Below are 72,089 nucleotides of genomic sequence, written 5' to 3' on the forward strand. Positions count from 1 at the left end.
TTGGGTTAGTGCTATGCACATATGATCACATGATTTCTATGCACACATGATCACATATGACGTTGAGTGTGCTATTGGGTTAGTGCTATGCACATATGAATGCACCACATCTCTAAACTTTAGGAAAGCATCTTTCCTAGCTCTCTTCTAAGTTACACACTCTCCCTTGCCCTTAACATATTGCTCTACATTACAAGATGATTCTCCCTCATTTGTATTGATATCACCTAGCCACTTAGAAATAGCTATCTGCCCCGCACACTTAGATGCAAAGCAAATGCAAAGGCAACATACATATCTAGATGAAGTGAAGGACCTACACACAACCATGATTCGGGCATAAGACATGCACCCAGCCACCCATACACACACACACAAAGGCACACACACAATCACATATGCATGCATGCATTTGCACACACTTGTGCATGCCTACAGACACAATCTCATTTTGCCTTGTGAATTTTGATCCTTTCTTTGTGTGATCTCTTCGTGTATTCTTGATTAGGATAGCTTCTATGGGATTCCTTGTTATATACCATGAAATGTTTTTTCCTTCCACAACTCTTGTCATTAAACGGTCAAGAAAAGAAGTGAAAGGTGGACATTTTAATGAAAATAAAACACTTCAAAAACTGATGGTGAACACAAGGATGGGATCAACTTAGTGCAGGGGATATGATCGTTTCTTTGAAATGGGCTTGGTGTGCCACAAAAATCCTACTAAGGCTTAGGAGACATTACAAAGGGAGGTAGCTTTGTCACAGGTCTCTTGAGTGTCAGATCACACACACCAATAGGAAGAGTAGCCACCATATGGCACTTTTCTTGAGAGCTATCTAAGAAGCGTGACGTGGTTGGTGGGAGCTACATGTGGGGGAATCTAGAAGGATGCAAGTGTGAGTAGATGGCAAACTTGCAGAAGGATGCAAGTAGGGGAAGCTAAAAGGATACAAGTGTGAGAAAATAGTAAACTTGCATATAAAAAGGGAAAATAACTCTACCTTTTCATTCTCTTTCGAGTTTATAAAGATGCTAGAAACTTGAGCGTGAGTTGGCTTGCTCTTGCTTTTTGTAGTGTGTGCATCCTTTGGTATATCCTATTCCTTGTCTTGTTTATTGTTCATTATATTATTGGTTTAGGTGCTATGTGTGTTTGTTTTGTGTGTTTTGTAGTTTTTGTGGTTCGAATGTGTTATTTGAGTTTGGTTTGTGTCTTTTTTTATTGTTTTGTGGTGTGGTTGCATGTTGGTTTGTGAGTTTGTGGTGAATTGTGTGTTGGTTAGTGTGTGGTGTTTTGTTATGCTTGTTTGCCTTTGTGTCGTGTACTTGCAAAGTAATTTTTTGGAGATGTCTTTGGTTTCCTACAAGTTCATTTGTCTTGATTAGCTATCTCCATTTGTGGGGGGGTGTATGGGTGTGGTCTTGTTGTCTACCTTAGTGGGCTTGTGTTGTGAGTTGAGTCCTTTGTGTCCCGGTGCATGCTTTTGTAGGCTAGCCTTTTATATGATTCCAAATTGGAGTTGTAGGATTATAGAGTAGTGACAACATAAGCGTCTCTTAACGACACCATCACTGATTGGTTGTTGCTACCATTCGCAAACACTGGGGCCACATGGATGAGCGAAAGAGGCACAAAGGCACGACACAAATGTAGAGGTGCAATAGAGGACGATAGTGATGTGACATGCAACAAGTGAGGTGTGAGGTGATGTGGCACCGGTGCACAGGCCCAAGCCACTAATGCACCACGTGGCAATGCAAAGGCACGTGGGAGAACACATGACTGATAGCGTGACTAACAAGGTAGTTGTTATGGCATGCGATAGATGGCAAGATGTGCAATGTCATATTGCACGTCAGACACGAGAGAGAGAGAGAGAGAGAGAGAGAGAGAGAGAGAGAGAGAGAGAGAGAGAGAGAGAGAGGGGGGGGGGGGGGGGGACAAATACACACACACACACACACACACACGCAAAACAAATTCATAAATATAATTAAATACATAAATTTTAAAATATGTATATATATAATTATAAATAAACCTATAAATTAAAAAATATGTAAATTTATAAATATAAATATAAATATATACTATGAAATGCTTAAGAGAGAGACAAAACAACAATAGAGAAGCATAACCCCAAAGAGGAGTCACTCAGCTTCTTAATTCCCAAACTTGGGAGTTACAACTATATTCCTAAGGACATTCAGACTAGTCCCTAATCAGGAGAGTATCCACACCACATCTCCCCCCCGAAAGAAGTTCTAATGGCTTTTGAATTTGTTGCTGATTTTGGAACTTGGGGATCATTCTTGAAAAAGGGCTTCATCCTTATTACATGAGCTATAGTTTTAGTTGCTTTGTCATTCCTGTATAACAAATATGTTGTCAGATGAAGCCGTTTAAGAACTGTGTATGAACCCAGCCAACGATGAAGAAAGGATTCATTAAGGCCTTTTTTCTTGACATGATAATAAAGGCTGACTTGATCTCCTTCTTTGTATTCCTTATGCTGAGGATGATCATCATAATGCTTCTTTTGACATTGTTGAGCAACTTGAAGATTTTTCAGAATTGAGCTACGAAGTACATGTTGATACTGCTGTAAAAATGAGTATCAATCAATTACATCCCGCTTAGAAGGTCCAATGTTGATTTTATGTAAATCAGGAGGTAAAACAGGATCTCTGCCATAAAGAGCCCGAAAAGGACTTATACGGGTTGAAGCTTGGACTGTTGTCCTATAAGCATGAAGAAGAAAAGGCAGAATTATATCCCAGTTCTGTTGTTGAGGATCAATATACATGGAAATCATTTTCTTCATGGTTTTATTTAGCCTTTATATTAAGCCAGTTGTGATGCAAACAATTGCTTGACTCCCAAGCAATTTGAAACAACCTGCATTACTTCAGATTTAAACTGAGGTCCTTGATCAAATAACAAGTGCTGGGGGCAAGAATGGTGAACAATAAGATCATCAATCAAGAATTTTGCTATTGTTGTTGTTGTAGCATCAGGAATAGCCCTGGCCTCACACCATCTTATCAGGTATTCAGTTAAGACACGATGTACTTATTGCCTGAAAGTGATTCTGGCAAGGGACCAATGAGATCCCAAGCGACTAGTTGGAATGGGAACTGAACTAAAATAGGTTACAAGAGACCCGGTGCAGGACGATTTGGACTTTTGAATGATTGACATGAATGGCAGGATTTTAGTGTATTCGAGACAAAAATTCTCATTTGTGGCCAATAATATTTTGGACAAAGAATACTCAACACCTTATGTAGTCCCAGATGACCAAACAAAGGATGTGAATGAAAATAGTTGATATATTCCGGAACCAATTTGCAGGGAATACACAGTCAAGGTTGAGAGCCCTGTTGAAGATAATACAAAAGATGATTCTGAATCAAATAAAACAAAAATTGGATGCCTTGGTTTCTAGATTAAGTGTCTGAACTAAGGATGCACTGACCGAGGAAAAGATAGAACCTAAAAGTGTTTGCTATCCCCAAATAAAACAGAAATTAGAGGAGCTAACTTGGTTTCTAGATTAAGTGTCTGAATTGTCTGAACTAAGGATGCACCAACTGAGGAAAAGGTAGAACCTGAATCGAGGAGAGTAAGTACAGTATGACCAAAACAATCTAAAATGACAAAACAGACTTGGCGAGAAGAAGGAAGAGAGGAGGCTTGATAATGTAGATGGGCAGCCTCAGACAACCATCCACTTAAGTGTTTTTCGAAATAGCACCCAGACTAGTAGCAGAAGTTCAGTGACAGGCGAGGCAATGAAGCAAGCATTTGTAGAGAAGTGACAAGCAATGAGCTTGACCCTCTCTCATGGCTGAATCACACTCAGTTTGCTAGGGGTGTCTGGCACCCATGAGATTATTGTCCTAGATATGTAGCATGTCCAATCTGTTCAACCTATCAAGTTGCATTAGGATCATCCGAGATAGTTGGCTCGAGGCGACGCAAAAGAAGAGTTATTTGTCAAGGCCATTAGAGTAACACTCTTCACCATGTTTACCCACATATAAAGTAGCTCCAGTTGCTTAAGCATGCCGAGTTGAGGCAGGATGTTTCTTGAGAGATGATTGGAGTCGAGATTGAGCTTCCTCAAGGCCAAGGTATGTTTATGAATTTGGAGTTGGTTAGCATACATATTTTCTTATTTATTTATAAATATATGTATATTTGATATTTAGATATTTATATTTATAAGACATATTTATATATTGTATTATGGCTATATTTTATAAAATATACTATATTACATATTACAGAATATGTTTAACAATATATTATATATATTTTCTCTCTCTCTCTCTCTCTCTATCATTAATAGAGAAAGTAATCTATATTAAATATTATATAATATATCTTATATTATATATATTAGATTATATAATATATTATATATTATATAAAGTATAAAATATACTACATATCTATATCTACACACACACACACACAAATATTTATATTTATATTTATTTTAAATACATATATCTCTTATATTTATATATATCTTATATATACATTTAGAAAGGACGATATGCACGAAAGATATTCGAGGAGCTTCAGAGGAGGACTATGTAGGTTCAAAGCGATAGGGAGGTTGTAAAATGTGGCGGTCATAGGGGGTAAAAGAGCTAAGATTATGACCACATGGTAGAGTGCATATAGAGAGACACGTAGAGACACTGAGAGAGAGAGAGAGAGAGAGAGAGAGAGAGAGAGAGAGAGAGAGAGAGAGAGAGCAAACATGGAATTGTAGCAATCACACACACACACACACACATACACATATATTGTGCTGAGAGAGAGAGAGAGAGAGAGAGAGAGAGAGAGGGACACACACACACACACACACACACACACACACACATATACATATATTGTGCTGAGAGAGAGAGAGAGAGAGAGAGAGAGAGAGGGAGGGACACACACACACACACACACACACACACAATAATTTTGATTAGTAAATGTATCTCACACACACAGGCACTTATTTCTTTACACACACACACATGTATACTTTCCCAACGATGAATTATTCTTTTATCTACACCTCATGAAATCTCCCCTTTATACTCTTTTTTAAACCACCCCACACACCAAGCATACTAATCCTCCCATACCTCCACTAACCCCTTCTCAACCCATGCTCTCATTCACTCCTTACTCCACTTGTGACTTCAACATTTTTTAAATTATCTAAGAATCCATATGGTTGTCTATTCCTAGGTAAAGTGATAACAAGCCGGGGAAAATAGGCATTACCTGTCTACTCAAACGTAACAATGTTGTTCTAACACCTAGTTTGTTTGGATGGTGGCAGGTAAGTGGGCCCTGACCTTGGAACCTGGACTACTTGAGGATTCAACATATTTTTTCAATATTTTGTTTGTCAAACTCAATATTATTAAAAATTCTTAATTTTGGTGGAAACTTTGTAAACTCTAGTTGTTCCCCATGTTTTAACTTTTTATCCAATTGATGGAATTAATTGTATGGCTCAATTATTGATGGGACTTTTTAATCTAAACATAGACTTTGATTTCTCAACTAGCCTTTGGTCGGGCTAGTGCCATACAATTAATTCACATCCATTGGATAAATCTTTAGCATGGATAATCCCTAGTCATTTTGTGATCCACCTTATTTTTTACTAATTTTTGTATATATTTTATAGAAGTGGTTTACGCATTTACTATTGGCATCAATTTTTCATTTTGACACTTATCATATAGACCCACTTTTATTCACTTATGATCTACTAGTAGGTGGGGAGTAAGTTCGACATGGTGGGCTTCCTTTCCACCATGTGGTCTTACCCTTTGGGTTGGGGGTGGGCGACACACACACACACACACACACACACATACGCACACATACACACAAAATAAATTTGATTAGTAAATGTATCTCACATACACACACACTTATTTCTTTACACACGAACGCACACACACACATGAATACTTCCCTAACTATGATTTATTCTTTTGTATATCCCTGTGAAATCTTCCCGAAGCATTTCCGTGGTGGTGTATGTGATTCCATGTGGACCGAGCACAAAGGACACAATGGGCGAAATGTCCCAAATAGGAGTGTAAAAAGAATTTGTAAGGGTAAAAAGAACTTTTTCAAAAACTTGATTGAAATGTCTCATATAATGTCCTTTGAGTATAATACTACGGGAAGGAGCAGGTAGTGACTAATGATAATTAGGGAAGGTGCTAAAAGTGCTTAGAGTGGGATTTAGGGGTGATTAAGGGTCGTCTTCTCCAATTAGCGGGACGCTTCACATTCAAGGTTACCAAAAGGCCGTGCAATTTCATTGAAGCATTATTATGCTGCATGGAGCAATCATCTCAACCACCAATCCTGTTTCCAATCACCACTTCCATCAATCCATCCCTGCAGCAAGTTTGTAATTTCATCACTCCGGCAAGAATCATCCATTCCTTTTCCCTGTAACTTTGTATGTTCACCCCTGCGCCTCGTATAATCTGTTTATGCTCCTCTTCATCTCAAGCTTTGAGCAGTTTTTGTTTTCATCATCCCAATTGTAGGTGCCCCATTACGGTTCGCTGCTTATAAGAACGATGCAGGTTTCTTGGTTAAAGTATAATCGGTAGGTTCTACTGTCCTTGCATTGTTTTGCTGCAGCTCGCTGCGATTCTACAGAAATTCGTTGGGACTTGCATGCTTTTGCTCAGATTGTGCAGCTTCCCTTGCTGAGGATTGAGATTGTCAAGCTTACTCGGCTGGTAAGAGTTCGGTAGGTCATGTGACAGTCGTTGCAGCCGTCACTATGTCTAAAATGGCTTCCCTTGTGTTTTGAACAGATTTCTGCAGGTTTAGAGATGACTCTCCCTTCTCCCTTTCTGCGTGTAATCTGTGCCGGCTACATTTGTAGTCTGTTTGCTTTACTTTAATGCAGCTTATGGATTGATCTAATTCTTCTTCACGTCTGGAAGTTCTTGTTTAAGCACTCGCTTGTGGAAAACACTCGCCGGAGGGACGGAACAGTGCTCGTGTTGCATACCCTTGCTCCGACTAGGACTGTCATGTCAGCAGGAGTCCTGTTGAGTTGAATGGCAATCATCCTTTCGCAATGCTTTATCGATCTGCGCTCTCTCTCTCTCTCTCTCTCTCTCTCTCTCTCTGCGCACCATTCGTCGTGGATGGACTTGGCATCGCAAATGCTCTTAATCTATCCTTGCACATGACACTTAGTTTAAAGGTTTGGGCAGGCGGCTGGGGGGAAGCGATGTTCTTCTTTTTACGCACCTTCTCCTATGGCTTATGCATGTGTACGTTAGGCTGGTGGTAGAGTGCCATTCGAGTCCTTTGACGAAATTGAGAGGAGATTCCTTCTGTGCGCCTCATTTACCGCAGGCTTCACCTGACCAAGTTTTATTGTCTTTATTTCCTATCTTGAAGCGTCAATGTTGATGAGCCTTTCTGTTATGCGTTTTTTGACTATTGTGTATGCAATTCTTATCGACTTTTCCGCTGTGTAGATTGATTTCGCGTATTCCAAACAAGTATTCACAGTGACGCCTCGAGCAGTTGTTTGGCTTGCTAACCAGATCATGCGAGTTAAAGTGGTGCAGCAAGGACAAAAACTGTGACGTAAGGGTTGATAAAAAATTCAACCAATACACTCCTCTTATGGCGATTGACATTAATACGGGCAACTCGTGGGCAAGTGAAGTTGAAGAGGAACACGAGGCCACAGGGTGGAAAGGCTTGCCTCTGGACACTGCCTCACAAAGCTCTCTAGCTGCTGATGAAGGCGGGAATGATGCCTTAGGAAGTTCTCTACTGGCTTATGAAGGCGGGAATAAGCCCAAAAAAAGCAAAAAAAAGAAAAAGCGCTACAAAGGAGCTGTGGCAACCACAATGGACTCAGGAAGCTGTCTGTCAAATAACTTTGACGATGGAAGAGATAGACAAATGGAACCAGCACAAAATCCGGTGCATGATCTAAAACTTTCTGATACAATAGAAACAATGTGGGCCCCGGATCCTGTCAGTTCAAAAGATGAAGGATGGGAGGTCACAAGCTCTCGAATATCTCGGAAAAAAGATCTGCACAACAGTCCTACTCGTAGAGGTGGGCAGGTGCCACATACTGGCCCGAGGTTTGGACAATCAGAATTATCAGGTTCATCTGGACAAACATACAATGGAAAAGCAAATGTGGGTATTTGGAATCCTGATCAAGGAGTACTCCACCAACAATGGAAGACTTCTGAGACAACTGGTACTGAGCGAGCAAGAAGCTTCGGGGTCTCTAGAGGTGGTTTCCAAAATGTGAGACTTTGACCAGCCTGTTTCTTGTTTGTGCTATCTGTTTGCTTTTAGTGTTGCAGTTTCATGACCTGTTGCTGTTTCTGGTCTTTCCTTCACCTTGTTGGCAGTGTTTCCCCTGGACCTGTTGATCTATTTTTGGAGCTGATGCTTTGGTTGTTTACAGTTGAATGACTGGGAAACAGTAAACAAAAGGAACGCCAACGGATCCAGCCAACCACAAGGGGTAAGGAAGGTGGAGACTCAGGCCTATAGGAATGAGGTTTGGGGTAATAGGCCATCAGGTGCATGTGACTCTTGGACCTCAGCTACCTCAGCTTGTCAGGCTAGTCTGTCTGGCAGTTCAAGTAACCAGAAAGGGAGGCCGACTCGTGTGAGTACCGTGGAAAAACCGGATTCAAACAAGGATGCAAGGAATGGAGAACTTAACCCTCACATCTTATTGAAACTGCTGCCATCTGAAAAAGGAGCTGAGATTGAGTACACTGAATCTGCTGGTACTGCAACATCAGGCACAAGGAAGGCAACAACGGCTGTCTTCCCCCCTCTGGAGTTTCTTGAGAACTTGCCTGATCCTGTTGATTCTGATGGTGCATGCTCAGATGCTGATTTAGACAATGACAGTGATTGGATTGGGAGTGACATTCTGGATTCGGATGCAAGTGATGAAAGTCTTGACACAAAGAAACGCAACAAGTGGTTTCGCAGCTTCTTTGACACACTGGATGATCTTACAAATGAGCAGATAGCAGAGCATGATCGTCAGTGGCACTGTCCTGCGTGTAAAGGGGGTGTCGGTGCAATTGATTGGTATAGGGGCCTCCAACCACTAATAGCTCATACAAAAACCTGGAGAACAAAGAGAGTGAAGCTGCACAGAGAGTTTGCAAATATTCTAGAAGAGGATTTGACTAGACGCCAAGCCGCTGCTGCAAATTTCGGAACTACAAAGTTTGGAAAATGGAAGGGTTTACGCGAAGATGATGAGAGTACAAATCCACTGATTATTTGGCCACCCATGGTGATTATACAAAACACACAACTTGAGTTGGACGAGCAAGACAAGGTAATGAATTTTTATTTGTGGGATAGTTAACTGACTCTTATCATCCTTGCTTCTGAAAGGGCTCAGGAAGGGCAGTGCTGTTGACAGTATAGGGTCGTGGTATCTCCCCTCCACATCTTTGTTCCGGTTATGTATGGGATCTCTATGGTTTTTTGTTTTTAGAGTGGAGTTTTCTGGGTTCGAGATGTGTAGCGCAAAAATTTGTTGAATTTGATCCATTAATGCATCCAGCATGACATTTGAGATTGAGTTGTGCTCTAAAAGAAAAAATTCCAGCAGCTGGTAAGCGGCTCACAGTCTTAGTTGCAGCCTTTGACTTGAACAATGTCCTGCAACTGCCTGTCCTTTTAGCCTTCTTCATCTGGAGTGAGGCCCTAGCGGCCTTGGAGTACATACAAGGTGGATTAATACTAAAATTTGAAACATATTACATGAGATTATTTGAAACCTGGTCTGTATGGCTGACTGCTTTCAGATTTGTGCTTATTGTGGAGGCTCCTAGGATCTCTAGTGAAATTTTAGAGATTTAAACCATAAAAATATATACTTACGCATCACACAAGGGGTAGGGCCTTAGAGATATTGGATAAAGAAAGAAGCAACACCGCATGGGATGTGAATGAGGAGGACTACCCGCTACCAAGAATATATCTTGGCATTTTCTTTATTGAGTGATACTTGACTCATGAATACAATGAGATTCTCAGATTTCAGACAGAACCCAGAACTAGAAATCTCAAAATATGTTGAGTTATAATGTTCTCCTTCAAATTGTAGTTCTAATAATAGCAAAATAAAAATCACTAATACCAGAAGGGCTGCTGCTATATCTAAAGGTGAACCCTGCACACATTGTGCGTGGATGCTTTGGGCTGCAAATATGTCGTGGCACATCGAAGTTTGGAAACACAAGAGGATACACATGCAAGGCAGCTCAAGGATAAGTCTAGTTGATCATATGATCACAAACTCACATGCAAAGCACATGATTGAATATATCAAGATTGAGAAGGAGTCTCTTGAGTCTGACCATAGGGCAATGCCTAGGCATAATGGGGACAAGTAATGCTGTGAAAATAGAGAATTATTACACATCGCAGGTTAAGAATAGAATACAAAAAAGCTCATATTTATGAAAGGGAGATAGAGGCGGCAATGGCACAAGGGAAAATGCCTTCTACAAGTCCAGAAATGAGCAATACATAACAGATATGTTGCTGTTAACATCCCAAAAATGCTTCACTAAGACCAAGGGGAGAAGTGCGGGAATGCCATGTAATCACTGGTATGACCAAAGATTGTAAGGATGCAAATAGAGCCTGGAAAACAACAAACACAACATAGGAGGAGGACAAAGCTCGAACATATAAACAGCTGGTAGGAACAAATTTTTTTTTTTCTCAAGAGAAAACAACTTGAGAGTTTGAGGAGCTGAAACAAAATCCCAAAAAGTTTTTTTAGAAATTACACGGCAATAAAATCCAAGAAAGAAAGAAAGAAAGAAAGAAAGTTTATTAATGTCCACTGGAGACCTAAAAAGGTCTATGGGACAAAAGAGACCTGCTTATACATCAGTACAGAGAGGGCCATAGGCAACCTCCCTGGGAGTATCATCAGATTCCTCCAAAAAAACAAAACACATAGAACATAAAACATAAAAGGAACTAAGTACTAGGCTATGGAGTGGCCATTACATAAGTTTAAGACTGAGGGTCTTTAGATTTTGTCTTAAATTCTCTAATCACTGCAAGACCATCATGATATACTGCCCATTTTCCTGCTTCCCTGGCTGCCCGAACCTTAGCAAGCTCGGTAGCTTTGTTCTTCAGTTGGGTTCTTGTAAGCTCCTCAGCAATCCATATCTTTGTCCCCTTCAGCTTATAGGATTGTTGTAGAATCCTCTTCCTGAGTGTCTTCGAGTTGAAGGTGATGACAACGTGTCCATTCCTAGGCGATAAATAAACTGGGGAAGACTCCTCTTCATCATCATTCTTGTCATCAGTTGGGCTTGCTGACCAATCAATGGCCGGGACTGTTGCCTTGATTCTGTCGATTGCCTCCTCGAAAGTGTCATCCTCGTGCTGCCAATTGGGTCTTCCCCCTATCCGAATCTTCATAGCATTCTCTTTCCGAAGGTGATGTTCTTGGATCTCTGTTTGGATGTCAACCTTGGGTTCAGCTGTCACTTTCACCTGGATAAGCTCTCTAACCGTGGAAATCAGCTGTGACGTTGGGGGCTCAGCTTTACATGTTTGTACGGCTGCTGCAATAATCTCCTGCTTCCCTGGGCCTTCCAAAGCTGTAATACGAGCTAGGGCTTGGGTGAGCTGGGACCTCAGGTCTTGCACTTCTTGGTGGAGATGGTAAATCTGCTCTTGCGGCTTGGTTGGCGTTAGGGGAGGTTGAATCTTATACCTAGAGTACGTTTTGTCAAAGGGAGCAGGGGTTGTGGCTACCATGGCGGAGTAAAGCTTGGGGGGATGAGGGGAGGATGGGCTGGCCATATCGACTATCCCCCTTTTGGCTGGACTAACCCCTTGGTTGGGCCTGGGGTACAGCCCAGCCAAGAGTGGGGAGAGGAAGTGGAGAAGGGCTGAGCGACGGACGAGGGGAGGGGGCTGAGCGACGGGGAGGGGGCTGAGCGACGGACGAGGGGAGGGGGTTGAGCGACGGGGAGGGGGGGAGGGGAGGGGGGGGGGGCTGAGCGACGGGGAGGGGGCTGAGCGACGGACGAGGGGAGGGGGCTGAGCGACGGACGAGAGAGAGAGAGGAGATGGGGAAGAGACGATCAACCACAATGTGGCACAGAAACCGTGGCAGTCGTAATATGGTGGCAATGGAAACAATGGTGCTCATCAGGGTACTTCTTCTATACGGGCTGTAAGTATCCTCCCATCGGCTAGGTGGACTTTGTCTTGTTAGTGGAAAATGAGCAACAAATTGATGAACAAATTGCAAAATGGCTGAGTCGTCACACTTACCATTGTATTTTGTGAAATTCGGCATGTGACCGGGTGAGTGGAGTAACCTTGGGTGTTGTCGAACCCGATGGGGAAGCTGCGCTCATGCTAGCCTACAAGTGGCCAACATCTGTTTGTATTGGAGCAACATGGCTTTCCGGTTGAGTCGGTGCTACTTCTCGTCGGCTTGGGCCATCTTGTCACGTCTAAGTGCTGCCTTCTTTTTGTGCTCCTCGAGCATTAGCAAGAGTGGTTTTTCGAATTCTGAGAGTCCCTTGCCTTATTGAGGTTTTTCCTCCTCCTCAGTTTTTTTTTTCTTTGAGCTTTTTCTAAGTCTCCTCTAGCTTCTTGTCTTACATGCACCCCTGCACTTGGGTGCAAGGTGACACATTGGCTACATCGACAAGTGTATTATAATTCCCAAATAGGAGATTTTTTCGTATGCTGTGACCCCTTTGTGAGCCCTTGTCTAGGGACAGTCAGGCACAAGCTACGTAGGTAAGTCTCTCAGCCTTAGGTCAAGTCGGTAGTCAGTTCTTGTTCACTAGTACCCACTGGAGAATAGTAGGTTAAGTGTTTCCATCTTATAGTTTAGGTCTTAGCCTAGGTTAGGAGTCCCTTTAGGGTCCCCAAAGGCTGGACAGGTAAGCAGGAAAGGCAGCCTGCAAAGGCTGCCCAAAAATTCCCCTGGCAATTGAGCCAGGGAGGGCTTTTTATAGGCTGGTTGTAGGCCATCGAGTCTGTAAAACAGACTGAGTCAGTCTGTTTACAGACTGGGTTGGCTCAGTCCAGCGCTATAAAAGGGCCCCTTGGTTGCCCTGTTTTCTCATTCAGTTTGCTCTTGCCTTCAGTCCTCCTACAGCTCCACTTCAGCCTCCTGTGCAGCCCCTGAGATCCTCAGATCTGGCCTTGCTCTAGCCTCAGTCCCTTGGCCATCAGTTCAGCCTGATCTGAAGGTGACCACGCAGCACAATAGTTGGAGGTTTGAACCAGCAAACGGAGAGAGGTTTGGACACTGTTTCCTCAGCTTTCTCAGCTTTCTTTTATAGTTTACACAGCTCACTCTCAGCTCTATATTTCCGTCATCTCTCAGTTCTCTCATAGGATCTATCACTTCTAGCTTTTCACTCTCTCACTCATGCAGTAACCCTGCATTCCGCTAGACAGCACAAGCCTCTTCCTTGCCTTGCAGAAGCGTCCTACATCGTCAGTGTGGACAGCATCAAGGTCTCGGTATTGGTCGGCGTTGCCTCTCAAGTCTTTGGGTCTACTATATGTGTGCACAGTGAGCTCTTCAGAAGCGTGTTCCGTGCTCTCTTGAAGAGTGTTCTCTGTATTTCTCAGTTCTCCAAGTATAAAGCAAATTCTCCCTTGATTGGGGGAGGGGGCCCTCAGTGGGTACAGGGACATAATCGGTTGTCGACTCTACTCTCTCTCTACCCTCATCTCCTTCCTCTCTCTATGGTAAACAACGCTCATTCCTCGCTAAAGGTTTAAAGGTCTTGCTGTGAATTACACGATCAGATAACCGTTGCATGTTACATTGATATCAGAGCTTCGGTTTGTATCCAGCTTGACTACCGTGAGTGTATGGTTGTGCTGAGATCCGAAAAGGACACACAATCAAGCACCATGGAAGGGTGAGGAAAAGATTTCAACCGTGAAGACTTTGAAGAGGAGAAAGACTACCAACAAGATATGCTTTCGCCAAATGCTCAAGAAGTGATGGCGAACCTTCTAGAGCAGAATCGTGTCCTGCTGCATGAAGAAAGCAGAAGACAGCTGGACCGGAGGAAAAAGAAGCAGAAATGCCGCTAGAAGAAAGAAGAACCATAGATTTGAAAAATTGCTCTTGTTGATGCGTGAGGAATGCAAAAATGAGGAGGCACTGCGACGCGCAGAGCTCACCCAGGCAGAGAGGCAACAAAAGCTAGACCGAGAGGCGATGCTTCTTCAACACAAACATATGTTAGCCGCTATGCAGGCAAGTTTGAGCGCAGCGGCCGTCTCTGCCACAGCTTCGCCATCGACAAAGGTAACACCACTCACTCGGTCCACTCCAAATTTTGTTAAGTATGATGGTAAGTGTGATCATTCATCAATTTTGCAATTTATTCATCAGTTTGTAGCTCATTTTTTGTTAGCACGGATTCAAGATGAGCAAGATAAAGTCCACCTTGCAGCTCCTCATCTTACAAGTGAGGTGGTGACTTGGTGGCAGCATTGGGTTAGTAAGCATACTGACCCAAAAACGTTTAAGACGAATTTCGTTTGGGCAACGTTTGTGGCCGACCTCAAAGCCCGTTTTCTCCCACCCCAATATATGCTTAACCTGGGGGATGAGTTCGCTCGTCTCTCCCAGAATGGTTTGTCTGTGTTGACATACAGTAATAAGGTCATCACACTGGTGCAACAGTTGGGCGTGACGGAGAGCGCCAAGATGAAGCAATTCACTTGAGGTTTGGACACGAACATACGTTTTATCATTCGGAACGTCGACCCGTCGGATTACGAGCGGGCGCTGACTCTCGCATAGAATCAAGAGATGATGTTGAACGGGGGAAAGCCCAAGCAGGTCCAGAAAGATTCCAAAGCCCCGCAGCAGTCAAACAACACATTGGATAAGGATCATCAGAAGGACAACCAGTTCCAAAAGAAAGACGGCCAGGCATCTGGTCAAAAGAGGGAATCCAAGCCAAAGATGACCCCGGATGAGACGGCTAAAGTGGGTATTACAGGAGGCTACGACGAGCAGAAGTGATATCACCAAGAACATTGCTGCTTTCATTGCCACCACATCGCTGGGCATGGCAAGAAGGATTGTCTGAAGTGGCTTGTCGAAAAGGATGCGAAAGCACCTACTTCGTCCGTCGCTAATGTATTGGCTCTTCCAGCTCTACCTCCATCCTTAGCTACGAATGCCGTCTTCCTTGCTTTGAATGCCGTTCCCACGGTGGTCTTTCAAGGTAAGAAGGAGGGCGACTTCTCAGATTAAAAGAAGGCGCTCATTCGAGCGTATGGCACAGCTAACGGGCATCAGTTTATTATTCTTTTCGATATGGGGAGTTCAGAAGATGCCATCTCCCCTCAGCTTGCCAAGACAGTGGAGTGTACCTTGGTGCCTCACGAGCTTGCAGTGGACGGGTTCACGCTTGGCTTGCGCACACACATCATGCATAAGGCCATCCAGTTCCCTTTTTCAGTTCAGAAGGCCATGTTTACGCGGGATTTTATATTGACTCCTTTGATGGGGTGCGACATGATCCTCGGGTTTCAGTGGTTCCGTGAGCATGTTCTGACGCTTGATTGGCGGTAGGACACCTTCACGATTGTGGAAGGTTTACCTGAGCCCGTCGTTATACGCGGTGATTAGAGCATACGAGGGATTCCATTAATCTCTCATATTCAAGTAGGTCGTGCCGTCCGCAAGGGTGCCATGTGTGCACTTGTCTATGTCCAGTGGGTTTCTTTTTAGAGATAAACAGGGCCGTGGACTTAGATCAGTTAATTATTGACCCTGAGGTGATGCAGTGGGTCTGAAACACAGCCATGATGAGGTTTACATCCTCAGGAGAGGCCCGCACCAGGGAGTTTGAATCATCAACGAACAATTGTAAAACTAGTGGTTGTCCCAAGCCTGGGGTCTTGATAGGATTTAAGGAGCCCTCCTTAATCAGTTTTTCATAGAGGGCCATTAGAGGTTCAGTTATTAGTGCAACAGAAGCAGTGCAAGTGGACACCCTTGTCTCACTGACCTTAGGACCTCGAATGAACCGACCTCTAGCCCATTCATTAAAACTGCAGCAGAGGCATTTGAAAAGAGGGCTCTGATTAGTTTGATGCATCTTTCTCCAAAGCCCATAGCTTGTAACACCTGGATTATATAACCCCATTCAATCCGATCATAAGCCTTGTGAAGTCTAGGTTAGCAGAATGAATTCCTCTTTTCTTACCTGGGCAAATTCAATGGCAGTCAGGACATTCAATATATTATCTGTGATCTACCTGCCATGAATAAACCCAAAGTGTGCTCGAAGATCAAGAGGATATCTACCACCTGTCCCATCCTAGCCCTCTGCAACTCTTGTTGAAGTATTAGCTGTTGTGGTTGCTGTCGTGCACGATCATGAAGTTCGTGCAAGTTTCAACACACCATGTTCCAGCTCACTGTGAGAGGAGAGGAAAAAGTGGAAGGGGGGGGGGGGGGGGGGCAAACAAGGCCCTCCTATGCATGGAAGCCCTTGTAAATAACAACTATGGAATTTTGACTTTTCAAGGGATCTTGCACGTTAAGTAATCCGTGTTCGTGCGGCGGTGCACTAAAGGCATGACAGCGCAATGCCTACCTTTACATTAAGAATGAGATCTACACACCTGACTGACTAACTCAAGAGTTCAACGGTCGGTGTGCAATATTCCTAGGTTGCTCCTCCAGCACCAGGTGACGTCAACAATTTAGAGTTTGAGGAGGACAAGTAGGGCAAAGCCTCCTTCTTGACATGCTCTTCTGGTTGAGCAAAGCACTTGGGAGCATTTCATCTTCGCGATCAATGGTTGTGACCCTTGGAGAGAGGCGGAGTTCTCTAGACTTGTAGGCCATCTTCTGGTGGTTCTAGTGATGCCCTATAGGCCATGGTATGTGCCTTGTAGGCATAGATATAGGCACTTATAGTTTTAGTGCCTTTTAGGCCACATAGGACACTTAGTCCTATGTGACACCTAGGACACTTAGTCCTAGGGTCTAGGTCTAGCTACAAGTACCATGTACTTTTTTTCTTTCATACTCAAGATTGACGTGACGGTTGTTTCTTTCGACTCTTTGTACCTTACACTCGCTCTTTCATCTAATGATCCTATAGTGGTATTAGAGCTACGGTTGACTCGTCTCCCCTTCGGATTTGTACTAGCGCTCCTCCATCCGTACAGTCCGTACAACTGTACAACAGGCGCCGTACACGGATCTGCATCGTCGTACAGCCATACAATAGGCGTCGTATGCGTTTCGTATTGCTCTTCATACTTGCGTTGTACACTGTACTTGTTCTGTACAAGTATTTGCAAAGTACATTGTGTCCCATACACAGTGCCTCGTCGTACACCTTCTGTACAGAACGATTCGTACTTGCACTCAGTACAGCCATCGCACCTGTTCCGTACCGTGCTTCCGTACAACCGTACATCGTACAGCTTAGTACTTGCATCCGTACAGCTGTACTTGTTCTGGCATCTCCGTACAGGTTTTGCACGTGCGAAGTCATATCCAGAACAATCTCAAAATTTGGGGCTTTTGAGGACTTTTGCTATCCTTATCTTCCTTCTACTGTTTGAAATCTTCTCAAGCCATTTCAACAGTTTGGAAAGCCTACATCTTGAGGTCTATATTTTGGGACAGGTGCACCTTTGCAGTCAATTTGTGGACAGCAAGTCCTGATTTTGCAGTTGCAAGCCTTGAGGCTTTTTTTGGGGATTTGGTCTGCAATTTCTCGTTTAATTGCAATACATTGGGTCAGATTGGAGAACATTGAGTGACATTTACAGGACATTGAGTCAGATTTTCAGACATTGAGTCTTTTCTGCAGGACATTGAGTCAGATTCTCATACATTGGGTCACATTTGCAAAAATCTCAGCAAAATTCGGGGCTTTTCTGCATTTGCCCTCTTTTTGGCCTATTTGTCCTCATTAAATTGGGGCTTTTGCCAGATTTGCTGTTTTTGCAGTGAACATTGCCTGACACAGTCACATTTGGGTCAGATCTGCACTTGCCCTTTGATTTGGGTTGGAAATTTGCAGAATATTTATTTGCAAATATTTGCTGTCATTTTTGGACAGCCAGCTCTTTGTAGTGATAGCCTTGAGGCTTTTTGGTTTTCAGGTCTTTTTCAGGGTATCACATTTGCAATGGCTGGGAACAATCAAGATCTATTTGGCATTCTTCGTGAAGATGATAAGTTGGATGGCACCAACTATCCGATGTGGTCTTATCTCATGAAACATATTCTTGTTGCAAAGCATTTGTGGAATATTGTTTCTGGGGTTGATCTGAGGCCAGCCAATGCTACAGTGGTTGCCTCTACTGCTGGTCCCTTTGCAGGGGGTACTCCTCCTGATGCCTTATCTTTTAGCACTCTTGCTACTGCTCCCCCAACTCAGGAACAATCAAGATGGGATGCAAGAGATGCAAATGCACATTCTTGTATTGCTTTATCATGCAAGAGATTCGTTATTCCACACATCCGGTCTTGCAGGACAGCAAAGGATGCTTGGGACAAATTGGCTTCTTTTTATCAGAGTCGCAATGAGGCATGTGTTGCATTTTTAAGAAGACAGTTGCAGGAAGTCAGTATGAATGAAGGTGATTCTATGGATGCATATCTGACAAAGGTAAAGGATCTCATGGAACAACTTGCCAATATTGATGAGGTGGTGCCAAATTCTCAGCTTGTCAGTACCACATTGAATGGATTGCCAGATACATATCAAGGGTTTGCTACAACCCTTTGGTTAGTGGCCAATCCAGACCACTACTCTTTTGATCAGCTTGTCACTTTGCTTTTGCAAGAAGAGCAAAGTCGTGCTAATAGACAAGCCATTATTCTTGATCATGCATTTGCTTCACAGCAGACAGGAAGAGGCAAGGCTTCCAAGCCTATAGGCAAGCCTAAATCTGTGCATAGCAGCTGCAATTCCTCCCATGCATCTAAAAATACAGCAGATGAGTCAAAGAAGAAAAGATGCAACTATTGTCGCAAGCGTGGACATGACATTTCAGAATGCAGGAAGTGCATTGCTTCGGAGAAAAAGAAAGTAGGATTGACAGTTAATACCTCACATGCTATTGAATCCCATGAGCCAGCAGATGCTTCACATGCACATGCTTTCCAGGATGATTGGGCATGGTAGGTATTTACTCTCCAAGACATCCAAATACTCTGAAGCAATCTAGTAAGTTCAATAATAAATATAGAGAGCACATACCCTTTAGTGTATACCATCATAGAAAGCTAGGTACAACTTGAGAGCCCCATCTTGTTCTTCATTATACTATGATTTTAGAACATTGCAATAGTCTCACCATCATAGAACTCTAGTTAATGTATATTTTCTCTTGCAAGAGATGTCATGATGGAAAAAGCAATCGTACAACTATGGGAGAATTGGAGAGCCAACAAGGTTATGAGTAACTTGGTTGATTGGTCATGGGCACTTCTTAGGTACTTGTATTTGCACCTTTTAAGCTTGTGTCGAGTAGCTCAGGCAACTCGATGAGAACCTTTGTGCCTTTCACATTAGGCACTGTAGTTAGTGCCCGCGGCCACTCATCGGAGACTAGTCTATCACGGGGACCTTTTCGGCTTCTTTGTCACCATGCTCTATGAAGTTCCTTATCTAGTTGCATTGCTTGATTAGTAGGCTTCCTGCTAAGGGGATGTGCCACTGCTGTGTGTACTTGTTCCTGATGAGGCACACCCTAATCACTGGGAGTTTAGTAATAATTTTCTTGCCCTTTAGATCTAGCATTGTCTCTATCTTGGGTAATTCTTTCCCATTCTTCACTACCATTGGTTCACCTGATTGAGTCCTCTAGCATCCTCAACTGTAGTAGAGGCAAGCTAGCTCTATTGGTCTAAGCAACTAGTGGTTTCTTGGTGTCCTACAACTTAGGAGGATCTGCTTATGGAACTACTTGATTGTTGGCAACTCGCGATAGGTACTTCACTTGCTACTTGGCATGTGCTAGCATCATCTTGTACTTCCTCCTTGGTGGTCTATGCCACATGCTTTGTGGGAGTATGTGGCTTGTCATTTGATTCCATAGGTGTTGGTTGCTTTGTGTGTGGTGGAGAATGCACTGACACCTTGGGACATGGTAGCTACATTGGCCTTGACGATTGAGTCTCTCAATTCTTCCTGAACATCTAGAACTTGAGGTCTAGTTCTCTCCTTTTAGAATTTCTATTGAGAATCTTGATGTGTTCCAACCAAAGTTTGCACTCGGCCTTGGTTTGGCAATGCTCATCATAGAAGTAGCATCGGATTGGTGGTGGTTCTTGGTTTTTTCCTTTGTCTTGCTTGCCTTTGCCTTTTCACTATTCAATCCTTTATGGGCATCCATCCTTATTCTTGGTCTCTTGTGTCCTCGGGGAGCTGTCCATTGCTCATTTGATCTCCCCAAAGTTGATGCAGTCTTTACTTCTAATGATGCTCAGTCTTGGTATTTTGATAGTGGTGCTTCCAAGCACGTCACATCTTGTAGACAGTTGTTTCATTCTTTAGCTGATGCACCTCGAGGGGGGACTGTCACATGTGCAAATAATGCTTCCTATGCTGTAAAAGGAATTGGAGATGTGCAGCTCACATCCATTTCAAGCCATCCTATCACTTTAACAAATGTTCTCTTTGTGCCTGGAATTGAAGTCAACTTGATTTCAATTTCAGCAATTGCCACTTTAGGTTTCAGAGTGATTTTTGATGGCTACAGATGCCTAGTTTATGATCTTTGTGATGACAATGCCATAGTTCTCACTAGCACTCTGCAAAAGGGCTTTATCACCTTGATCATCACTCAGCTGCACTTTCTATTGAAGCATTTGCTATTTCAGATTCAGAGCAGATGGCTTATGATGTACCTCAAACTCACACAGTTTCCAAACATGTGTGTGAGGGTTGTCTTTTGGGTAAGATGCATCGGTTTCCTTTTTAAAAGAATTGTTTAAAACTCTCACAAAGGAAATTGCAGCTAGTACACAGTGATGTTTGTGGCCCAATGAGGACAATTGCCATTGGGGGATACACATATTTTATGATTCTCATTGATGAATTCACAAGATATTGCTGGGTATATCCTTTAAAAGTTAAATATGAAGTGTTCTTATGCTTTCAGAGGTGGCTGAATATGGTTGAGAATGAATCAGGGTGCAAGCTTGTCACCCTCAACACAGATAGGGGGCGAGAGTATATGCCAAAGGAGTTTCATGCATTTTTGTCTTCACGGGGCATTGTTCACTCATGCACTACTCCTTACACTCCTCAGCATAATCCTGTTCCTGAAAGGAAGAACAGGTCTACTATGGAGATGGCTAGATGCATGCTTAAGGCCAAGTCTTTGCCCAATAAATTTTGGCTTGATGCAGTAGTGTGTGCCAACTATGTGCTGAATAGATCACCTACAAGGGCATTGAAGATTGTTACACCTTATGAAGCATGGAAAGGCAAGAAGCCTTCACTTTCACACATGAGAGTTTTTGGGTCTCTTGCATATGTTCATGTACCATCTCAGCTGAGACATAAGCTTGATGACAGTAGGGATGTAATCTTTGCTGAACATTTGGCTTCTCCTCTTGTGGACTGCAAAGCTAAGCTAGAAGTTGACATGTTTGATGCCTTTAAATCTTGGTTACCTCTGCCTTCCTTAGAAGAGGACTTTGACCAGCAACATGAGCCTCCTGCAGGCCCTCTAACAAGCAATGATCAGCCACTACCCCATGCTGATTTGCAGGTTTCTCTTCCAGCACAAAATGATCCCACTATTCATGTATGATGCAATGATTGAAGAAAGAGCTGTCAATAGACAGCAAAGGCAAGTTCTTAGATGGCTTCTTGATACATTGAGGGACAGCAAACAAGATCAGTCTTTTGCTGCCCGGACAAGATCAGGGAATAGAGAGATGCATGGTCACTTTCTTGAGTTTGCACTCCTTGCTACAGCTTGCAATGAAGAGCCTCTGTGCCATAAAGATGCTTTTGACAGCAAAGAGTGGATGGATGCAATGAGAGCTGAGTTACAATCCATTGCCAAAAATGACACACGGGAATTAGTAGATCTTTCTCCCGGCAAGCATGCCATTGGTACCCGGTGGGTCTACAAATTAAAAAGGAAATCTGATGGCAGTATAGATCGACACAAAGCTCTTCTTGTTGCAAAAGGGTATGCCCAACAAGGCATTGACTTTGAGGAGACATTTGCTCCCACATCCAGGATTACTACCATTAGATGTGTCATTGCCATTGCAGCCTATCATCATTGGCAAGTGTACCAACTTGACATCAAGACTGCTTTTCTTCATGGGGATCTGCAGGAAGAAGTCTATGTCACACAACCTCTTGGATTTGAGGTTGTTAATTCTGAAAACAAGGTATGCCGGCTTAGAAAAGCCATGTATGGTTTGAAGCAGGCACCCAGGGCATGGTATGCCAAAATTCATGCACACTTACTATCCCTTGGTTTTCAGAATAGCCCCACAGAACCCACTCTTTATGTCCGTGGGAGTGGATCTGATTTTTTAGTGCTGATTTTATATGTGGATGATATGCTCATCACGGGTCCAGATACTCAGCATATTGCAGCTTTCAAGACTGATTTGCAGCAGATTTTTGAAATGTCAGACATGGGTACAGGGCAGCTTTCACCGCTACAGTAGAGTGTGTCTGGTTTCGACAGTTACTTACAGATCTTGGTATTCGCGAGACATGCTCCACTATGGTCTACACTGATAGCTAGAGTGCTTTGGCCATTGCACGTAACCCAGTGTTTCATGCACGTACCAAGCATATTGAAGTTCACTATCATTATGTTCGGGAGCGGTTGTCAGCAGGAGACATAGAGTTGTCCTATCTTCCCATAGAGGGCAACATAGCAGATTTGTTTACAAAGGCACTTCCTCGTCCCAAGTTCGAAGTCTTCCATCAGGCTTTACACTTGGTTCCCTTTGTTGCATGATCTGACATACCTTGTACATTCATAGGTGGCTATATCCTTTTGGATGAACACGTGTCACCATGACCAGAAAAATACAAGGTATTCTGAGACATTTCCAGAGTACTTCAGCCCATCCCATGGAGGGGGGTTTGTAGGCCATCTTGTGGTGGTTCTAGTGATGCCCTATAGGCCATGGTATGTGTCTTGTAGGCACAGATATAGGCACTTATAGTTTTAGTGCCTTATAGGCCACATAGGACACTTAGTCCTATGTGACACCTAGGGTCTAGGTCTAGCTACAAGTACCATGTATTTTTTTTCTTTCATACTCAAGATTGATGTGACGGTTGTTTCTTTCGACTCTTTGTACCTTACACTCGCTACACTCGCTGTTTCATCTAACGATCCTACAAGACTTCCTGGCAATCTCTGCTTCTCCTTCGTTGTAGTGGCTGCATGATGGTCTACTAGAGTGTCTCGACAGATTCTTTGTTTGGGATTGTGCCGTGCACAGAGGGGGAGCTGCCCTATTTTGATAGGGGGCGATGTTAGATCATTCCTAGCTTGTGTGTCACCTAGTTTTGTTATAGGAGGAGAAGGAAGAGATAGAGTAGGCCGTGATAGAGATTTGGCGACAACTAAAGAGTCTCCCCGAGGATTGGTGGGACGTCTGAATAGTCAATGCAATTGAGAGGCACAATAAGGAGCTTTAGGCTTGGGCTCTTCATCGTCGTCACTCGCTTCAAGAGCAAGAGCAATCACTAAGATGAGATAGAGCGGCCTAGGACCTAGCCTCTCAGTGGCTATCAGACCGATTACGAGAGCGCTAGGCTAGACCTTTAGGACATGGAGATTCGTCGAGTCCAGTTCTCTTACTACTACTCCAAGACACGGTGGTTGCTGCAGAGAGACACGATGACCATACAGTTTTTTAGATCGTTGGCCCTTGCTCATCAAGGACGTAGCTTTAACGGTTGCATGATGTAAGTGGACAGTTGCATTCAGACCTACAGGAGATCTTGATGATAACCACAGACCTCTATCAGCATTTATTTTAGTCCAGATCCTTGCAGCGAGGGAGACAGTCTAGGCTCATATTTCGACAATGGTCTCCTTAAGTATGAGTAGACATTTGGAGATCCCTTTTAGTGATGAGGAACTTTTGGAGGTAATACCGTCCTTCTTTAGGTGCTTTTGGGTGCTCATTCTCACCTCTCTTTTGGGTGTTCACTCTCTCCCCTCGTCTTAACCTTCAAGAAATTTTTGACTTTGACTCGCTTCCCCAGTCATTGGGTCAAGAAAGGATTTGTCTGATTCCGAGGGGGAGGGGATAGGCCTACAATCGATAGTGGAGACTGATACCCCTGTTGGATGTCGCTTACAAGATCTTCACCAAGACCTTGAGCTTCTGGTTGCGGCCCTACCTCGTTGACATCATTCATGACACATAGATAGGTTTTGTTTAGGAACACATTATGGTGGACGATATCTTTACCTTATGGGAGGTAGTGGATTGGCCTTGCACTGGATTTTAAGAAGGCTTATGACAGGGTGTAGTGCACCATGTAGAGGTTGGGTTTTTAAAACATATGGATTTAGAGGGTCTCGGTCTTGTATGCAAATAGCACCAACTAGATGCTTACATGAGGTCCCACACTTCACTTTCAGTTCAGTAGGTTTACTCCCTTGCTCCTCTCCTCTCTTTCTTTGTGGCAGAGGCATTGGGCTGTCTTCTGTGATCCTAGGTAGCCAGAGTCACTGGGTTGTGGCTCCTGGTCCATCGGACACTAGAGCAAGAGCTTCTAGATCCTGAGTTTGTAGATGACACGGCACTGTTGGTAGTAGAGAAAAGCAATGAGGCACAATGAACCAATCTTTATTCAAGAGTGGTTACGTATATAGGCAACTGCCTCCATGTTGGTAGATCCCAGATCCACAATCATCTCCATGATTATCTCAATGAGTCACCTCCTATGATCACTCACACATCACACCAACCTGACATACCTAATTGCCAAGTCACTAGAACCTTCTAGCACACCTATACTCACACACTCCTTGCATAGGACTCCAAGCCCATAGGTATGCACACACACACATCAATTTGCCCCTTCATTTCCCCCCCTCAAATTGATGACCTCATTCCTCAACAGTAGTACATGGGATGCTCCATGGCTTGCCCACCATCATGTGGCAACACACATGGTCCCAACCTATGACTCACTCTTAGGATTCTTGGTTTACAACTAGGAGATAGACAATGACTATGTATGAAAAGCCCAATGAGTCCAACAAGGAAAGAATTAAAAAAAACTAACAATCATTTAAGGATGGACTATCCATGGCAGAGAACCATTCAGAGAACCATTATTGACCTCACATACACATAACTTAGAAAACATATGGATCCTCACCCTTGTCAGAATTGACTTGGGTGTTGTAAGCAGTGAGAGCTTTACCATTCTTTGGTTCTTCTTCTTCTTCAGTCTCTGCTTCTCCAACAAGATTGGCTGAACATCTCTTCTTTGCATAACATTCATTTTCAAAGTGTCCAGGTTTGCCACAAAAGTTACACTTCATTTTGCTCTTTCCCTTGAAGTTGCTTTTGGCCAAATATGCCCCTTCTTTGTAATATGCCTCTTCTTTGTAATCACTTCTTTGTTTGATCTTTCTTTCCTCTTCCAAGAGGGATGCTTCAATTTCCACCAGACTTATCTCTGGTATATTGGTGAGTGTGGTTACACAAGTGCCATATTCTTCAGTGAGACTTCTAAGTAAGATGGCAATTACAATATCTTCATCAAGATTAAACTTAATGCTAGATAGGTGTGTCAAAATGCTCTTCATTGAATTTAGATGTGAAGAGATGGATTCTCCTCTATTCAATTTTAAATCAAAGAACTTGATAAGCAAGCTAAACTTAGAGCATTTCCCCTGTGCTCCAAAAACATGCTCAAGATGAGTCCATGCATTGTGAGCAATTTCACATCCATCAATGTGATGGATAAAAGAATCACTCAAATCAAGAGCAACTATAACTAGTGCTTTTTCATCTTTGGGAAGCCATGAAGCTTCTCCTTCCCTAGTTGTAGGTTTAGTTTCTTTTCCATTAGCCACCTTCCATATTTCCTTTTTCATGAGAATAAACTTCAGTTTGTTTGCCAAGTGTGGAACCCCTCTCCTTCAAACTTATCTATTTTGAGTTTGGAAGCCATTTTGGGAAGGTCTTACCAATTTAATGGCAATGTCTAATCCCTTTACAAAAGATCAGTTTTTTTGAACAAAGAAATCACCTTCACCATATAGATGCAAATTGCAAGATAAGAATTCAGAAAATATAGTTGTTTGGCATATGTATAACCAGTTGGCTTTTCCCACAACCTCTTAATTGGGGTCTTCTTTACCTTGTACTTTGTCTTTGTAGTCTTCTTGGCATTTGAAGAACTTTGAGAACTTGAAGTTGGCATGTTGTCAAGAGATTAACATCAACTGAACTTGGAAGAACATTCTCTGAATTGAAAGGGCACACTTTGAATCTCTGAATTGTAGTTTCACTCCTCAAGCATTTAGTGTAGCATCAAAAACCCCAAAAAAAAAGACTAGAAATGCTTGCAGAGAACATAGGAACTTTGGAGGTGTGATACCTCACTTCAAACATCATCAAGCTTGGGGCTTTTGTTGCGCAATCAGAGATCTGTAGGTAAGGAAGACTCAGAACAAACCATAGGCGAAATGGCACATTATATCTCCCGGGGCAGCAACATCTTCTTCACTTGAGGAAGCTTTGTCTTCTCTAGAATCGATTGGTTCTTTGTTGATTACTCCCTTGTTACTGGACCAAATCACTCCAAATCTCTAATGTGGGTAGCTCTAGTAGTAGAGAAAGCATGGCTCAGAGGAATTACGAGGTAAGCGACTATGGTGACCGGCATTGCAAAGGTGGCGCGGATGAGACAGAGAGGCGGTGCGCGAAGATGGCAACGAATTCCATCAATCCCTTCGGTCAGAGAGGTTGCCTAGGCGTAAGGAAGGTCTAGCTGAAAGGGTTTCTTAAACCATTGCGTGGATGAAGAGAACTGAGCTTCCCAAGGTCATGGTGGAAGAAGGAGAAATGGGAAGCATTTGGGAAGAAGATAGAATCTACTTGGAATCTTCAAAGAATCTCGCGGATTCTCATTCTAGGCACTAGGATTCTTAGCAAGCTCTGATACCACATGTTGGTAGTAGAGAAAAGCAATGAGGCACAATGAACCAATCTTTATTCAAGAGTGGTTACATATACAAGCAATTGCCTCCATGTTGGTAGATCCCAGATCCACAATCATCTCCATGATTATCTTAATCAGTGACCTCCTATGATCACTCACACATCACACCGACCTGACATACCTAATTGCCAAGTCACTAGAACCTTCTAGCACATCTACAGGCATTGTTTGTGAAGGGCCTAGTAGAGAGCCCTAGAGAGAGATTGCTTGGACTCCGAAGCGAGATCAACTGGAAGGTGGCTGAGGAGGTTCAAGAGGTCTTGGATTAGGAGGCCATGTTAGGCTTCCATTGGATTCCACGAAGGAAGACACCAAGATACTTAGGCTGCCAAGTGGGCATTAACATCTCAACAGAGAGTAGATTGTCTTGTGCTTGAGAGTGTGTGACGCAAGCTTTTGTGTTGGAGCTCAGGTGCCTAGTGTGCAACTTCTTGTGGGCAGGATCCGATGGCATGAGGAACACTAGAGCCAGGGTGGCATGGCAGACGATTCAATCTCGGGCGGAGGGAGTGGAGGGAGGACTTGACATCGTTGAGTCTTCAGAAGAGCACATCCCACATTGGAGGCTACTGGTAGCAGTCCCACATAGATTCCCCTCACATGGAAGAGCTTCCTCTTGACCATGAGGAGTCTTCACAGAGTTTCGTAATGCTTGTCTCAAGCTCTCATTCGGGTCAGCTTGCGGTGTTGTGAGGAGATTGAGGGATAGGCTCTCCTATGGCATGCGGATGTCACACATTGGATGGGCACGATGAGATAGTAGTCCAATCAGCACTTTTGGGGCATGAAGCCATCTCCCAACCGAGGCAAAGGGACGAGTGCAAGCCCTCTCTCCCTTGAGGGAAACAGTGTGGTCGGAGGGATTTTAAGGAGCCTCGGGCCCCTGACGCTGGTATGGGCAGTTTTCTAGGACTTGGATGCCTCACAGGAATGAGTTTTTTCATAGGTTCCTTGGTTCCTACCACTTTAGGAGTACAGAGTGGGGTATGGAAGCCTTCTTTAGCCTGTCACAAAGGGAGGTCTAGACACTGATGCGGCCTTGGAAATGCTTGAGTGGCAAAGGATCAAGACAGTGGGCCGTTTGGGCAAGGATTGGACCATTGATCCAGTTTCAATCTTGCAAGGGTAAGAGGGGGAGCGGTGGTGTCTTTGCTTCTGGGAGGGCCGCAACCCGCCTATGATAAAATAAGGGAGGTATAATCACAATCTAGCAAGTATTATCCCAACTGGCAAAACACCCACAGCAAAAACTAAAAACAAGGGAGCTAGAATGCTCCTGCTCAAAGACACAGTACACTCATTGGCCCCAAATAGCTGGCGCTCCTTGCGGTATTTCTTTATTATTTTTTCCACTGAAAAATAGATTACAACAAGCTTTGTAGGCATCCAAATCACAGCATAACCTCTGCTTCCAGCGAACTCAGCCAATCATAACCAAAAGGCATCCAATTCCCAGCCAAAACCCTTCTGACAACGTGCCTCCAGCTCTCACAGTGGAAATCACCCAACAATCTCAGACGTACCTAGCTGTCACGGCATCAATCCTATGGAAAGCAAGGCCAGCACTCAGCCCTTGGCTGTTATGGTGCTCCTCGACTAACAACAACACACACAAATCAGCTGGTGCCCCTTGTGGCATTTCTTTATTTATTTCACTGGAAAAAGATTACAAGCCCTATAGACATCCAAATCACAGCATAACCTCTGCTTCCAGCGAACTCAACCAAGCATAACCAAAAGGCATTTAATTCTTTGCCAAAACCCTTCTGACAACTTGCCTCCAGCTCTCATAGTGGAAATCACTCAACAATCTCAGCCGTACCTAGTTGTTATCAATCCCGTGGAAAGCAAGGCCAGCACTCAGCCCTTGGCTGTTATGGTGCCCTTTGACTAACAACCAGTGGATTGCTATGCGTAGCAAGGCACACTAGCTGACCAATTGCGAGTAATCTCTTCGTACAATCACCTCGAAAGCAGCCCCAGGAATCAGCCCAAAATCTCAACGACCAGCCTTCAATTGCCCAGCAACACACCAACCACGGCATCCACAGCTTGGTCTCTGTTAGAAATCAGCAAAAGACAGACGAGCCAACAAAAACACAGCTCGGAAGGCCCAAAAAAGCAACTTGTCCAGCCTGTAGGAGCTCTGGAACATCCCAGAACTGCCACATATTATATCGCCCCTGACCTGGCACACTCCAGGAGCACATGCACAGTCCCAAAGCCAAGTCGCCTTGCTACTAGACCAAGAAATCAGCAAGAAATGCCTCAAGATGAGATTCGCCCAATTTTTTGTCCCCGGAACAGGAGAAATCCCCTTCTAGAGAAATCGCCTCCTTGGCTCCACAGAATCAGCAGGATTCAGCCTTTCATGCAATGTCCCTGCCTCCTGGCACCCTGAACAACCAAAATCCAGCCCAAGATGAAATCGCCTATGCAAAACCTGCTTACAAACCCCTAGGATCAGCTCGCCTTGGCGAGATCTCCCTCGGACGAGCATGGAAATAGTAGAAAACCCAACACAATTTCACATGGCAGCTTCCTGGATGCACCAAAGTGGGCGCAATATCTCTTGGTTGCTTTTTGCCTCTAACTGACTTGGCTTGGCCCCTGATGGCACCTGAATTGGGCTGTTTTTGGCCCCTACACACAATTGGCTGATTTTAAGCTAAAAACAGCAAATGGATTTTTACCACTCTTTTGGATTACCAAAAAACTACCCCAAGGCACAATTAATACACCAATAAGTGCACAATTTGCTTGAGATCACTAGGAATTCATTCCTCGAGCTTGATATACGTAGCAAGACTCCTAGAATTCTCGTGCCACCAAGGTCCAAGGTATTCACATGTAAATTCAATTACGTTAGATTCACGTCCTCGTGACAAGGCCGACCTCTCCATGAGGTGCAATGGCATTTGGGAGGGTCGTTTTGTCTCAAATGAGTAGGCACCACTCGGATAGGGTGGAGGAGGTGCATTTCTTCTCAGACGTGACACGCATTGGTCGGCGCATACAAATGGAGGCTACAGCTTGAACTACCTCAGAGAGTGTCACTGTTTTTGAGCAACAGGTTCCTCAGGAGGTCATCTTTAGATGGTGGTCATGCTTATTGACGAGTTGCAAAATAGGCCCATGGAGGTTCGCCCATTGATCCATGGTTGGAGTAGATGTGAATAGATGGTAGATGTCATCGTTGCACGGATAGAGATATGGAGAGATGATTCCACATTATCTTTCGAGTTGCCCAACAACACAAAGGATCTAGTTGGGTTCCTTTAGATTATGTTGCCATGACACAGAGGACGCAACGTGACTTTACTTGGGGGATGGCTACTTGGTTGACAGAGGGGGATCATGCCCTGTCCGTGGATCTGGCCTCTCTAGTGTATAGGATCCAGGGTTAGTGGGTCTAACGGATAGAGACACATGATGCGATGCCTCCTTCTTGACAACGCCCTATACCCTCGCCAAAGGATAGCTTGTGGGAGATGGTGTGCAGTATCACTGCTTGGAACATCTTGGTTGCTTTGTGATGGGAGGCCGCCAATTTTCCTTGAGTAGCCACCCTAGTTGCTATATGGCAAGACATCATCTATATCCTACGCGCCGTTTAGGAGCGTGGGACTTAGGATCTCAGATGACTGTTGAGAGGCTGGCATGATTCTACAAAGCATGGCCTGCTAGTGTCTATAGAGCAAGTCATTTGCTGGGTGTATAGTTCTTCACGCTGGTTGCTAGCCCTTGCTTCTGAGATTCCCTTGGTACTGATCAGGGTTCTCTGAAAACAGGGTGGATGGACAAACTTTTTGTTCTCGATGAGCAACTTGTGATTGATTGATTTGCATGGTGGTTTCTTTTTTTAAAGAATAAATAGAAAGTTCTTTTCTCAGAAAAAAAATGAAGAGGTTAGGTCTCTTTAATCAAGTATTGCTCTTACCTTAACAGAGATCTACTTAATTAATGTGAACTTATAAAATGCAATGTGAATTGGTTTTTGTTTAACAAAAAAAACTAAAAATCTTGGCTTTGGTATTGTGCTCATCAGAGTTCTAAATTGGGTCTCCTTAATTAATGTGAATTTATAAAATGCAATGTGAATTGGTTTTTTGGCATGTGAATTTTATAACAAAAAATAAAAAAATCTTGGCTTTGGCATCGTGGTCATTGGAGTTCTAAATTGGAAGTTATAGATTTTAGAAGAAAAAAGGGCCATTATTATGCCTATGCCATAAGGATAGTTCCATATGCTTTCAGTAGTTTTATGCATCTGCACATGGTGATTGCTCTTATAGATATCTCAACGAAAGAAGCCCTAAATATATCTATGCATATGTGCTCCTACAAATATCTCAAAGAAAGAAGTCTTAAACATATCTATTGAAAGCAGTCTCATACAAGCCCCGAATTACAAAGGAGGCTCCCCTCCTTTCGCCTCCCCTTCCCTTCCCTTCCCTTCCCTGGGTGTCACCGTTCCCCATTGTCTTGCATTGAAGAGGCACCATACCTCGTTCTTATGTATAAATTGACATGGTAAGTGTTGCCCTTATAATATTTGCATACAATGGTATGCAAAAGAGTTGGTATTTGTATAGAGCTTACGAGTGCACTCAACGTGCACGAGAGAGCATGTGTGCATGGTGAATCTCTTACAAATATCTCAAAGAAAGAAGTCTTAAATATGTCTACTGAAAGCAGTCTCATACAAGCCCCTAATTACAAAGGAGGATATACAACCTTCCCTTCCCCTGCCCTACCCCTCCCCTCCCCGGATGTCACGGTTCTTTGCATTGAAGAGGCACCATACCTTGTGCCTATATATAAGTTGACATAGTAAGCATTGATATATAAGTTGACATAGTATAACATTTGCATAGAATGGTATATAAAAGAGTTGGTATTTGTATAGAGCTTATGTGCTATCATAAAAATGATGAGTGCACTTCAAGGTGGATATGTGTGCATGTGTTAATACAGTAGTCTACACCCATCAGTTGGGATGCCATTCAGTTAGTAGGAAGTCCCTGATAATGTGTGAGGGAACTAATGGTTTTTTGCTTCATGAGGTTCAACTGCATGGTTCATATTACAGGGTTCAGCGTGGTCATCTTTGTCTATTTACTGCATTGTCCCTGTCACAAACTTAAAGCTTAAGCTTGAGGACTGCATGCTTTGGCAATGCACAAATCATTGTCTAATAACACTTCACCTTGATTGTCTAATAACACTTCACCTTGATGCACATTGAATATAGGGTCAGGAGATCGAAAATTACTATATTTTCTTTGTTTATTTATTCACGTTGCCTATAGTACAGTCAGTGTGGTGGTGCTGACATTAGCAAAACTGTTCATATGCAGTGGGTAGGAATGGGAAACAAAGAGCTCTTAGAAATGTTTAAAGAATACAATGCCAAGAAGGCTAGACATGCGTACGGTCCCCAAGGTCACCGTGGGATGAGCATCGTTATATTTTCTGATTCACCAACTGGATATATAGATGCTCAGCGTCTTGCAAAACACTTTCGAGATTCAAGAAGAGGAAAAGAGCATTGGGACCATCCTGGAAAGGTTATATTTCATCCGGGGGGTGACCGTATATTGTATGGTTACATGGCCACAGCTGAAGATATGGACATCTTTAACAGGCACAGTGCTGGTAAGTGCAGATGCAATTTAACCAAATTTAGCTTTTTGCAAAGTCTTTTTTCCTCAATTTTAGCTGTCTAATCTTGCAACCGTTTAGGTTGTTCAATTCAGGTTATTCTGCATATTGTACTAAAGCAGGCCAATATGAAAGATAGACTATATGGTGTAGGTTTGTATTAATCTCATATCAAATGCATTGAAGGCAAAACAAAGCTGAAGTGGGAGCAGAAAAGATATCAGGAGGCTGTTGGCCAGCCTATGAGACGAATGGATGAGGAAAACCAGCAGCTCAATCTATTGAAGCAAAAAGTGATAATACAGAAAGAGCACAGTAAGACGCTGGAAAAGACTATTAGTATGGTTGCAAGGAAGCTTGAGTTGAGAGAGAAAGAGATTAGTGTTATTCGACAAAGAGCTATAGAACAACATGAAGAAAACCAGAAAGAGGTAAGAATTGTATACTAGAAATGTAGTTTTGGTGAAATTTGCTTCCCTTTATATTTGTATTTTCTTGTGATGGTGAAGAGGTGTCTCTCTCTCTCTCTCTCTCTCTCTCTCTCGCTCTCGTGCGCGCGCGCACACAAGCACACACGCCCACACTCGACCTGGGTTAGTACATTTGGACCCCTATTTTAAGCTGATGCCATGGCATATGATAGATGGGACACTCATGATAACTTCTTTTTTCATACATGAACTTAGTCAAATGTCTCTCTTAATGACTGTGTGCAGGTTCACGTGCACACACTATTGTATTTATGATTGTTTTGGCTGTTGGAGATGCTGTTTGCACTGTTATTTAATAACACCTCCCCTCTTTCTTTGTCAGCAGCTTTAGCAGCATGGCAGTACATTGTATATTTGGTTAATCTATGTGATAGATGATTTGAGAATGGCCTACACCTGCAATCCTGGCGTAGTGCCCCATTTTGTTGCACTAGAACAATGTGATCGTCTTCAAATCTGTTGAACCATCATCTTGCCCATCCATCTTGCTGAGGAACTTTCTTGGCCTCTTAACCCTCTCCTAGCATGCAGTGCATAAAGTTGATTCTAGAGATTTAGTATCTTGGTGAACTTGTTGGGTCTCATATTGACCTTCAAAATTGTCCAAGCAGCATGCCTACTATTGGCCAAATGTATTAATAAAATGACATGGTCCTTTGTGGTCTGGATCAATACTGACAAGGCATCTGACTTCTTGCTCTTCCATGCTTGCGACAGTGCTGGATCAGGTGTTACTGCTGTGACAGATGTCTCCATGACCTGGGTTTCTAGATTATGACATCTGTCACCTTCGAAAGTCTCCAAGAACTGAGTAGATCCTTACCTTGTAAATAATTAGGCAACAAATCCACCTTATCTTGGTGGATTTGTTGAGTCTTATGTTGATCCTTCAAAATCTTCCAAGCAGTTACTGCTCTATCCGCCAACTGGATTAGCAACATGACATGGTCCTTTGTGGTCTGGTTCAAGACTGAGAATGCATCTGCTTCTTGCTCTTTCCGTGCTGTATCAAAAAAAGACAGCCAGCTTTCTTTATGGCTAGCCTATGTGGCTCTGCATATCATTCCCTTATTTGGCTGATAGACGTGGAACATTGATGCTGGACGCATGCATCCAGCTGCTATTGTCATTTATGATCCATGCAATTGAGCATCTAACCCTAGGCGGATGTCTAGAGACTGGAGCATTGATTCTCCAACAACCTTATACATGCAATTGATAGAAGCCAGATATTGCTGACCACAACTAGACTTTATGTAGCTTTTGTGAACAGTGCAGTATTCCAATATATGGCAAATCCTAAAGAATGATTCTTAGATATGTCAAGGGAATGTTGACTCATGAAATAGAATATAGTTAAAGCAATAATCGGAAATTGGTAGGATATACTAATAGTAATTAGGCTAGATGTGTAGATGACAATAGAATCTAGATTACATTTTGGATATTGCTTCACCATTGGATCTCGACTAATATCTGTGAGCAACATGAAGCCGAGAACAGTTGCTACTATGATCTCTTTGGAAGCTGAATATAGAAGAGCAACAATTACAACTTGGAAAGCTATCTGGTAAAGGAGTTTTTTAGAGATCTAATTGAATCATCACTTAGAATTTAAATAGCCACTAATCTTACACAGTACAACACTGTTGGCAGCCAAGCATGGCTGCCATGTGGCTCTGGATTCGCGCCAGGTGCGGGGTTCCCAAGCCCGTCCCAGGTGCGGGGTCCCGAAGCCTGTCCCATAGCTACGTGCATGCTCCACAGCTCCCCAAAAAGTTCCGGGAGGGGATTACTGTGGAGGGCTCAAGAGCTCAATATATCCAAGGTTCTCCAGGGGTAGGAATTATGGGATGCCACCCCCCTTTGTACACGTACGTGTTAACAGCGCGGGCTTCCATCATTCCATGGCCTAAAACTGTAGACGCTGCACATGTGAGGGTGAAGGCCATGACCTCCAACAGACGCAACATTGACTTCAAAATTCACAGAGTAGTATCTAGAGACACGTAGGAAACGATGACACCCGCACAAGGTGCAAGCGAGGTCACTCCCTCCTGGCAATAAACTTTGGAATATTTCTCTATTTCAATGATGCTCGACTTTGATTGCAATACTAATCTCAGAAGTTTAAAGGGAACCAATAAATCTGGGAGGTCTGAAAATAGATCTCATTAGTGGCACTCTTGTTGAAGAGGTAATACCTTACCATGGTTTCGTGTCGCAGTACATTGGGTAGAAGAAGAGTGCATGGAACATCACCATATCCTATGTCATCATAGGATCACAAGGCAAATCTGTTGATTGGGCTTTAATTTTCTAGAAATTTTGCATCAACTTAAGGGTCGTGCCAATGGGCAAACTCATTGCAAACTGGGTGCACATCTTTTTATGCTGCAACGAAAATTGATAGGGCAGGTTGTTGCTTGGCTCGCTGCACAACTTCCATCGGTATGAGAACCCGTGTGAGCCCCTAAGTTGTGGTGGCCTTTGTTGACGAGAATAATCAAAATTCCAACACAGCACCATTGTCCGAGACGGAGCTTGTCTCTGAGCAGCTCTAGCAATTAGCAACATCACCACCAAGGATTCTTTTTATTTTTCCAGAGAAAAGAAGATGGAGGACTATACTTCTAGCGAATGCTCGCTCAGTGAATACAAAAGACACATGTAGGCCAAGCCTTGCAGAAATGCACCCGCCTCTCAATGGTCGTTCGAGATCTCGATGTCATATTGTCCTAGATGGCAATGAGAGTGGCTGTCTGGGGAACCTGCTGACCCCCCATCACCAAACTGCAGCAGGCGACCCAGATACTCCAAGCAGTGATGTTGGACACCGTCTCCCACAAACTGTTTTCTGGCAATGACACGGGCTATCGAGAAGGAGTCGCATCCTATGCCTCTATCTAGAAGACCCTCTGACCTTGGATCCTCCTATAGGCTAGCGTGGCTGTTGTTGCTGGAGAACGTGTGACTCCTCTCCATCAGCCATGCCAAGTGAAGTCCTGTTGCATCCATTGTGTTCTAGCTATGGTCGGGTGGGCCTTCTACCGAATTCTCTGTGATGCAGGGCAGCTCCAAAGACAATGCAGGATCTTCTCCATATCACTATCCATGCAGCCCCCCATCGTGCATTTGCTCCAGCCAAGGACCAATGGGTTATCCTCCGTGGGCCAACCATCCAGAGGAAATACGTACTCTTTTGTGGCCTACGTCTGGTCCATTCCATAAGCGTGATCAAAATTCGCTGATAACCTCTAGGGCATTTGCTGCTCAATCTAGTGTCACTCTCTTGCAGGAGTTCTGGCTATACATTTAATAAACAATATCCAACACTTTAACCCATTAGAGGTTAGACAAATGCATGCATTCATATTCTTGGACTATTCGTAGTCCCTTGTGGGCATCCCCACTGTTCTCTTAACCAATGCAAAGCAAAGAAAAATAAAACACTTGCTAGTTAACTGAAGTCAACTTTCTTTGACCGAAGTCAATCTAGTTAAGATTTCTCTTTATTTCTTGGGATAAATATGTTTTGGTGACATCCCCTCGGCTTCTAAGTAGTTGTCCTCAACTGAAAGGCTTCTTGGTACAACTGTAAAACTTGAGGATTGCCAAGAAGATTCCTCATCTACCCACTTGGCATCAAGTGTGGAATAGGTTTTGAACTTGGCAAGGTACTTGCGGTAATCTTGCCTCGAGTCCTTTCTTGAGGTTCCCCTCCATCTTTTGGTAACTTTCGATCCTTATTTGTGAAAATCAACAATCGTTTACACATGGCCTTGAGCAACTACTTTTTCTACTGTGTAAGAACTCGTTAGTTCATTCTTTCCTTAATCATAAGGTACTTTATCTGAGGTTAAGTCAGTTAATGGTAAGACAATATTAGAAGACTCTAATATGTCTTCTATAAAATAGGACCAAACTTCAGAATGCTATCACCTTCTTAAGAACTCGCTATTTTTTATTTGACAACCACTTTCTTTGCATCTATTTCAACCCCATCAAGGGCTCCATTGAGTCCCAAATATTCTAACCTAACCATGCATTGCACAGTCGAGTTTGTGTTAACAAAGAGACTAGCCTGTCTCAAAGTATTCAACACTGTTCTTAAGAGCTTTCCATGCTGATTAATACTCTTGCTATAACCCAAGATGTCATCGATAAAATGTACTACAAAGTTCTCTATATATGAATGTCGTGAATCATTCATCAACATGATTAATGTAGCAAGAGCATTCTCAAGCATTAGGTACGGGTGGGCTACTCTTGCTGGGTGACAACTTTCTTGATTGTAATGGTGCACTTGTGGCAATGAGCAGCAGCGATTTAAAGCTTAAGTCCGATCCTTGAGGCCAAATGATGAACCAATGATGGATAGAAACAAATGATTGATTTGAACCATGCTTCTGTCTTGGTTGTCTTCTGCTATGCGTGATGGAGTTTTTGGTTTTCAATCTTATGAGTGACTCTCGTGAGATTGAAACTGCACTATGTTGTGTTTTTAGAGGATGAGTTTGGAAATGTTCCTGGATTCATCTAGGTATATGCTTCTGTCTTGGTTGTCTTCTGCTGCAGCCGTTCAATATAATTATATAGCACTATTGTGTCGTCACGTGGCCCTTGAGGAAAAGATTTGGAACATAAGAGGATGCATATTATATCTGAAGTGTTGCAGTTTTGTACGTTGGCCCTACTCCTCCAAGTCCCATTCTTGAGCTGTCATAGCAAAAATGAGCCCGGGTGTTGCAAGTGCCATCTGATCCTGCCCAAAGGAAGTTACAGACCAAGCGTCTCAACCGTCCTATGCAACCCTTGTGAAAACACCAGCAAGAGGCTATGTACTAGGTTGTGGTCAACAGGACTTGATTAGCCACCAAGGCCCTGCTTGCCAGAGAGAGTTTGGCTGAGCTCCAGTAAAGAAGATTGTGCCTCATGCTCTCGAGGACCGGGGCTATCTGTTGCTCTGTGGAGATATCAATGCCCACACGGCATCCCAAGTACCTCGCCGACTGGCTCTCGGCATCCACCTGAAGCCTATCAATGCGCCCCACTGAAGAATCTCGTGGGACTCTTGAGTCACTGAAAGAAAACCGACTGATTTGCCCCAGTTGATCCTTGGCCTTGAGGTGGTTCAATAAACCTCAAGAGCCCCCCTGACCGCATCCAGGCTCTCCTCCAAATCCTCCACATACAAGGCCGTATCATCTGCGAACTCTGAGTCCAGAAGCTCCTCCTCTTCTCTGATCGGTAGCCTCATCCCTCTGAGGCCAACCATATGCGACCTCAGGAAATAGCCCAACGCCTCTGCGACAAAAAGAAAGAGGAAGGGAGCCAGTGGGCAGCCCTGTCTCATGGAGCGGGTGAGCGGGAAGGCCTCCTCCGTGAACCCACCAATCAACATCTGACTGGAACTCCCTGCATACAAGCCAGAGACCCCTTTGATCCATGTGTCTGGGAAGCCTAATCTTTGCATCGTGCCCTTCAAGAAGGACCACTCTACCTGATCGTAGGCCTTCTCAAAATCCAGCAGTAGGATCGCAAGGGGCTGCACCTCCTCCCTTGCCCAATCCAGCGCCTCCCAAAAGGTGAAGATGTTGTCAAGGATGCCACGCTCTTGGACAAAACTTGTCTCCGTGTCATGGATGATGTCGACTAGATGGCGTCATAGCCGCAAACTCAAGACCTTGGCTAAGATCTTGTATGCGGTGTCTAGCAGAGTGATCGATCTCCATTGTCGAATGTCTGAGCGGTCCCCTCCCTTCGGGATCAAACAAATTCAGCCTCTGCTCAAGGACGGTGGGAGTGCTCTTGAGTCAAAGATCTCCTGAAAGGCTAGCCAAAGGGGGGTGTGCACAAAGGGCCAAAAGCTCTTGAAGAAGACCGGGGACAGCCCATCCTCCCTTGGGCACTTATGAGTCGGAAGTGCCCTGAGAGCTTCCCAAAGCTCGTCATCTGTGAAGGGGGAATCCAACTGGCTGCTCACACCTTGAGAGACCACAGCTGGGACATGCTCCCATACCGCCTCGCGGGCCTCTCGCACCTAGGGGGACTCCTCCTTCGCTTGAAAAAGGTGTCGATAGAAATCCGAAGCCAACTCCATATTTTCATGAGGATCCGAAACCACCCTGCTGCTAGCGTCTCTCAATCTTTGCAATTGGGCACTTGTCGACCTAGGGCACGTGGCCTGAAAGAACTGGCGGCTCATCCTATCCCCCTGCTGTGCCCAACGAACACGGGCGGAATGGTAAGAATACTCAGCTCTCCTCAACTCCGTGTCTTGAAGCTCTAGACGTGCACACTCATATCTGTCAGCAAGCCACTGGGACTCCGTGTCTTGCTCCTTGAGACGCTCAATGGAGGCTAAGTTACATCTCAAAGCTCTCTCTCTCTCTCTCTCCTGAAGGGAAAAACGACTGTGGAGAGCCTGGGTGCGGAGCTCCTCACTGCTCCTCTGAATCGCCTCGGCTGTCTAGGATGCCCAGCCACCCTCCGGAGTGTCCTATGGCTGTTGCCAAATCTTCGAAATGACCTGCTGCACCTCCTCCTCCTGCATCAATGCATTTGGGATGCAAACCCCCCTCTGTGGGAGCCCTCGACGGGGCTGCTCCAAATGAAGCAAGCGGTGAGTGGTCTGAGAAGGTAGTCCTTGCAAGAATGCCCGTGGAACCACCTCTATGCATGGCCCAATCTCCAACGTAGAACCTATCCAGCCTCTCAAGCAATCCATCATGCCGGCGCTAGCCAAAGGAGAAACTAAGACTGCCAGGGGTCCTGGAGAACTCAGCCTCCCTCCAGGGGTCCCTGCCACACATCGGAAAGATAAATTGCTCCCAAGTACTCTTCTCCGCCGCGGGCATCTGGAGAAAGAAGCACCCCCTTGTTTGTCTTCTCCGAACTCAAGATTATTGAAGTCTCCTCCAGCAATCCACGAGTCTATATCCAGGAGACAATCGGTCAAGCGCCTCTAGAAGGCCGGACGCTGCTGTCTACAAGTTGGGGCATACACGTTCAGGATCCCAATCTTGGAATCTCCCATCTGTAATTCCATCCAGACTGCTCTGCTTGTAATGAGCTTCCCCTAGTCATACACCTCTGATGCGACCGCTTGTGAGACTGAAATGCAGACCCCTCCACTCCTTCCCACTGTGGGAGACCAGATCTCCGAGCCTTTCCCAGGAAGGAGATGGCGTCTACGTCCGATGTCCAAGGCAGAAAACATATGCTCCTGAACCAAAAGGAAATCCACTACCCTGCCAACCACTGCTCTCTGTAACTCTTGATGAAGTAACAAGTGCTAGGGTTGCTGATGTGTCCGATCGTGGAGTCCGTGCACGTTCCACCTCACCATGGTCCAACTCATGGGGAGGTAGGGGGGTGGAAAACAAGGCTCTGTGCGAAGGAGCCTGCACTACAACCTCCGACTTCTGTGACTTTGTCGGTGGTCTGGAGGGGGAGTAGTCCAAATCCACTCGGTGCCGAACTAGTGGCGTAACTGGCTTGATGCCTACCTTGATGGCCCATTGCATCAAGAAGGTGTCCTCGACTCCAAGCCTATCCGCGCACTGCTGCAGCGTCCAGTATGATGCCTGCTTAAGCTGAACCTTAGGCGAAGCACACAAATAGTTGCTCCCAAGTCCCGTCTATCTGTAGAAAAACCCAACTGAAAAGTGGCGGTCTTCCCATGGGAGACCCATAGTTCCCTCCCCTGTGGGCCTAGCCACTCCTCCATCATGCTGAACATCTGCTGCCCCATCATCAGATCAAACAGCATGGGGGTCCATTGCTCCTCCCCACTAGCTGAGAAGTGAAACCCCTAGAAGGGACGAGTGTGAGAGCTGTACACTCCTATGGAACCCCCTTTTCGGGGCTGTAAAATATGGACTGACACCTCCAGAGCAAGCGGGTATCTCTCCGAAATCTCTAGGTAGTTCCATGGTCCTAGCCTCCAAAACTCTCTGGGCAGAGGATGACTAGGGCGGGGCTTAGGACCTGGAAGCTGAGAAAAGGGCCCTGATGACCCTAACTGTGAGGAGGCAGAGCCAGGGCTAGGCCGCGTCGAAGAGTGCTCAGGCACCCCCTTGCCCATAGGCCGAGACGAGGAAGGGTGGGAGGCAAGTGTGGGGGGGAGGAGGCTGCTGTAAGGGGGCGGGGGGGCGAGAAGGAGAGGCGGGGGGTGGGAGGTGAGAGTAAGAGTAGTTGGGGGGAGGGGGGGGGGGGTCAGGGGGGCAGTGGGGCGACCTCGGGAGGAGGAGGTGGGGGAGGCGGAGGGACCTCTGGAGCTAACTCTGCTGGGGCTCCAGAGTCCCTCTGAACGGGAACCTGGGTACTCTGCTCTGTTGTCACCTGTGGGTCCGAGGGGAGATCGAAAAAGGTCTCCTCCTCCTCCATCTGTGTCCGGTTCGGGGACTCCGCTGGGCCCTTCCCCTTCCCTGTGGCCTGGGAAGAAGAAGTCCGCACCTTCTTGCGCTCTTTAAGTCTGACTCTCCTTCTTTTGTTTTTTTGAGCTGATTTGGAGGGCTTCTTTTTCTCCACCTTGGTCCAAGTCCCTTGGGAGGGCTCGACTCAAGGTGTCTGAGTCTGCTGCTGCCTCGCTTGCTGCTGGGGCCTGGCCGACGGATGGCACTGAGCCTCCCTATACTCCTGTCTCTGGCGAGGGGCCCTGCCCACCAAAGAGTCCCGTGCCAGGTGACCCATCTGTCTGCACTGAAGACACTACCCGGGCAAGCCAGAAATCTCCACACGCTGACTGAACTCGCCTCCATCTAAGGTCTTGAGGAGGATCTCCTCTGGGAGGGACTTTGGATGCTCTGCGATAACCTAAAGGTGGGGGACCCCGTCGTCTGCCACTACTGAAACCGTTGTATGTGGCAGAGATGCTAGAACTATGCCAAAACAATTCCCTATGGAAGGAAGAATAGATCTGTACTCCTTCGGAAGCCCCGGGAAGCAGAGCGTCACTGGGAATCGTGGCACGTGATGAGTCGAATCCATGTCCTCAACTGTGAGCCATGGTACCAAGGAAGGAGGTAGACGACATGAGGGCCTAGTAGGATAGGGCTCTGCTCGACAAGGGAGGCCATGGTGTCGGGGGAGTTCAACTGCATGAGGAAGACTCCTCTCCCATAGATTGTGACCTCCTGGATGTGGTCAGCCCCTAGGGTTAAGCTCGCCTGAAGCCAATCCCTGACCTGTTTCCTTGACGGGGTGAGCCCAACAATGCCACCCACCAGGGCCCTGTCTTGCAAAGCCTCTACTTCACACTTGACCTGCTGCTTGTCTTCCGGAGAGAGCATTATCTTAACCACAGTGGGGGTCGAAGGTGCTGCCATGTGAGCCCTTCTTGCCAGCCTAGGGGTTGCTGTCAAGGTTCAGTTCTCCCGAGAAACAAACACTGTTGGAGCTGTGAAGCAGAAGCTGCCTTGCCCTTTTGCTAAGCTGATTTTCTGACACTAAAAGACTGACAGATGGGTGGGATCTGAAGGCAAAAACTGACTCAGCAACTCTCTTCTTACCTTTTTTTTTTTGGGAGCAGTAACTGGAAGAGTAACTGACTGGTTACACTAACCAGACTAACTGGCTCTGGTCTGGTTAGTCTGTAACTGAGCGCTAACCAGAGTATTGGACTAATCCCAGTCTGGTTACACTAACCAAACTGGTCTGCTTAGGTCAGGCTAACTGGACCAGGGTTACGCTAATTGGGTACTGGTTCAACTAACCGAGGTCAACCAACCCAAGGTTAACTAACTGCAGTTAAGTTAACCAAGTTTTCCCTAACCACAGTCAGCCACCCTCAACTTCTGCTCCAGGACAGCCTGCAAGCACCTACAGCCAAGACGACACAACACCCGTCGCTGCTCTCCAGCTCGTCCAAGCACCCGCAACCGTCCGCTCTAGTTCTCCACTGCACCGGCATCCTGTTATGGTTTCTATTGCAAGCGATGTCTACCCGAATAGATTTGTTCGTTTCCCGTATGAAGATTGCCTGCGTGCTGGAGCGTCGCAGGCCTGTGTGCCCTGGCAGCCTTGGTGGATGGTCTCTGTGACCTGTAGCCGTAGAAGAAGCGGGAAAGCAGTCGTCCACCTCTCCTGCACTGTTCCGTCCACTTCAACCGACGTCTACAGGATGCCGTGACACCGTCTTCTGAAATGCAGCTTCGTCCGGGTGGGAGGCGAGCACATCTCCTTCAACGTGACGTTGCAGCAGGAGCAACTCGAAAGCCTACAGCTAAGGTAAGCTGGGAACTACGCCTGGCCATCGAGGCCCCCCGTGAGCATAACAGGTCGCCAAAGGCCGTGCATGGTCTGTCGGTGAAGCAGCTTATTAGATGTGCAGCCTAGTCTCTCCGTCTACCAGGCTCTGTCGACCAGGTCCCGTCTACCCCCTGTTTGCATCATGTCGCTGAGCAGCGCACAATCACCAAATTAAGGAGCTGGAAGCTTTTTCGCGTCATGCGATGAGGTGTTTTGCAGGTGACGGGCAGTCCTAGTGCTAGGTGATTTTCACGCACGAATCATGCGCCAAATGACGAACTAGCAACTGAAGTTCATTGCCTGACGGAAGTCCACGCACGAAGGCATTGTAGAAGCATGCAAGAACTGACGCACAGATATCCACTAGCCTTGTTCACCTAAGGTATGCCACAAGTTATATTTGATGTGGTGGTGGTTTTTCACGCTAGGTGATTGCTATGTCAGCATTGCTCCAATCCATCAATTCTGCGTTCACAGAAGTGCAAGTATAGCTGGAGGCCACCATCGGCCACAACAGTATTATCCACTTGGTTTCTCTATTGCCTTTCATTGTCCTGCAACTTGTAGGCTACCTGCCTTCTGTGTAGGGGCTTATATCAGGGAACTTCTAAGTTCTTTGGAAGTGATGTTAAGGTTGTAAGGTCCTCCCCGTCAACAGATTGCAGGTTTATGTCATATGAATTGGCCAAAGTTAGCGACAAGATGGCAGTAATTTATTTATTTATGAAGACAGCCAGATCAAATCAATCCATGCTAGGTGGATGTCAATGAAAGAGTCATATTTAATTCTTTGTAACACATGTTATGCAGATGGATGATCTTGAGCGGAGCTACAAAGAAACAATCATGCAGTTATCAAAGGATATCGCGACACGAGAAGAGGAGATTCAGAGAAGGCAAGAGGAGTTCAATCAGGAACAAGTGCAACGTTGTGAGCAACTTGAAAAGACCTATGCTGAGATTCCAGCGGATAAGAAGCTTGGAGAAGAGCAGCAGCAACAGCAGCAGGCTAAGTAAGAGCTTTTCCTTTTTTGCGTACTTCTAAGGTGCATGATTTGCCAATTTGTGTCATTACTGTCAATAATATTGGCACTAAGTAAAGTTAGACACTTACACTGCTTCCTCACACTCGTCAAACTGCTAAGAAAAAACAAGCAGGGCAACCATACATAATGAGTCATCTAAAGAAAATTGTAAAAATCTATTTTCAATATCTTTTTGAATGAAGGAAAATGGACCTGGACCAAAGCTTAAAACTGTCTGATCTGTTGAAATAATAAAGATCAGAAATTGGCTTGAGTGCAGCCGTGCTGATGTTGCCTTCGAAAACCTGGAACTCTGCATGTATCTGCTAGCCTGATGCCTCTTCTATGTTCTCTTTCTGTGGAATCACTCATCGTGAAGATCCTTGCAAATGGATTCAGAGCAGGCTTAGCTTATCTTACTCTAACTCTCACTCTCACTCGCCGCTCAGCTCCTCTCCTCATCCCTTCCGCATTGCTCAGCCTCTCACCGCTGAGCTTATCTATCTCACTCTCACCTCCAAGCACATCCCACCCCACATACAACTACTTATCAATTGATCCACTTCGATGACAAACTAGCCCCCATCTTTGACTTGTTCAACTAGCTCCATTTTTGCAGTTTCTAGCTCGTTTTTCAACTTTGACTTGTCCTCCAGCTTGCTTTGGTGCTGACTTTTCTTGACCATTGCCTGCGGAAGAATCACGACTGCTCTACACCTGTTCTTGGAGTTGCCCAACAGTCCTGAAACTGTTTTTAAGGGTTGTTTGCAGATTTCGTTGCTAGAAACTGTTTTTAGGGTTTTTTACATATTTTGTTGCCAAAAACTGCCGTAAATTTGTATCTATTGGCACAATTGGTAGTTGTATCATTCCGACCAAATTTCTTGTTTGTACAGCCTATGGATGTCCGCACGACTGTACGTAATCATTGTTAGACATTGGCCGTACTGCTGCCTCAGTTTTTGACACTTTCTTAGCCTATTTCAGCTCCGTTTCACCTGTGAACTTTCGTTCTAGTCTCGTTCCAGCTCAATTTTGCTGATTGGATCTTGCATTTGCAGGACAATCAATTGTTTTGACTTTGGGACCGTCAGATTTCTCAAGATTTTTGGGTCTTTTGGTACATTTGCAATCTATTGTAGGGAGATTATACATTGGGAGTGTTTGCCCTCTTTTGGTGCAATTTTCCTCCAAAAAATTGGGGATTTTGACATTGGGCTGCAATTTGGCAAAGGAAAAGGCTTTTGGCAGCTTTTAGGCATCTTTCCACTTTGTGAGTGAGATTTGTAGACATTTGCTATTTTCAACAGTGCACACGCACACGCACAAGCACACGCATGCGCACATATACATATACATATACATATACTTCACAAGCAGTTAAGCTTGAATGAAGAGATTTTGGACTACTTTTTGATTAGCCTTCTCCTTAAGTGCTAGCCTTCGTCATTGCTGAGTCTGCCCTTCACCTCCGGAGTGCCGATTGAAACTCAGTACGAAGACTTTGTATAAATGGATGCTCAAGTATGTGTGGGTGTGTGGATTTGTATGTGTCACAGCATATTTTTATACTATGGTCTACACCCACCTTTGGGCGCTGATGATGTCAGTGGGGATGTCATAGTAGCTAGTCCCTGTTATGCGTGATGGAGTTTATGGTTGTACATCTTATGAGTGACTATTGTGAGATTGAAACTGCACTATGTTGCGTTTTTAGAGGATGAGTTTGGGAATTGCGTGCGCGCGCGCGCACACACACACACACACACATACATGCATGTATGCACGTGCGCACGCACACACACACATACATGCATGTATGCACACAAGCGCACGCGTGCTTGAGTGCATGCATGCATGAATGCATGCATGCATGTATGTATTTATGTCACTCGCCTCAAAAAGCTCCGAAATGTGCCAAATCCAACTACTAAAAATAGCAATTTTCTGCAAGTGACTACAAAATTGCATGCATGTATGTATCTATGTGTGTGTATGCATTGCTATTTGTCCTCTTTTTTGGCATACCTTTCATTTTTGGAAATTTGGGGCTTTTGCAGGATTGACAGTTGCAGTTATCCCCTTTGCCTTGAGGTTCAATTTGAGCAGTTTGATGCCTTTGACATTTGTAGATTGTTGCAGTCAGATCTTGCTTGGCATTTGCAACCATTTGTAGTTATGCTTTACAAAGCCATTGTAACCGGCCTTCAAGGAACTAAAGGGCAGTGATCCTCGTCTCAGTCATAAACCACATAAATAGCCACAATGCATCACTTCAACCAGTTAACAATACTTAGAAACAAACTTCAACAATAGCAATGGGGAGGCTAGAATGCCCTTGCTTAGTGAAAACAGTACACAACACACCCATTGGCCTCAAATGCCTTGGCGCCCCTTTCGGTATTTATGTAATGCTTTTGAATGGAAATGCTTTACACCAAGGGCTCACCCTTGCACTGTTCCTCTCTGCAAATCCTCTGTCTGTCTTTTAGGCATCTAACCCAAGTGCACCACTAGAATCCAACTAGTAAGGCAATCTTTATCCACTTCTGACTTGACCCAACTGAAAGGCATTCAGGCATCCAAACCACTAACAAACTGTGCTCAAAGCAGCCTCAAGGCTATCACATGCATCCACATTGTCCTTAGTCTTTCTCCAGGAACACCCTTGCCTCAGGGTGCTTGCTAGAACATGAGAGAAACTAGAAAGGACTGCAAAACACCACACATGCACTGCAAAATGCTTCAAAGCAAGAAAAGCAAACAAATGGAAGTCCAAAATGCAAATACCCCTGTCCGTGGCAAAGGGGCGAGTTCAGTCCTTGCGCCTATCCCTTGACCAGGCTCCCACCAGGGTGCAAGTGACTTTCAGCTTCAGGGAGATGAGAGAAATGAAGAAAGAGAGCGGAAGGGGGCAAGAAATAGGCGGAAGAGGACACCGGCCTGCCCCAAAGCCCCGAAATCGGGATCTGTGTAGAAAATGTGACTAAAGTATAACCAGTCACTTTATTGGCAAATAGACATATTCCATCGAAATCCGTGTCCTAACAGATCGTATAGCTCGTAGAAGTCTATCTGTATAGTCCGTATAGGTGTACGGATTGCATTAAATGCATCGTACTTGCCTCAAGAAGCACGCCAGCAGTTGGATTGCCTCGAAATGTGTGCAAGAACTGAAGAAAAAGCGAGAGCAGCAGCAAAAAAGGAGAGTCAGAAAATGCAACGAAAACTGAGTAGTGAGCTTTTGCTAGGCTTGGAATGCTCCAACAGGGTGAGAGAGATGGTAGGTGGTAGAAGGGCATGCACCTGCATACATGACACTTGGCCCTTCATTAAAGCTCTAACCCACCTGACCAAGGACAATGTTGGCTGTCCTTGGACCCAACTTTTAGATCCCTCTCTAGTGCCTTTGCCTTGCCCCTGGGACCTAGTGGTGCAGTTAGACTTTGCTCCTAGGAACTTCTAGGAAGCAGGGTTGCCTACGTTCGACGTGCGGAACGTTCCATACATTTCGTACTGTCCTGTATGGTCGCTTGTTTTTTAGGGTTTCGGCCGATTAGGGTTTTCAATTTTTGACCGTTCTCTGCCCGTTTTTGACCGTTTGGGCCAGCCTCTCCTCCAAACCTGCATATATATCCCTCTTACCCCTCCCCCTCTCCACCAAGCACTCTTGCCTCTGCATCTCCCCAGCCGTTAAGCAGCCCGCTGCCCACCTCTCCATCTCCCTCCCTCTCCCTCTCCCTCTCCATCTCCCTCTCTCCTCTCCATCTCCATCTCCATCTCCATCTCCATCTCCATCTCCCTCTTTCTCTCCCTCTCCCCCTCCCTCTCCATCAAGCTCCCTCTCCATCAAGCTCCCCCTCCATCTCCATCAAGCTCCCTCTTCATCCCTCTCCTCCATCACTTCTCCATCTCCATCAAATCAAGCTCTCTCTCCATCTCCCTCGGGCCTCTCCATCAAGCTCTCCCTCCATCTCCCTCTCCCTCTCCCTCTCCCTTTCCCTCTCCATCAAGCTCCCCCTGCATCTCCATCTCCATCTCCATCCCCCTCTCCCTCTCCATCAAGCTCCCCCTCCATCTCCATCTCCCTCTCCCTCTCCATCAAGCTTCTCTCCATCTCCCTTGGGCCTCTCCATCAAGCTCCCTCTCCATCTCTCTCTTTCTCTCCCTCTCCATCAAGCTCCTCTTCATCTCCCTTGGGCCTCACCATCAAGCTCCCTCTCCATCTCTCTGTCTCTCTCCCTCTCTATCAAGCTCCTCTCCATCTCCCTTGGGCCTCTCCATCAAGCTCCCTCTCCATCTCCCTCTTTCTCCCTCTCCATCAAGCTCCTCTCCATCTCCATCTCCATCTCCATCTCTCTCCCTTTCTCCAAGCATCAAGATTCAAGCTCTTCGTCCTTCTCCCTCATCATCATCTCTCTCTCTCTCTCTCTCTCTCTCTCTCTCATTGCCTGCAATGCCACCAACTATTCATGAGGCCTTTTCCTTGCATTGTGCTTACTTTGAGAGAGTGAAAGAGAAGTCCAATGTTTGCAAGTATTGCGCCAAGGCCCAAACTAGTAGTGTGACCCGCCTTCTTATCCATTTGTGTAAGTTGGGTGGGCAATGCGGACCATGCACGGGGATTCCTAATGACATTTTTCAAGATTGTTGTCAAAAGTACTTACCCTTGAAGCGAAGGAAGAAGACCTCTATGGCATGAGAAGAGATGGTGTGCCCGGATAATTCCTCATCCGAAGCGGAGGTTGAGGCTTCTCAATCCTTCTCCGTTGCCTCCGTTGATATATCTTTGGTCCTTTTAAGTTTTGCAAATTGCACCTATGCAACATGTAGATTCTAGAATGTTTGTGTTTCAACTTTCAAGAATCAAGTCATGGACATGTTTGTGTTTCAACTTACTCTAAAACTCTAAAATATCCCTCTTTTTTTTTTGTATCGAATGTACCATTGGACGTACACCTAAGATTTTTTAGTTCGTTAAGTACTGCACTAATATTGAACAGCATGCATTGAACGGGATCGTACGTGTCAACCATGCTAGGAAGTTTGTACCTTTTTTAGCTAGTCCCTCACAGCCAAACTATTACTAGACTCAACCACGGTTAACCCCAGGTTAATCGTGGGTTGAGTTACAAAGATACTTTACATCACTTTTCACGACCCCGTGACAACCACCTTTTAATGGAACTGAGCTCTTGGCTGCTTGTAGCACAAGTGCACAAAAATAGCTGCCTGTCAATTTGCTTGATGTTCCATTGATTGCCACTGCTATAATAAGGAACCTCTATGTCATCTAGATGCATTTGTAAGCAATGAATGGATGCAGGCCATGAGAGCTGAACTTGATTCCTTTCATGCCTAATGGTGCTTGGGAGTTGTGTGACTTGCTTGTCGGCAAGCGTGTCATAGGCACTAAGTGGGTGTACAAATTGAAATGCAAAGGTGATGTCGGTGTTGACTATCGTAAAGCCCACTTTGTTGCAAAAGGCTGTGCCGAGCAACATGTTACATATGGCATTGACTTTGAGGAGACATTTGCTACCACTCCACGTATTACGGCCATTTAGTGCGTCATTGCTGTTGCATCTCATAGGCATTGGGAGATGCACCAACCAGACATTAAGACCGCTTTCCTTTATGGGGTTTTATTGTAAGAGGTCTATATCATTGAGGCACTAGATTTGAGGTTGAAGGTTTTGAAAATTAGGTATGTTGGGTGAAAAAATCCCTCTATGGTTTGAAGCAGGTACCTTGGGCATGGTATGCCAATAATACAATGACAATATAAAAGAACTTTTGTAAAAGGACACAGAATGGGACACTAAAGAAATAGTATATCTATATTCATATAAAATAAAAATTCTATACAATAAGGCTTCACAGCCTTTCTCTCTTCTCTTAAACATTGAGAATATCGGGCTTCGAATTCCCAAATAGACTACTAGCTCTAAACCTAGTCAATAGAGAGTCAATGCTATTGTCGTTGTTGGATAGGGACATGGCTGCCGCCATCAATGCCATGCCTTGAAAATTGGTTCCAAAAGCATTGAGGGCAGCCATGTGGTTCACCAAAATGACTTTGGCAAGATTTCAATTGATGTCTTTTTTGTTGGTGCCAAGAGGGCCAACTGACGATGGATGGGCCAAAAGCAGACTAAAGAGTCAAATTGGATCCAGAGGCTTTTAAACTAGAGACCAAAGCTAAAGACCGAAGGACAAAGGACGTTGACCGAAGCAACAAGTGAGGGCAAACTGAAGGTCAGAACCAAGGATAAGAGCCGACGTCGAAGCTGAAGACTGATGAGTGATAGCCGAAGAAGGGACAAAGACAGACCAAAGGAGATCATGGACCCACCATAAGCGCATACTGAGGCAGTTGGCATGAAGGAGCTATGAGCTTAAAGGGATATGGCCTCCAAAAAAAACATGACGCCTAGAAGCACTGACACAGTGTACCTAGATTGTGAGTGTGAAGAACCAACTTTCTCAAGAATGCAAATGTGTGCAATGCATGCAGAATTTGAATGCCGATTGGCTCTCCAATGGGGAAGAGCGCCCTCGTGAGAGTACTTGTTTCTATTTTTGACCTACATGCAAGGTGTGTGAGAAATGGCGGATGAATGCAAGGTGAATGAAGAATGCTACGTGAGATTCACAATGAAAGGGTGATACCCTTTCATTAATGTCCCTTGAGATCACTTAAGTTCCATCTTCCCATTTACACCTACCCTTAGCCTATGACCCATGCATCTACCATTCAATGCACCTTAATGCACCCTTCCCTTCCTATTGCCCCTAGGACCTAGACACGTGTGTGCACATTTTTATGAATAGAATAAGTATCACATGTCCAAATTCGATGCCGTCTGAAGCAGTGGCTCCAGCTCGACTAGCCCTATCTACTCAGATGATCCACCGCCATAACAAATCGGTTGGTGTCCATCATAAATACAAATACATGTTACACCATTGGCGTATAATATATAATAATGTTTCCAATGTCTACTTATCACCGATTAGTGATTTCTCTTGTCATGACAACGAGATCGAAAGAAGGCCGATAGTCGGACCCGAACTAAAGGGGTGTCCACTATTGTAGGGACATGGAAAATTGAGTGCACCAAACTAAGTCCATGAGGACATGGACAAAATCAGAGCAGGTAAATGTTAACGTTGAAGAAAGGTGGTATTAACGTCAATGACAAAGGTAGAAGACCAACAGCCAAGATGAAGTGCGAAGACAAACACCGACGAATGAACCATCTGGCCGAAGGTGAACATGGAAAAGGGTAGAGGCGAAACCGAAGGACGGAGGACGAGGCACTAGCAATGAAGACAAAGGTAACGGGACAAAAGGGATAGACGAAGGCGGGTGAAGTAAGGGTGGGAATCCCAAGGCGACAATGATCTGACAGGTGCTATGCAACGGATTGACAAGCATCACATAGTACGATAGTTGAGAACTTCCAACATGGTGGTGGAAGGGGATAAGGATGGCCGAGGAAATCTAGGCACACGATGCAAATGGACAATGGAATCGAGATTGACATCATGGTCGAAATGCTATAGCCATCTTTCATTGTGGGATTGCTTGTGGGAGGGTGGCATGGAGTATAATCCCTTAGCTAGATGGAGGCCGATGTAAAGAGCGTAGCTTTGGCTCCACTTTTGTGGAGTTAAGAGTTGAAGGTGTGAACCCTCTAGTTGCTCGGAGTTGCAACCTGCATAAGTTTGCCAAACATAAGAATCCGTGAGGGGATAGGTAGCTTCCCCTTTGACAAGAGCCGGCGGAGTCACCTCATTGAAAGGATCGGATCACCTCATCCATCCTATGTGATAGGAAAACCCGATTTTGATGTTGTGTTAAGTGTTGGTAGATCTGCTGTGCCTTTGGTTTCGTCAAGTGTCCCAAAGCCTGCTCTCGTATGATGTCTCTGCCCTCATCATCAAACCATGGATTCTAGGGAATCTTCCGGGATACGGGAGAGCTAGTCGTGGGAAAGGACCTAGTGCTGGCCATCCTGGACTACTGAAACCAAAGTGTACGAGGTATGTGAAAGATATGTGTCATCTCCCAAGTGGGTCGGTAGCTTGTGACAAGTGGGCCATATATAATGCATCCAAAGCATGGTCAAAGTGTATCTAGGTACGAGTGGGAGCTGGCTGGTCTGCTGCCACATGGACAGCACATGGGCTGCCATGTGGGCAGCAAGCAATCAAAATACAAACAAGAAATAGGGCTGCCACATGGGCAGCACATGGGCTGTCATGTGGGCAGCACATCAGGACAAGTACCTATCTGAAAGGAGATGTCTGGTACATAATCAGAGCAGCAGCAGAGCTTGGAATCCTGCTAGAGGTTGCCGCGATGCCACACGGCATGATCTGGAGGATGTTCAGCAGGTGTACAGCCTAGCACAAGGCTTGGAACAGACTGGGACTGGAGGCACCTCTGTTCAGGACTGTAGAGATGGCTGATATTGGAGGGCTGGAACAGAGCCAGCAAACAGGCGGATCAGAGGAGCTCATGGACGACTGGATGAAGTGAAGATCTCGCCAGCAACAGGACTAGAAAAGACCCCGGGACATGGCAGAATAGTTTGGGCCAGTGGCTGGCTGCCATGTGGTCAGGCAGAGCTACTAAAGCCTACTACAAGGGACATAGCACTTTAGGAGGATTTTGTAGAAGGTGGTGATTTAGGGTGCCTACCTCAGCCAGCATCTGCTGCAGGTTTCTCAAATGGACCAAGTGTCCTAACTAGCCTACAATTACATATTAGGGCTAAATAACTAGCCTATAAATGCAAACCGGGACTAAAGTGGCAACAACCCCCCCTCCATGATATGGTTGAAGTATCCTGGATACATCTCAGGAGTACCTGGAAACTAAATCATGGTTGCACATGTTCATCTCTGATTGATACAGCAACCTAGTACATGGAGAGAGAAGAATCGCATGAGAAAAGGTACCAAGTGTAAACCTTGCCGAAAAGCTTCAAACTTGGGCTGTGGTAGGGCCTTTGTGAAGATATTTGCTCAATTATCCTTTGTTGGAACATAGGACAACTATATATCTCCATTTGATAGTCGCTCTTGAAAATAGTGATAGTGAACTTCAATGTGCTTGGTATGACTTGAAACATAGGATTACACGCAATGGCCAAAGCACTTTGGCTGTCCATGTAGATGTTAGAAGATGAGGTTTGGCAGACATCAAGATCTGCAAGTGACTTACGGAGGTAGACACACTGTACATAACCTATACAAGCTGCCCCATACTCAGCCTAACAACAAGAAGTAGAAACTGTAGGCTGCTTCTTGCTGAACCAAGAAATGCATCAAGAGCCAAGCATGAAACATTTGCCACTATGAGACACTCGATTGTTGTAAAAACCAGCCCAATCATTATCCGTAAAAACATGCATAACCAATGAAGACTTATCATACAACAGTCCCAAATGCTACGTGCCTTTCAAGAATCAGAAGACACGTTTCATGGGCTGCCAATGCTATGCACATGAACTTGCTTAATTGAGAAAATGCATACTATATAACAAGCTTATAGAAGGGGCACCACTAATGTGGTGGTTGATGCGTAAGTGGCATCGGTTTTGTGAACTTTATGAGTTTCACTTGTGAGAGACGAGCAGATAAGCAGGATGCAAGAGAGCTGGAGAGCAAAACGTAGAGTGTGCAATAGATAAGATGGAAAGACACGAGTGGAGGTGGTTTTGTCTAAGTGACAAAACCACACTAACCCACTAACTGTGGTTAGGGGGAAAAACCTCTAGTGATGGAAAAGTGCCCCTCACTCACTTATGGATTACATTGGTCAATGCCTAGAATATGTCAATAATTCTAACACCCCCCTGCAGTGCCAATGTGATGATGTACTAGGAAGTGATCAATCAGCAAAAGGAGATAAGTTCAGGGCACTGCGAAATGCCTCAACTTCTCATGTGGAAGTGCTTTGGTGAAGATGTCTGCACCATTGTCATGTGTTGACACATAGATCATACTGATCTCCCCTGCATGCAACTTCTCTCTGACATAATGATAATGAACCTCAATGTGCTTCGTGCGAGCATGAAACACATGATTCTTTGCCATTGCTATAGCACTCTGACTATTAGTGAGTCAAAGAAGGACCCTCCAATGAGAGATGAAGACCAGCAAACAAACGACGCAGCCAAACACATTCAACTGTTGCTATGAAAGCTGCCCTGTTGTCAGCTTCACATGAGGAAGTAGCCATAGTAGATTGTTTCTTGCTCAGCCAAGAAATGCAAGCTTTGCCCAAAAAGAAACAATTACCACTTGTGGATTGCCTAGTGTCATAGTCTCCAGCTCAATCTGAGTTATTATAAGCATGCATCTGCAAGTCACCCCCCTTGGGAAACATAAAGCATTAGACTTTGTGCCTTGCAAGTAACGAAAGATGTGTTTTACAGCCTGCCAATGTGTTGTCTTTGGGCTGTGCATATACCTGCTAACCTGAGATACTGCATATTGAATATCGTGCCATGTATTGCACAAATAAATGAGGCATTCAACAGCCTGGCTGTAAAGTGTGGCATCCTCTGATTCACCTGCATCATATATAGTAAGCTTCAGCCGTGGCTCCATGGGAGTGGTTGTAGGCTTACAATGTTGCATGTTGAATCTATCCATGAGGTTTTGCACATACTTGGATTGAAACATAATGATGCCACGCTTGTCTTGTATGAACTGGACCCCCAAATAGAAATTTAACATGCCTAAATCTGTCATGTGAAATTCAGCTTTCAATTCAGCCTTGAAATCTGTAATTATTTCCTCATTTGACCCTGTGAGCAGCATGTGATCTACATACAAAATGATGACTAAAATATCCCCCCCATCCTTCTTGATGTAGAGGGTGCTCTCAGTTGGACTATTATGCAGCCCCTTGCTGGCCAGGAAGGCATCAATCTTGCATACCATGCACGTGGGGCTTCTTTCAGCCCATATAAAGCTTTATTTGCATTACCCGAAAGTTCAAAGCCAAGAGGTTGTTTGACATAAATCTCTTCCTCATTAAGGAAAGCTGTTTTTATGTCCAACTGATGAACATTCCAAATAAAAATTGCAGCCATTGATGTCATCCGGGATGTAGGAGCAAAAGTCTCCTCACAATCTATGCCCTTTTTTTGAGCATATCCTTTGGCAACCAGCCGTGCCTTGTACTGATCAATGGACCCATCTGGCTTCCTTTTCACTTTGAATACCCATTTGGTACCAATGGCATGTTTTCTTGGTGGCAAATCCACAACATCCCAAGTCTGATTTTTCTCAATGGACTGCAATTCATTGTGCATGGCATTCATCCAATGCATATTATGCTTGTTTTCTTCGAAAGTATTAGGTTCTTCCTCATCAAAAAGAGTACTTGCATAAGCTGATTCAACAGAAAGAGCCCTGCCTTTGTGCGTAGTGCAGGTGCCTTGCTGCACTACCAGTCCTGCTAGGCAAAGGTGCCTCAAGTCTACTCTCCCTAAGAGTTTGTAGCAGCCAGTTTGGAACTATTTTTGCTGCATGTATCTCTTGAATCTCTTGCTTGACAACATTATCCACTGCCTGTGGAGGAACAAAATCAGGTGGCTGAATCGGGGCATGTAAAATAGTAGGAGGCTGCTGTAAATGCTGATTTTCAGCATGAGTATCAAGAAACCCCTCAAAAACATCATCTAAAGAAGCTGGAATAGTGAATTCAGCATGTGTATGGGCTGAATTCTTTGAAAAGATTACGCCTCTACTCACAAAAATCTTGCGGGTGGCAGGATTGTAGAGACGATAGCCTTTGCTTTCTGCACTATACCCAACAAAGATACACTTCAGTGCCTTATCTGACAACTTATGTCAAAACTCCATAGGCACGCGGACTTTTTTTAATAAAATAAGTGTGGTGTGTGTTCGATCCTTGTGGATCGATGTGTGATGATTCATACGTGTCCCTGGCTTGTGTCCTGATTTTAAAAAAACCCTTGAAAACTTCTCTCTCTCTCTCTCTCTCTCTCTCTCTCTCTCTCTCTCTCTAAGCTGATGTACTAGATGGTTTTCATGTTGTTCCATAGACCTCTTTGTCCCCTGGAGGCGTTAATAGACTTTCTTTCTTTCTTTCTCAACTATTCCTGAGTTAAAGATTTCTCCCCCTGTTACTCATAATGGCACGATGAGTTCTGACACCCTGTGTAAATTGAGTTGGTTCAGCTATTACGTAGGGGCTTTTATTCCCTTTTTTCTTTTTTAATGTCTTACTATGCCAAGGACTGGGTATGTTGAGGTGTTAGGTGGTTGGTTACTCTATAGCACCACAAATGTTTTTTGTCAATTGCTGGTGGATGTGGCATTTGATTAGATCTATACAGGGCATTGTTTCTCACTCTGCTAACAGATTGTATGGATCTTCTTGTAGGTATTTGCTTAAAAAAATCTGGTGACCACGTTTCATTTTTATGTTTATGATCCCTAGAGTATAAAATTGTTTTTATTATGTCTGTTGCTGATACTAGAAATCATGCTGTATACTTGATGTTTGAGCTTTTCCAGAATGGAAGAAGCCATTGCACGGCAAACAGAAGTCGTGGAAGCAAGCTTGCAAGATTATGAAGATTATGAAGTTCAAAAAAGAGAGCTTCTGAAGAAACATCACTTAATGAAATTGGATTTCATGAGGAAACAGTTTGACGCACAAATTCAATTTGAGAAGCAGCTTGACAATGAGAGAGGAGAGCTTCTGGAAAAGTACAGAAGGCAAAGGGAGGAGGCATGCGCTAATGTTGCAAAGTGAGGGTCCCCTATTCATAGTGTAGCACTAATGTTGGAGCATGCATTTAGCTGCTAGCATAAAATGGTTTTCATTCTCACAAATTTTGTACAGAAAAAACATGAGTACTTTTCAATGTAGGACATATAATTTTGGAGGTTGAATTTTGCACTTACAACCTCATATGCTTTAGTCTTTGATACCAAAAGAAAAACGGGTACTAGGATTTGAGAAAGGGGTGGAATGTGGTGAGAGTATCAGTACAGCCCTTTGGACCTTTCAGGCCGCATTCCTTGATTTTGATTTTCAACCCTTGCCACACAAGATCATTTTGGCAATTTTAAACTAATTGGCACTTTACACTTAATACTACATGTGCTTGTAAAATATTTCATGTCTTGTTGGTTTTTGGGAATCCCATTTTAGCTTTTTTCCCATTAAGAAACTTCCTTGGGAAGAGGCATTGTTGTGGTAGACAGAATCTAATTTGTCATTTCAATTGGTAACATTTTTACTTTCATCTTCTTGAGAACATCTATTTTGAAATTCTTACAATTTGCCATGATGAATGCAATTCGACCTTACTAGCAATAAAAGTAAAGCCTAATTTGTAATCATATTGTTTAGGGGAATATTTATCTTCAAAACGGGAGGGCCCTTTTAATGTCTCCCCCAGTTGGTCGTTCCTCTTTTGCACTGGATATCAATGTTCCTCTTTTGCACTGGTTATCAATGTATGCCAAGCTTCAGAAGTTACATTGATATTCTTTGAATTGGTTTAAAATAACATTAACGGTTTAGGAGCTCAAAGTGTGTTTATGAGGCGGACACAATTTGGATTGATCTCTTTGTAATGGAATCCCTCCCATATCTCATCAAAGCCCAAATACAACATGCAACCTTGTCATCTTGAGAATACATATCAAATAATAAGAAAGACTATGATCCATTCCAATCATCATCCAAAATTACAAATCTGTCCCAAATCTTAAGATAGTCCTTTGGAAGTGTTTTGTTAACTTGGTGATACTTAACACCATTTGATGTAATGATAAACTAGTTTGTTTTGCAGGGAATTGTTATTTTATGCAATTTTCGAGATGTGAGATCCATTTGGTGTAATGATAGTCAAGTTGGATGTGTAGGAAGTCATTCTCTTCCGTCTCTTGCCTGACAACTTTGGAGAGAACTATGGAGTTTTTAGTAGTTATCATCAGATAAACTAGTGATAGACCTGCACGCCTTCATGTAGAAAACCAAAACATACGAGCAGCCATTTTAATTCATATTCTCTTTATTTCCCAAATATGAGTTTTTAGTAGTAATCATCATGAGTTTTTAGTAGTAAGCATCAGATAAACTAGTCGATAGACTCACATACCTTCATGTAGAAAACCAAAACATACGAGCAGCCAATTTAATTCATATTCTGTTTATTTCCCAAATGTGTCAACGCTTGACAATTCAACCTATATTAACAGCTCAACTTCATATAGTTGATGCTCATGCTAGCTCAACTTTGTTAGTTTATGCTCATGCTCATCTTCTTTAGCTCAACTTCACTAGTTGATGCGTATGCTCCTTACCTTTAGATCTTTCGAACGGTGGGATACAAATGCAGGACATAGATTTCCATGCATTGCTCCATTAGGCATCCATTAAAAAATGCACACATATAAGAAATTCATACTATGTACAAATTGGAGAGAATAAGCATCGCACATTTCCTACTAAGGCTAGAGGAGGATTTGAAAATGGTCTTGAAGGTTTGCCTTGGAAACATGTGCGCAAAGAACACCTTCCCACTAAGCGAGATATGAAGACAATTCTCTTGAGAGGTTGGAATGCTACTATGGATGAGCAATGAGGTTCAAATGAAGCTTGACCATTTATGCTTGTACCATTATGAAACAAGGCATAAAAGTTTACAATGCCTACCTCTTCTTTTCTCACCTTGTTTTGCATTCCGTCTATGTTTCTTTGAGAGATTCAACTTGTGACATTTTTAAAGTTAATGTTTGTATTTCAACCTATACAAACAAAACTAGAATCATAAGTCGTGAATGTTGTTATGGTCACCCCTAAGTGGACCATTAAAACTAGAGTAAAGAGTTCACACCAACCAATTGTTGAACCTCTTGGTGTGATCGCATAAGGAGTAGTTTCCTAGTGAAATTAGGATGAGGAAAGCTTGGTGGCAAGAGACCTGTTGGAAGCACAAAAGTTCCAAGCGCATAACAATTAAGAAAAGGGTTGACTATGGCACATAACAACTAATCTTTCAAAATAAGAGATGGACCCCATCCAAGCATTATTGCTCAAATGGCAAGGTGGAGGGAGTGGCCTTTGATCGTTATCTTGGTAGTAATCGAGAAGAGTCCATAAGAAATGAGGTGATGGAGCAAGATATTATCCGATTATGCTTGAAGCAAGAAATGTGAATAATGTCAACATAATGAATTACTTCTTGGTGACTCTCTACTAGGTATGGAAAGGAATAGCAGCTGGGATATTTGTCTTTCTTGTCAACTAGCTATTACAAGTCGAGTTACATCAGTGGAGCATAAAATCGACTTGGATTTCTCAAATCAAGGTGACCATGTAGCAATTAAGACGATTGGGTATCATCTAAGTCAAGGCATTGAAGAAAGAGGTAACCTAATTGATTAGAGTGGAATTCTCTATTGGTTGTTATAACAAAGGAATGAGGAAATTGGCATGTATGTGTAGATTTTAGGTGACTTGGCTTCAATGAGCACAGCTAAGAGAATTCTCAACATGGTTACTATTGGATACACCTCCACAAGGTGGTATATGAATGGTGTGTTGAGAGTTGTATAATTTACTAAACTTTGGGAGACTATAATTGATCTTAATACTATTGAATCCAATCCAAAAAAATGGACCTTTTGCACAATGGGAATTAGAGTTTCAAGGGACCACTTCCTCACACATATCAGGGTAAGTCTTAACTACTCATGGCCCACAGGCTAATCAACACAGTGGAAGAACCCAAAGCCACAATCAACAACAAAGCAAGCATACTTGTAAAATGTCTTATTGGAAATATTTTTGCACAACATTGGATGCCATTCAAAACCTTCATTGATGGAGGAACTTCTTTATATAATTAATTGAAAAGCTACTGTGTAGCCTAAAAATAAATCATGACATGTCCATACCATATTATCTCCAATATGGTGGAAACAAATAATGCACTTAGGTTTCTTCTAGAAACCAAGAAAAGGATTTGGAATAAGCACTGAGCAAAAGTTTTATAGGCCTAGAGAACCACACATAAGCTACCTACTAGCTTTAAACCATTCCAAAGCCATTTTTCCCATTGAGTTGGAAATATGTAGTGTATGTTGACTACAAGCTTTATAGAATTTGAAAGTTTCTCAATAACAATGTAAGGCCAAGTATGATACCAAATGACTTAAGAAGAAGGATCTTTTAGAAGGAGATTCTGATATGATATTTAATAGACATTTCAATAAGTAGCTATACAAAAAGTTTCTTGGCTGCTAGGAGGGACTGTATCTAATCAACACCAATGCCTTCTATTTTCTCGAGGATGTTGATGACAAGGTGATACCTAGAAGCAACCATGAGTGCTGCCTTAAGCTCTTCTATTCTTAACCACCTTGATGACATGTGAGTCACACGAGGCGATCTGCTTGAGAGAAGAAAGATGTGGTGCAACAACTTGATATATTTTATTTCTATAAATGACATCTTTTATTTGTGACATATTATTATGGTAGAATAGATCAATTGGTAGCTTGGTGGCTACCGCTTTCTTTTTCATTTTATAAGATATTGTAAGGATGAGAGGATGAGTGGAGTGTATCATTGTAAGTACCATTGGTCAATCATAAATACGTTGGTAGCAGTGAGAATTGACTAAAAACATGATCTTATGAGCATTATAGGAAATAAGAAGAATGAGTCATATGGAGAAGAGGGCCTCACTATCCATGTGTGCTCAATAATGTAAGGGGGGGGAAATGGGGGATTGTGGACATCAAAGAAGAATCCTCTAGAAGCCTCATTTAGAGTTGGAGGATATATCCTTGTGGAAATTAGGAATCCATGTAGACTCTACCTTATGTGGAAAGTGGGGATCCATGTAAGCTCGAACTCTGCTTGGCTCTTGCGCTTTGCATATTCAAAGGTTCTATGGGATATTTTGATTGAGTTGTCCATGGAAAAAAGAGCACAATGCTTTCCAACACTTGATTACATTCAATCTACAAACTATTGGAATATCGGTAAAAAAGAACCAATTTAATTATCTCCTAGCCCCTTTAAATCAGATTTAAAAGAGGATTTCTTTCCTTGAACTATTAATTGTCCAAGTTGGTTATTCCCTTTCTCACATGTTGGTGGGTCCCTAAAAAATCTAGCACATTTTTGCTAGCCATGAACCATGTCTCAACACACATTGAACAAATATGGAGAGGGGAGAGGAGAAGAGTGGAGATGAGGAGAGAGGGCACAACTATAGAGCACATCACAAAAGACTAATTGTACACTAGTATTAGTTGAAAAGAATGAATATATACAAATCCTTTTAGCATTAGGGTTAGGGTTCCAACCCTTGTGCCTTGTAGCACTCCTTTGTGTTAGTGTTGTGCACATATGATCACATGATGTTGAGATAAATCCTCAACACCTTCCCTCAAGATTAACATCATGAAGTAGGCCTTTCATCAAGATGATGATTGTGACAAGAAGCTCTCATAGCTTCATCAAGAAGCTGAAACAAAGATATTTATTTGTAGACCAGTGTAGAGGGCCATTTCTTCTTAAGTTACGTGAGAGTTTTGAGTAGTTTTTGCCTTACAATCAATCAATCCAAAGTTAACTGCCCCATACTCACAGCTCAATGATTCATCTACACAGTCAAACTCGACTTCAAACTCGACTGATAGACAAGCTACACAAAGCAAGCACAACCAAATGCTATCATCTACAACGACTTTTACAAGCAACAAAGGTGTCCACTCTTCTAATGACTCTACAAATGATCTCCAATGAAGCTCAACTACGTAAGGTAGACATGATATACAATTCACAACTTCAAGAAAAGGCTCATTCCACCTCTACTACATGCTCCTAAAGGCTCATTCCACCTCTACTACATGCTGCTAACAACAAGGTGACTCAACAACGACCTATAAAGGCTAAGGCACCTCATGAACTAAGCGAAGGCTACTGTGACCACCCAAATTAGACTGGCAGATGACCGACTACATGACTACTTTTGCATCCCAACTCAACGCATGCAAACAATGCCCAGCAGTGGCCTTCCACGCCCTCAACATAGAGATGACTACTTCCGAGGCACAATTATAGCTACTGGACTAGCAACCACAATGGAGCAGCATAATGTCAAAGGGGAGATGGTCAGTGAAAGACTTTCGACAAAGGAACACAAATTAACCAAAAAATGATACACGCTATGCACTAGTGCATTTTCAACTTGTAGAAACTATGTGCCTTTATGATCGAAGCCAACTTTTCTAGTTCCTCTACCTCTATAAAGTACTTCCACCAATGTTCCATTTGACCTTCTCATCACATGGGAGCTTCCATGGGATTAGGCTTTTTATAGTTATTTAAGCAACTTTGTTGCAATACTCAAGGTGTCATGTAGCGCATCCCCCATCCATGCCACAACCTCTTGCAATCTCTTTTTGCAAGCTTGTAGATCCCAAATGAGTGGTTACCTCTCGTTTTGTGAGGGGGAGTTAGCACCAAGGTTGACACGCCCATTATATTCCATGTCACCATCTCTCAACCAAAAACACTCTTATGATGGACCCTTGAGACCAAGAAGTGAAAATCGTGCCTCTAAAACTCGACTCTAATGATCATGGGAGATTTTGAGAAGTGTGAGGAGATTGCAACTATGAAACAATGGAAGGTATGCCTCTACATGAAGACTGCGTCAAAGAGACAAATAGTGTACCACAGTTAGGAATGACATCATTGATGCACTAGAAGAGGGGGATAACTTTGTAGTTGTTGACTGCAAGGAGAACGAAGAAGATGACCTATACATTGTGTTACAATGTACCAACCCAAACATAAGGTAAAGGAAGCATTTAAAGATCATTAGGGACGAGCTCTCGGTTTAAATCCATACATAATCATGACTGCACTTAAATCTATTGTTGAATGTTTGGCACTATTATATGCAAAATTTGATATGGGTAAATTAGGTTCACAATTAGTTGCCTTTTGCTCACATATGCCTGAAGCATATCCTCAATGACTTGATTGACCCTTTCATTTTGACCATCACTCATATTCGAGAACTTAAATTATGTTTTGTAGCAATGGAAACACGACTCCAAGATCTAGAAGGGCCCAAGAAGCAAGTCGTGGTAGATGAGGTAATATAAACATGCAAGACATCCCCCCCTACACCTCTACCATAGTTACCAAGGGACAAGAAGTTTTGGGAATTTTCGATGCAAGAATAGAGGAATGTTTTGGGATGGGGGAACATGAATGCCACATCATCAAATCACATGGAAATGTACCAAAGTATGAAAACAATGCAAGGGAATGCCAAAACTTGCATGGGAATAACATGGGAGCACTACAATCTGCATGAGAATGCCATGGGAGTAGTAAACCTGCACGAGAACATCACGGGAATTACCAAAAGCTGCACAGGGATGGGTTCCAATATGCTACCTTGGCGCTCGAGACCCAATCTACTTTTTAGGAACGTGGAACACATTTAGGATTCCTATAGATTGTTAGCCAAGAAGCCATAGGCATTTGCCTACTCTCATGTAGTTAGAGCTATTAAGTTTCAAATGCAAGTGTGTCTAGAGGAAAGAAGGCTCTTCAAAATAGATGTAGACACTCATAAGCATACCATGTTGTGTTTTGTAGGCATCGATGACTGAGATAGGTAGCTGTTAAATTATGAGAAACCAGGGGGGGTGCCACCTAACCAAGGCCATAGCAAGCTCAAAAACAATCATGGAAGCTGCCCCATGCTCTTGTCTTGCTGTCATCTACACTAAGTGCCATCACAATTCAATGTCCTAGGCTAAAAGGAAGAAGGCCAACTCCATCAGCAAAGCTCTACCCTCAAGCAAGTTTTGCCAAGCCTAAAACTTGAAGGGTAGCCTAGGATATCACTTTGAAGGGTCATTCTTCTAATTAATATGTTTTTGAGCATTCCTAAAGGGCACTACAAGGAATTTTTTCAATGCGAATCTTTTTTTATTTTTTTGAAGGTTCATTTCTCTCTTGCCTTTCTCAAGAAGGGAAAAACCCCCTCTTAAGGGCATTGCATTCTTCAATATAGGGAATGAGATTTGTAACATTAAAGATTATTATATAGAAACAATGCACGATAGTCTAAAGCCTATAAGACACATCTCAGAATCAAAATTCCAAAATCCAAACAGCAAGAAAAATAGCCTACAAGCAATTTCCCACCACTCAAATGAATATGAAATATGAAATTGAGAAATTCAATGATAATAAAGTTTCATATAGGTATCATGATTGAACTTTGATACATCATAAAACAAATGAACATCAAGATGGTAATTGAAATAAAATTTCATACATCATAAAACAAACATCAAGATGGAAATTGAAATGAAATTCTTAAGTCACATCCCAAGAGAGCCAATGATTGAGAGAACAACCTCATTGGGCCTACTAGGTTTTTCCCTTCTTGTTGGCTGGGCATCCATGACTTGGCTTCACTTGCTTTGCCTTCTTTTTCAATGAAGATCCAAAAATTGGCTCCCTCAAATTTACCTTCTTATTGGGTTGAGGTTCATCAGCGATCTCTCACTGATTGCCTAAACAGGTTCCACATTCTCCTCCCTAATAGTTTCACAAGGCTGGCTAGTCTAATCTACCCACATGCTAGGCAACAGACATTTACAAAATCTACATGTCGATGTTACAATCATGAATACGGCAAAGAATTAGAAGTGCACAGGGGTCATCGAATGTGCTAGTCATCTATAATGTGGCCATGGCATATCGTGCACTTTTTACCTTGGTGCATCTCTAGGGTAACTTTGAGATTTTACATATGCTACTATGAGGATCAATGTCTGTGACTCCTCATTGGCAAGTTGTTTTTTGATTGTTTTCTCCCTCAATCTAAGCTTGTGGATGGTTACTTCCGATGCTCCACTATTTGCTCACTTTTAGCAATAGCAAAATTAGAAGCCACCAACTATTTCCAAACCATTTCAATTTTCTCTCAAAGCTCTAAGTAGGTAGCCTACAACAGGGTCGCTCTACTCTCCAATCTTTTAGTACCATCCTCTCACCAATATCTAGACTTACCATGATCTTGCATAGTGTCATTGTGCTAAAGTTCCAATTTTTAGAATGTCTCCCTCTAATATGTAGCCATTTTATCTTGCTTGAAGGTGCTTTTTGTGAGCTCTTTGCTTGATCTAAATGGTGTGCCATCGCCCTTGCTAGCTATTGACAAGGCGTATATAAGTGGGTTAAGACTGTTACCTTGATTACCATATTTTTCCATGATGAATCATTTTGCATATCATAAAACTGTTTGAAAAGACCATCCTTTTCTGTCTTCTAACTATCAAGTGTTGCTACGATGGACTTGCACTCTCTCTTTCTCTCTCCACTCTCTAACTCTTAGTGTCCTTCAGTTGTGGCTTAAGGCACCTGGTGCACTCCTCTACATCTTGTCTTCTCTAGGCTCCCTCCATAGCAAAAATTTCAGCTTCCTTTGCCTTCTCCTCACTACCTTGGTTTGCAACCATGCTTGCAATTCCCTTGTGTGTGCTGCATTCGCCTCAAATTGTGCCGCTCTTCCTTGGCTTCAGTGTCATCCTACCTGAGATGTCATCACATACTGCATTTGAGTGTTCTTCATTGACTATCCTCTGTACTCAGCTCCTCATTAATTTTGTGCAGCTTATTTGTAAGGCCCATGCTTAGTAGGTGCACTCCTATCTCTTACACTGAGGTGATAGTGGAGAGTTGCACTCAAAACTATTCTTTAAGCTAGTTAACACACTTGACGGGCACAATCTACTCAAAATTCAATGATGTATGGTGGCTAACCATGTGAACGCTTCCAAGGTTCCAATGGTGAAAGTTGTCGACGTGCACGTTGAAACATGGTGGTTAGTGGAACAAGCGAAACCCTTTCATTACAAGGACGCAACCTTCTTCTTTATAGGATGCATTTCATTCTTCAACAAGATTTCAACCTGACTACATGATTGATTAGAAGGTGATTTTTTGGAGAAAATATTTGATGCTGCCACATAAGAAGATTGCAACTTGGTTTTGTAGAAAGTCCCATTGTTTCTAGATGGATAGTTGGTGCATGTAGTGCCCTAGCGTGCTATGGTAGAATATCAAGATCTGTTGCACCAAGCTTTTCCTATTTGGGTTATGGTTGTAGATTTTCCATTAATCATGTGGGAAATCTTACCCTTGGCCCCGCGGTCTATTAGGGAGGTGCTAGTGGAGCCTAGATTTGCCATCTAGGAACAAAAACAAAGTTTGCATGTTATGGTATAGTGGGAAGCCCTGGCCTAAACAATTGAGGTTGTGTGTGGATGGTTTTAGTCCTTTCTTTGTTGAATTAAACTGGGGATCATTTGTAGGTAATTATTTCCATTGTGGGGAGATGGGTCACTTCATTTTTGAGTGCTAGTGGAGGTAAACACTTAGACACACCTAGAAGTGGATGTTGGCACCCAAATATTTTTCCACCTAGTTTTCATCCTAAAAACAATAAAAAAGTACCCAAACACACTGATAGAGAGGTTGATAATAGTTTGAAATTTTACTAGCTCTAGATAAAAGTGTTTTGGAGGATCCAGATGATAGACCATGGCTTATGGTTGCGAAGAGAGATGCTCGTCGGCCAATGGAGTAGAGTGATGCTTACTCTAGTAGCACACATACTTTGGGCATTGGTGGTCCTTCATCTTTTCATCTTACAATTTTAAGGTGGAATCGAGAGCCAGATAACCAAGGCCGGGTTGTGAATTCTTGGTATAATTCATGCCCTTGAGTTATGAAAGTAAATCAAGAAAATTTTCCTCTTGTTCTAGCTTGTGCTTCACCATATGCATCCTATGGCAGTCATAAACGTTTAGCATGATTGCAAGGCATTGTCTCGAGCCATCCTCAATACCTTCACTATCATTGAGCAAGATGTGCACCTCTATAAACCCCTTATCAATACCACTTTGTTTCATGGTGTTGTCCTCAACTCTTGCAAGCAAGCAAACATAGATTATCTCTCCAATGCAGATACACATAACTACCAATTTTCCAAAAGAAAACCAAATCTTTGCTAAAATGGCTAACCGAATCCCTATGAAGTGTTGTGTGCAACACACAATGTTCTTTAGCGATGATGTACACAATAAAGGAAGAAGATAAGGACAATCTAGATCCATAGTATTTTTGTGGACTTTCAAAAGTATGAAGAGAGAAAGTTGGATGACATTATTGAGAACCACAATAAGGAGATTCCAAATTTCTTGCACTTTTTTGTCATTACACCCAATAGCAAAACATAAAGAAATTGTGCCACATGAGTGAAAACTCCAAACTGCCTTGTAAACTACCTATCATAGCACTCAAGAATAGAACGAATAGTAGATTGTGACCCGACCACTTATTTGGCATTGTACCCAACAACAGAACTGAGTGATGCTTCTAGTCAATCCAAATGTAATTCCTTTTGCAAGCGCACAAAGGGACCTAACCAACTCCCAGCTTTGTGCTACACCAAAAGTCAAAACCTACGTATAAATCTCCCATAAAAGCAAAATATTCAAGATGCTTGAGCTGTCAACACTGATAGCTGATTGCTGCTGCTAACCAGTCGCACAGCCCTTCAAAGGCCTTTCATTATCAATAATCAATCTTAGCATGATGATGAAATATAGACGGTTAAATCCCAACAAAATGATGAAATACAGGTCCCGCCATGATGAAATATAGATAGTTAAGACAGCTTGAGCTATTACAGAGAAATGCCCAAGGAAATCAAAGACTAGATAGAAACTCAGAAAGGGGGAGAGGCTTTTGCAAAATGCACAGAGAAGGAGACACCCAACTCATCCATGGAGCAAGGTACAGCGAACGTTATTGAGTCTCTCTCTCTCTCTCTCTCTCTCTCTCTCTCACACAGTTAGGTGAGGCGATTAAGGCCAATAATCGTAAGCCATGCACCTAGTCCTAACTAACAAACACAAACAAAATGAAAAATAGGAAACCAAAGTTGTAAATGCCAGTTAGGGTGAAGCAACTAAGGCCAACAATCATGAGCTGCACACCTGGCCCTAACTAATAAACACCCTCTTTTCTTTTGGAACCCATACATGTCAGTTAGGGCAAGGAAACTGAAGCTAGAAACTCATCGAAAGCTCTACACCTAGTGAGAGTTGACCACATGTTAGCCATGTGTTTATCATGCAAGGATACAAAACACCATGCGGTATAATTTAAAATACTTCATGGTATTATTATCATATCACATGGTATAGTCCCAATCAATCGATTTCATGCAACCACTGGGGAAAGACATGGTTGTGGGCATTTAAAACATTTTCTATATTTTTAATTTGAAAAAAAAATAAAAATAAAAACATACTAAAGCAAGCGCAAAAAAAGTAGCAATGGAATTGATTGCAAAGAAGGTCACAACATACTGGGCATCAAAGAAAGCAAAGAGCGATTGAAAAGCTAGGGGGGGGTTCACTCAATAGTATTTGTGACTATCACATGAGTTCAACAGGAGGACATATTTAATTTAATTTTTTCTAACTTTTTCACTTATAAAAAGGAGTTTTATATATTGAATAGGAAAAGGATACATTTTATTAATGAAAAACTCACATATAAGGGGTTTTATAAATAGGCCTTCAAAGCACACACAATGAGCCCTCGTGTCTATAAGTAAGGAGAACACAAAGAAATTGATAATGTGGTGCCTCTAAAACCCACAATGTGAAAGCTCCCTAAATCATTGCACAAATTTTGTTTTATAAACCTAAGTGGACAAAATTTCTATATGAGGATGGGTTTTCAAGTTATACTCAATTTTCTTGCCTTTTTATGTACTAGTCCCATTTTTACCATGTAAGGGCATAATTTAAACTGTCAACGTGGTGAATAGTGTGAGAGTGTTTTTCAGTAGTCCTTTATACTTTTATTTATTGTTTAACCCATGTCCTATGGTTTCATACTTGTAGGTGTATTTCTAAGACGATGTGATACTCAAATTCTTTCTTTTCTAGTCGTTAAAGGAAACGGACTTTTATTTTTGCATGGGGGAAGAAGGGGGAATAGGGACATATGATCTCTTTGATGGGCCTATCCCAGGTTTTCCCGAGCATCTTCCCCTATGTACACTGATACCTATAGGACATTTGTGGCCGTCCCTTTTCATGTCCTCACATGTTGAAATTCAATAAAACTTAATGCAATTTCCAATATTTGTTAGCATTCTATGGGCCTAATAGGGGAGACTTGGATGAAAGGTGTGAATATTTTTAAAAATAAAAAGACTTGTGGTTTGTTTTTGCTAATGTGAAGGAGTGAAGAAAGAGCAAGGTTTGACCAAGCAATTGCAAGAGTTTGGACGTGGGCGGCAAACCAAAACACAGCCCAACGCGGAATCTACCCGGTAACGATACAACTTCTCTTTACTAAAGCTCTATATATAGCCACAGTCCTCTTCATCTTCTTCATTTGCATCTCACTCTTCATCCTCAATTCCATCTCCTCCTCCTCCACCTGCTCGCTACCTCATTATCATCCTCTCCCCTTATCACCCTCCCGCCCTTTGGCCTCTCCAATATGGGCCTCAGTAACCACCTCATCTCCATCCTCAACTTCCTTACCGCCCTCCTCTCTATCCCCATCCTTGCTGCTGGCATCTGGCTCGCTACCAAACACAGCACCGACTGTGTCCGCTTCCTTCAAGGTCCCGTCATCGTCATCGGCCTCTTCATCCTCCTCGTCTCTCTCGCAGGCCTCTTCGGCTCCTGCTACCGGAATACTTGCCTGCTCTGGACGTACCTCACCGTCATGTTCCTTCTCATCGTGCTTCTCTTTTGTTTCACCATATTCGCGTTCGTTGTGACCAACAAAGGAGCGGGACAGGCCGTCGCGGATGTACACTTCAAGGAGTACCATCTGGGCAATTACTCCACTTGGTTGCAAAAGCAGGTGGACAAAGCTAGCAACTGGGAGAAAATCAAAAGCTGCCTCGCCGATTCCAAAGTCTGCAGCCAGTTGACCCACGACTACACCACAGCGAACGCGTTCTACAACGCAGATCTCTCTCCTGTTCAGGTAAGCCCTCGTTGTTCGGAATTGGTTGTTCGGTTTTTGTCACAATTCATGAAGGTAGAGAGTTCAGATCGCGTCGGCCCTGCTTGTTGAATTCCTTTTTGCTTACCCTTTCGTCGGTTACTCCGTGCAGTCGGGATGTTGCAAGCCTCCTAGCGCCTGCAATTTCACTTTTGTAACGGCGACAAGTTGGACCAATCCCACAGCCCAGGGAGCAGACGCCGATTGCCAGACGTGGAATAACGCATCTTCCCAGCTGTGTTTCGATTGTGATTCTTGCAAAGCAGGAGTACTTCAAAACGTGAAGAACGACTGGCGCAAGGTTGGCATTGTGAACGTAGTAATGCTGGTCTTCCTCATCATCGTGTACTCCGTTGGGTGCTGCGCCATACGCAACGTGAGAAGGGAAAAAAATTACGGTGGTTACGCATAGAAAATGCATATTAGCTTTTAGGAGATATAACTTCATTCTTTCATTTGCACCAAGGTTTCTGCCTTGTACCTTATCATATTGTACAGAGAGCCTTGATAACTTACTATTGATTGATGCGACAAACTTGATAAATTACTATTTATTGATGCGACAAACTTTGATTACGAGTGATTTGTGGGACTTCCCACAGGTCCTTTTCTTTACAAATAATCTTAGTGAATCCTCCATGCCTACTCTCAATTTTGCAAACAATAGAAATGAATTGTGTCACCCTTGTAATATTGAATTGTGTCACACATAAGGAAACTTAACGACATGACTTGATAAGAAAAAGGGGCATTTACTGATCCTTCCTTTTAAATTTAACTAGCGTTTGAGTAAGTATCGGCAAATTTACAAGACTGTCAGTATAAGCATCAATATTAGCATTAAAGCTGTCTACTCTTTCAACAAATTTATGGGAAGATAATGGAAGTAATACCTTGAGTGCATAAGCATCAAGCTTCAATATTAACATCAGAGCCGACTACTACTTTGCATTTCTTTTGGAAAAATTAAATTCTTTCATTGGGTTACGTATTTATGCATATTTTTGCAACCAATGCTTTGGCAAGGTGGTCCCTAGCCCTCCAAGAGAGCAGCCTTGAACCATTCGAATGTGCACTTACCATTTTGGATGCAACACAAATAGCTCCCTTAATAGTCTCTCCAATTTCATGCTATTTCAAAACCATGAGGAGCCTAGAGAA

At 43.6% G+C, this 72,089-nt stretch overlaps 2 protein-coding genes across 6 annotated transcripts; both read left to right on the forward strand.

Annotated features, from left to right (window-relative positions):
* Positions 1-6,251: 6,251 nt before the first annotated feature.
* LOC147893107 (protein SUPPRESSOR OF GENE SILENCING 3 homolog) lies at positions 6,252-57,960 on the forward strand. 5 transcript variants are annotated; one of them, XM_087387331.1, is made up of 9 exons: positions 6,253-6,503; positions 6,595-6,656; positions 6,742-6,803; positions 7,549-8,344; positions 8,508-9,407; positions 32,694-32,991; positions 33,184-33,428; positions 44,553-44,755; positions 57,335-57,960. In XM_087387331.1, exons 4-9 carry the CDS (start codon positions 7,700-7,702, stop codon positions 57,573-57,575), a joined length of 2,532 nt encoding a protein of 843 aa, XP_087243457.1. In that variant the 5' UTR covers positions 6,253-6,503; positions 6,595-6,656; positions 6,742-6,803; positions 7,549-7,699; the 3' UTR covers positions 57,576-57,960. The 5 variants fall into 5 exon arrangements, with proteins under 5 accessions (XP_087243454.1, XP_087243457.1, XP_087243456.1 ...); XM_087387330.1 differs by having other exon boundaries at positions 6,742-6,792; XM_087387328.1 differs by lacking the exon at positions 6,742-6,803 and having other exon boundaries at positions 6,252-6,503; positions 7,618-8,344.
* Positions 57,961-70,319: 12,359 nt separating this feature from the next.
* LOC147893108 (tetraspanin-8-like) lies at positions 70,320-71,601 on the forward strand. Its single transcript, XM_087387223.1, has 2 exons — positions 70,320-70,910; positions 71,041-71,601. The coding sequence occupies exons 1-2, from the start codon at positions 70,413-70,415 to the stop codon at positions 71,338-71,340; spliced, it is 798 nt and encodes a 265-aa protein (XP_087243349.1). The 5' UTR covers positions 70,320-70,412; the 3' UTR covers positions 71,341-71,601.
* The last annotated feature ends 488 nt before the right edge of the window (positions 71,602-72,089 follow it).

This window comes from Dipteris shenzhenensis, chromosome 16 (assembly GCF_047967505.1).
Source record: "Dipteris shenzhenensis isolate YYH24624 ecotype China chromosome 16, Dip_SZ_1.0, whole genome shotgun sequence".
Taxonomy (NCBI): domain Eukaryota; kingdom Viridiplantae; phylum Streptophyta; class Polypodiopsida; order Gleicheniales; family Dipteridaceae; genus Dipteris; species Dipteris shenzhenensis.

What these genes read in the sequence shown, in the direction of transcription:
- LOC147893108 (XM_087387223.1), top strand. Translation starts at nt 70,413, where the DNA reads ATGGGCCTCAGTAACCACCTCATCTCCATCCTCAACTTCCTTACCGCC. An exon ending in CAGATCTCTCTCCTGTTCAG is followed by an intron (nt 70,911 to 71,040) that starts GTAAGCCCTCGT and finishes TACTCCGTGCAG; the next exon opens with TCGGGATGTTGCAAGCCTCC.
- LOC147893107 (XM_087387328.1), top strand. Translation starts at nt 6,628, where the DNA reads ATGCAGGTTTCTTGGTTAAAGTATAATCG. An exon ending in TCTTGGTTAAAGTATAATCG is followed by an intron (nt 6,657 to 7,617) that starts GTAGGTTCTACT and finishes CTTGCTAACCAG; the next exon opens with ATCATGCGAGTTAAAGTGGT. An exon ending in CTTTAACAGGCACAGTGCTG is followed by an intron (nt 32,992 to 33,183) that starts GTAAGTGCAGAT and finishes AATGCATTGAAG; the next exon opens with GCAAAACAAAGCTGAAGTGG.